A 72,089-nucleotide genomic window follows, 5' to 3' on the forward strand; every position below is an offset into this window, starting at 1 on the left:
CCCCATCTATTCTCTGCCTCCCGAGTCCCAGCTGATCGGGAGGAAATGAGGATTTTGCAGTAACTTTCCCCTGCCACACCCACCAAGCCACACCCACCAAGCATTGCCATGCCACACCCACCAAGTCTCGCCCACAGATCCGGTAGTAAATCCCTTTACTGAAGTGGACTGAGCTTAAGTTCTTCAACTAGTTTCTTCATATTACAAAACTTACCAGCACTATCAGATCAAAACAGCATAGCACAGAGTTCTTAAATTAGAAGTAGTTTGGGCATATCCTGGGAGTAATGGACTAGTTTGTAAATCAAGGATCTAGTTTGGGACTGCTACTGCTGAGATATTTGAGTTAAAACAACAGAATCTATATTTTTGTGGAGGTAATGACATTATTCAACTTCAGGAGTCATTGAATGAAATAGTTAAAAATCAGTTTAGCATGTCATATACTTGGTGTGTTCCCTGGGTTACAGTCTCATTTACCTGAGTTTTTCGACCATCTATCGTGTTTTCATCAAATTTTTCATCTAACTTGAAGCTGAATTCTGAGGTCTTGAAAGTGCTTTCAGTTTTGATTGTGAAAGTATCACCATTCCTGCTGATGATAACATCTGGCTTGGCCATATTTCCCATCTTTCTCATTGCCATACCTACCCCTGCCATAAGGAGAGAGAATTTATTTTTAAATAGGTTAACCAACCACAGTCATTATATAGACACTCTCACACAAGGTTATCTTTTTTAATTATCTAGCATGAGAGGGAGTTTCCCAGTCAATGAGCTTACTGCCCCTTCTCATTAATTTTAATTACACATCAAACTTGCAAAACTCTGTAAAACTCAACCTAACCTAAAATGACTTCTATTCAGAATTCAAACGCTTGTATGGAGAGAAAAGCATATTCACAAGTCTGCAGTAGGATTGGAACAAAATCATTCTACAGTGTGTCAGTATATTTCTTCTCACTGTAATCTATTACAGCAACTTCTGGTGAGGCAAAGAAAAAATCAATACAGAGTAATTACTTTGACTCCCATAAACATGAAGTTTGTGTCATTCCAGAGGTCTGGGTTCAACAGATTTGGAGACCACATAATTTCCACCTTTCAGATTGGCTTATATTACCTGAGTGAGTTCTGGATTTTCCTGTGTCTAGTCTTAAAGCAGGAATATTGGTTAGGAACAGACTTTTTGTAAAATGTAGTATATTTTAATTTAAATGGGCCCCAGAACTCAGCTCATTGTGCAATATTTTGGCTACAGGAACCAAATGTATTAAATAATCATCACTGAACTCTGTATTTCAGTGAAATTGTTCCAGAAGGAGGGGGGGGGGGAGAGAAAGAAATTCAAATAGAATAGTTGTAAGGATATTAATTCTGTTCTCTTTCTAGTTTCTATCTCAGCAGGAGTCACTGGAAATGATGACTAAACTCTGTCATTGCTAGACTCAGTTTTGTCTTCCTTGGCATGAAGTTACAAGAAATTTGCTCATCTTGCAACATTTCCAGTGCTGCATCAGACTATTTGAAACTCCTAAATATTAGAACCATACATTCTGTTAATATAGACCTGAGCAAAGTCAGGTAAAATACAAGAAACATAGCGTAGCATATATTACAGAAATCCATTTTTTTTAAAAAAAGAAGTACTCTTCTTCCCTGGGGGAAGTTCAAGAAAAGAGCAACTGTATTCATTTAAAGCCATCATCCCCACATGCACAACTCATTCAGTCCTGTTTTCCTTCTCTCTCTCTTACACACTTTTCATATGCAGCCCAGCTGCAATCTTAGTTTGCTTATCAGCTCCATTGAAACAATGTCTGTCTGTGTGCTTGTTATCAAAGCTGTCTGAGAATGTCTTTGCAGAGCTTGGAGAGAGCATTTTTAAGAGCTGAAAAAAGAGACACAAAGCTCATAATTCCATATTTCCAAATCTTTATAGGCTTCCAAAAGGAAAAAAAATTAAGCTTTTTCATTATCATCATCCATCACTGTAACCTAGATGACAAAACCATATGCACATTTTAGTGAAATAGGACTGCATGCTGAAAAGCACATTTTGCATAGCAACTGAACAGAATCCCAAGTATTGCATACATACAAAACAGACTACACATAGACACACACAGACACAGAGAAAAGAGATACAAGCATACTACACATACACCAGACACTTTGAGCTACAATCAATATTTCATTTTAATCCAAAGCAGCCATTTTAAACAGACAAAGCCACCCTTCTCCTAAAAAAGGGGGGGGGGGATGGGCACAGGGTAGGGTGAATTACATAGTTTTTAACAGCAATCCTACATTTTTTGGTCAATTGCACTTAGGAGATCCACATTCACCAGGAATTGCCATCTGCATCTTTGAATTTACACACACAAGTACAAGAATGGAACATATACATAAGAAAATGTGATGTTGCTTATATTATTATTATTATTAATAATAATAATAATAATAATAATAATAATAATAATAATAATAATAATCTTCGATTTGACTCACAGTCTGGGACTGATAAAAGCTTCACAGTTCAAGTCCTAACCAAGGACCTAAGAGCTATTAAGGTAGTGTCTGAGTATATAGGCAATTATTACTATCATCATCATCATCAGACTGGGCTTGGCATTTTTGTCTAGCTATCGAGTCTTTTACCAAGGACCTGGGATGATGATAATGATGGTGACTGATTGCCCTATTTTTCAGCCATACTACCCAAATCCTTCTTTTAATGTTTTGCTCAAGAGGAACCCGAGGTCTGTAATTCCCCTTTGTGAGAAGAAGGATTAATTTTTCTGTTCTTGTCATAATTCCCTTACATTCTTTTTTCTTTCCTTTTTTTTGGGGGGGACAGCATTCCCAATTCCCTTCCCTTCTTACCTAATTCTTTCATATAATCCTCAAAACCTTCACTGGAGACCAGGCTCCATTTGCCTAAGAAAGCTTCCACGTTAGCCATTGCGCCGAGCCGGAGATGCTAAGAGTCGAGCCGCCGGGGAAGAGAAGAGCCGAGCTAAGGAGGCTGACAGAAAAAAGCACCAAAGCAGAGACGGAGAAGCGGGGTGCGGGCCGAATGCCTTTATCTTAGCTGTCTTGGGCATGTGCTGCCGGCCAGGGCCAATGGAGAAGAGCGACGTCAGCGCGGTCGCCCTCGCCCTGCCCTTAGGCAGAGGGAAGCTGCGGTCGGCGATGGTGGGGAGCAGCAGGGCTCACCAAGTGGTTGGTTCGCTTGGGAAGGAAAGTGCGGAGGGCTCGCTGGAGGAGAGTCGCGCCGCCACTGCTGATGCTCGAAAGGCGCCGGTATCCCCACCGCAGCTCCGCCCCCTTCTCAGTGGCGAGGCCAGGCTGGGCTCCCTCAACTCTGGCGTGGTTGCGCAATTGCCTTACCTAAACTTCTGGGTTCCCGGGCGACGGAGGCAAAAGCGCTGCGTTTCTTCTAACGCAGACTTCGTCCGCTCCCGCCCCCCGCCCCCCTGTTGCTGTCTGCAGACCTTGGCTGATCTCGAAATGCTGTCCCGGCTCAGACCAGGGATTCCCCCAGGAAATCCACTGCCGGCAGTTAGTGAGGGAAGCTGAAAAATGATCCCCGCCGCGTGAGATGACAAACGACGATTGTAATCGTTGATCGGTTTCTGAGCGCTGCCAGAGGCGAACGCGATTGGAAGGAGGGGGCTTTATTACCCAACCTTCTACTTCAGCAAAAATTTGAGAATGGAGGAAGGACACTTATATTCATCCATTCTTTGTATCAGAATGGAGGAAGGAAGTTTCACACTGCTTTATATTGGATATTGGATGGATCTCAAGACCAGCTAGGAACGAATGAGCCATTTGTAACCGTAATCAGCCCTCTAGGTATGCCCAGCTTTTCCTATTACTTTTTTTTTACTAAAGATACAACCTGAAGTAGGGGCTGAGGAAATCAAAAGCTATATGAGGTAAAGCTGTAAAACCTGTTACCAGCAGGTGCAATAACCAGTTTAGATAATTATAGGATCCAAGTGACTCAGATATGACTGGCCGAAACTACGTTGATGGCTGATTCTGCCTGCTTGAATAGGGAAAAGGCAATTAGTGCCTTTTTTAGGGAAAGGGCAATTAGTAGTAAAAGAGAATTGTCACTTTTTTGACTAACCTCTGGATGCACCATGGTGGCCAAGGTTGACTTATTACAAAACACTGAATTTACACTGACTCTTATTCTATCCTTCTTGTGGAAGCTGTTTTTTGAACCCACATCTTGTGCTTTGAGAGAGCAGAGCTGGTATGACATCTATTATACTACAGCTCTTACTTAAATGCACACATATGTGAAGGTCATAAAGTTTGTGACATGATGTTGTTTTTATCACTCTGGCAAAAAGAGCCCGATCCTGTGGATGCCACAATTGTGTAAATGTAAGAGACTCTTGTGGGAAACAACACTCTTCATTTGCCTGACACCTCCTGCATTGGTACCTATAGGAGGGTATCAGTGTGAGTGGTGCTTTTTGAAAGACAGCAAATGCCTGCAGCTCAATAAAGCAGTAAATAAAGCGGTATGTAAAAGCTTATATACTGCTTCACAGTGCTTTACAGCCCTCTCTAAGCATTTTAGAGTCAGCATATTGCCTCCAACAATCTGGGTCTTCATTTTACCAACCTCAGAAAGATGGACAGCTGAGACAATCTTGAGCCTGGTGCAGTAGTGAGTTTCACTTACCTTCGCTACCGGTTGAAACCCATCATTAGCCTGGTGAGAATCAAAATGCCAAACTGCTGGCAGCAGGCAGTCAGCAGAAGTAGCCTGCAGTACTGCATTCTAACCACTGGGCCACCACGGTTCAATATATTTTAAAAATGAGGAATGTTGTTCAAATTTGTCGATTGCTTTCTTTAATGTATATATTATTCTTTGCTTATCAAGGGCCTGTTCTGTTTATGTTTAAATAATGTTACTTAACATTTATCATGGAAAAGTGTAGTATTAGAACTAAGGCAGACAGGGTCAATCACCACCCCATATACAGGCAAGCTTCGACTTATGGCCACAATTGAGCCCAAAATTCCTCTCCTAAGCAAGATAGTTGCTAAGTGAGTTGTGCCCCATTTTACTACCTTGTTAAGTAAATCACGAGGTTCTTAAGTGAATCCAGTTTCCCCCATTGACTTTTCTTGTCAGAAGTTAGCTGGGAAGGTTACAAGTGGTGATCACATGACCCTGAGACAATGAAATTGTTCATAAATGTATGCCAGTTGCCAAGCACCCAAAATTTGATCATGTGATCATGGGGGATATTGCAATGGTCATTGGCATGAAAATTGGTCATAAATCACTTTTTTTTAGTGCCATTGTAACTTTGAATTAACCACTAAACAATGGTTAAAAGTAGTAGTTCCTGTACCTGTACAGTACCTGTAGTTCAGGAGTCCTTCAGCATTGTTAAGGATGGGATGAGCTTCTGAAAGAGGCTTAGTTAATACAAGATGGAGATATCGAAAATACTGTCATCTTGTCCTGGAGACGGGGGTTGCTCTCCTGAGGAACCAGGTTACCCAGTTACCTTGGGAGTAACTCCTGGATCCATTATTGTTATGGCTTTGTGGGGCTTTTAGGCTGATAAAAGATTAATGAATGAAAATAGCTTTGCCTGACGCTAGGCAATATTGTATTTCATCTGTATTTGCCATCCCTCGTGTATAAGGCTGTGATCAAAATGGGTGAGGCTGACTGTTAATTAAGTTGGCTGACACAACCATCCATTAGTATACCTTTCTTCCTCACATGCTAATCAGAGGAACATGACCTGTGGGAGGTAGTTGTCCCTTCTGAATTGGTTCTTAGCAGCTGGATTTTAGGGCGTGCTGCCTTGGATTTTGTTTGCTTGAACAATTTAGTGGTCATCTAACTCCTAAAGACTCCTGGCAGTTTACAGTTTAAAAAACAAGAATACCACAAAAACATGAGGCGGGGAAAGTACCCTAAAAGGAGGGAGGGAGAGGGGGAGAATGAGAGAGAGAGGAAGCTGTCTATGGTTGATAGCACAGAGGAAGGTATTATCAATCTATTCCAAGCCTTTGGAGAGCAACCAGGTTTTAAATTTTTTCTTGAACACCATCACTTTTCAGTGCTACCAACCATAGAGACCTTCCTCATCCATAATTTTATCTAGTTTCCTTTTAAATTGTACACTGATGACCACTACCACATATTTATTTATTTTTTCATAAAATTTATATGGACAACTTTCACAAACTCTGGGTTACGCAGAACATGTAGTTCCATAGTTTATGTGTTGTGTTTAGAAAAACAAAAAAACAAGCACTTAGTTCACCTGATTCTTCCTATAATGAGCTTCAGTGGATCATCCTAGAAGTCTCTGCCATTTGTTGTCCTGTAATTTACTGCACTTCTACTAACTTTATTGCTGATTTTTATTTTGAGCTTATTCTGCTGCTTTTATTAGCCTTTAATTGTTTTTTTTTTTTAATTTTTTATTTATTTCTTTACAACAAAATATTTATTCACGGACAGATCGCGATGGGAGCTTTACACAGTATATTAACTTCAAATATACAAATAAAAAATAAAATATACACTAACCTTATCCTTTTTTTATTCTATTATTCAACCAGATATACCATTGGTCCCAACATTGAAAATATACGGAATCCTTTTGATCTCTCAGAATTTTTGTTAACCTGTCAGCTTCCGCATATTCGATAATTTTTCCCAAAATCAAATCTTCAGCCGGTAGGTCTTTCCCCTTCCAATGTTGAGCAAAACATATTCTTGCTACGGTTGTGATATATTAACCTTTAATTGTGTTTTGGTTTAATACACAAATAATTTTTATTATCAGATAAGGTCATATTGAAAGAAATAAAGAAGCCTGAGCGTATTAAAGGTTAGAGCATACAAGACAATTTTTATTGCCTATCAAAAACACAGTGATTTTTCCCAAAATGGAATCCTAAGTGCAAAGAACAGTTACAGGAATTGGGTATGTCTAGTCTAATGAAAAGAAGGACTGGGGAGGAGGACATGATTGCACTGCCCTAATATTTGAGGGGCTCCTACAAAGATGAGGGGGTGAAACTATTTTCCAAAGCACCAAAAGACAAGACAAGAAACAATGGTTGGAAACTAACCAAGGAGAGAAGCAACCTAGAACTAAGGAGAAACTTCCTAACAGTGAGAACAATTAACCAATGGAATAGCTTGCTTTCAGAAGTGCTCAATTACTGAAGGTTTTCAAAAACAGACTGGACAACCATTTACCTGAAATCATATAGGGTCTCCTGCTTGAGCAGGGGATTGGACTAGAAGTCCTCCAAGGTCCCTTCCAACTCTTATTATTCTATGTTCCATGTTCATACTACTGATAAGCCTTCTTGCCTAACATATTTACCAGTACACCAGATTAGCTCCTAGATAGGGTGGAACATATAATGGAGTCTGATAGTTATTTATAGAATTGTGAAATTTTGTAGCATCTAGTTGTTCCAGAAAATAATATTGCCATATTTCAGTGTTGTATAACAGTGGCCTATTTTTATAAATTTCTTATGCAGGTGACATATGAAGGACCATACTGGAGTCCCTAGAGTTCCAAAAGAAGGCTATTGGTTATGCTGGCTTTGAATTCTGGGTGTTTCAACACCCTGTAAGAACTTTGGGCTGGAAAAGACTACACAGCATTTCTTTCTATGCCCTCTTTATTCTTAAAATGAAATCTGGGACATATTCAGCATTTTTAAATAGCATCCGGTGGTTTTGAACATATAAAGGGAAGAAACTCAATCTGTGCTAGTGAAATTTAAACTCTCTGTTTTCAGAAAGTTCTATAAAGCTCCAGAAATTCAACTCGGGTCCTGTGCTCCTAACTTTTACGCCCTGCTTATGCCTATAATTTTGGAATCAATTTCATCAACCAGTAGACCATAAATTTTCCAATAATATACAATATGTCAGCATATAGAACAATGCAAAGCACAAAAAAGGAATGAGGGTGAGATGATTCATATGAGAGGAGTATATGAAAAGATTGAAGATCAGTAGATACGATTTTATTGAGACACTGTGAGAAAAAAAAAATAAACTCACAAGCAATTATATCTTCCCTGCCCTGCCCTAGTGACTCAATGATAAACATGTAATTAATAATGTGCAATAATCTGATGTCATTGGAAATTATGATACCTATAAATCAGTAATATTTGGCCTATGTTCACAAAAGAGGTAACTGTAGTGTCCTATTCGTCCTACTTTGGTAGGAGACAAAAATACTTTTTCTGTAAAGTTGCATTTGTGATGAACTAGTGAATTAAAGACATCATTTTTCAAAGCAACCCTAACAACAGCCAAGCCTCCTACAACTGACCCCATCCCATTAGGTTCACAATCTCTAGTGATCATAGAAAAGGAAGTGCAAGACCTATTTCACAAACAAAAGCCAGGAAAAGCTCCAGGCCCAGATAAGATAACTCCTTCTTGCTTAAAAGTCTGTGCTGACCAATTGGCCCCCATTTTCACCTGTATCTTCAATAAATCACTAGAGATGTGCTACGTTCCTTCTTACTTCAAATGCTCTACTATCATCCCAGTGCCAAAGAAGCCCACCATCAAGGAACTGAACAACTACAGACCAGTTGCTCTAACATCTGTAGTCATGAAAACCTACGGATCTGGATGGGGAGGAACAGGCTCAGGCTCAACCCATCCAAGACCGAATGGCTGTGGTTTCCGACGTCCCGATATAGTCAGTTGATGCCATCACTGACTGTTGGGGGCGAATCATTGGCCCCCACGGAGAGGGCTCGCAACTTGGGCGTCCTCCTGGATTCACGGCTGTCTTTAGAAGAGCACTTGACGGCCGTGACCGGGAGGATTTTTCATCAGGTTCGCCTGATTCGCCAGTTGCGTCCCTTTCTGGATCGGGACTCGTTACACACGGTCACTCATGCCCTCGTCACCTCCCGCCTGGACTATTGTAATGCTCTCTACATGGGGCTCCCCTTGAGGAGCACCCGGAGGCTCCAACTGGCGCAGAGTGCGGCCGCGCGGGTGGTAATGGGAGCGACATGGCGCTCCCATGTAACACCTCTCCTGCGCGAGCTGCACTGGCTCCCAGTGGTCTTCCGGGTGCGCTTCAAGGTTTTGGTTACCACCTTTAAAGTGCTCCATGGCTTAGGACCTGGTTATCTACGGGACCGCCTACTACCACCAATAGCCTCCCACCGGCCAGTACGCTCTCATAGAGAGGGACTCCTCTGGGTGCCGTCAGTCAAACAATGTCGGCTGGCGACCCCTAGGGGGAGAGCCTTCTCTGTGGGGGCACCTACCATCTGGAATGGGCTCCCCCCAGAGATACGGAGGATCCCAGATCTGCGCACCTTCCGCCACGCTGTGAAGACCTTTTTATTCCATCAGGCGGGCTTGGCCTAATCTCTTCCCTTTTTAAATATGTAAATTTTAAATCTGTTTTTAAATTATTGGGGTGTTTTAATTTGTCTGGGCCAAAATGATTTAATTTGATTTTATCTGGTTTTTAAATTTTTTGTATCTATGTTATTTTATTGTTTGGCTGTTCACCGCCCTGAGTCCTTCGGGAGTAGGGCGGTATACAAATCAAATAAAAATAATAATAATAATAAAAAAAAAACCTTTGAAAGGCTAGTGCTGTCCAACTTGAAAACCATTACGGATCCGCTGTTAAACCCCTTGCAATTTGCATATCAAGCAAATAGATCCACGGATGATGCTGTTAATATGACTCTGCACTACATCCTACAACATCTTGAATCTCCAAAGACCTAGTCAAGGGTCCTCTTTGTAGACTTTAGTTCAGCATTCAATACCATCATTCCAGGCACACTTCTAACTAAGCTAATCCAGTTAGAGGTACCTGAACACACTTGCAAGTGGATCATAAGCTTCCATAAGGAAGCAGCATGTGAAGCTAAGCAGAATCGCATCAGATACCTGTACAATTAGCACAGGGGCCCCCCAAGGCTTCTCTTCTCTCTGTGTACCAATGACTGCATCTCTAATGATCCATCTGTTAAAACTACTGAAGTTCGCAGATGACACAACAGTGATCGGTCTCATTCGAGACAATGATGAATCCGCATACAGACGGGAGGTTGAACAACTAGCCTCGTGGTGTGACCGGAACAATCTGGAACTGAACACAATCAAAACCGTAGAAATGGTGGTAGACTTTAGGAGAAAACATTCCATACTTCCATCTCTCACAATACTAGACAACACAGTATCAACAATAGAGACCTTCAAATTTCTAGGTTCTACCATATCGCAAGATCTAAAATGGACAGCTAACATCAAAAACATCATCAAAAAAGCACAACAAAGAATGTTCTTTATGCGCCAACTCAGAAAGCTCAAACTGCCCAAGGAGCTGCTGATACAGTTCTACAGAGGAATTATTGAGTCTGTCATCTGCACCTCTATAACTGTCTGGTTTCGCTCTGCAACCAAACAAGACAGACACAGACTTCAGAGGATAATTAGAACTGCAGAAAAAACAATTGCTACCAACCTGCCTTCCATTGAGGACCTGTATACTGCACGAGTCAAAAAGAGGGCTGTAAAAATATTTACAGACCCCTCACATCCTGGACATAAACTGTTTCAACTTCTGCCCTCAAAACGATGCTATAGAGCACTGCACACCAGAACAACTAGACACAAGAACAGTTTTTTCCCGAATGCCATCACTCTGCTAAACAAATAATTCCCTCAACACTGTCAAACTATTTACTAAGTCTGCACTACTATTAATCTTCTCATCGTTCCCACCACCCATCTCCTTCCACTTATGACTGTATGACTGTAATTTTGTTGCTTGTATCCTTAGGATTTATATTGATATTGTTTCCTGATTGCTTATTTGTACCCTATGACTATCATTAAGTGTTGTACCTTATGATTCTTGATGAACGTATCTTTTCTTTTATGTACACTGAGAAGGATATGCACCAAGACAAATTCCTTGTGTGTCCAGTCACACTTGGCCGATATAAAAATTCTATTCTATTCTATTCTATTCTATTCTATTCTATTCTATTCTATTCTATTCTATTCTATTCTATTCTATTCTATTCTATTCTATTCTATTCCTAAAACCATTGGGAAAAGAAACAAAAGAAGAGATTTGGGCAAATTATATGTAAGGGATGGGTACGCACATGTGCAAAGGGTATCCCTCTCTACACTATAATTCTGCACATATTTCTACAAAGCCCATAAACAAAAACACCATTTGTTCTTTGATACAAGCAACTGGACTGGAAGAATTCAATTATATTAAATTTCAGTATATAATTTTTTCTTTCCCTCTGCGTCTAAATAAGATTTGGTCTTCACATATTGTAGTATTCATTTACAACAGGATTGTCAAATTCAATTTCATTGAGGGCCGCATCAGGGTTGTGTTTGATCTCTGGGGGGAGGGGCATTGCCAGGGTAGGCGTGGCCATCTTAACATCATTAGTATTAATGCCTGTGGTGGCCCAAGTGCTCTGCCAGTGAAAATGGGCTCCCAGCTCCGTTTTCACTGGCAGAGGGTTGCAGGAGGCTGACACAGCCAAAAACGGAGCTCGGGAGCCCATTTTCGCTGACAGAGACACCGCAGGCCGGTCCTTTGCTGTTTCCAGGGTGGCCCTGTGGGCCAGATCTAAACACCCCATGGGCCAGATTTGGCCCGCAGGCCTTGAGTTTGACACCCCTGATCTACAATATTTAAAAAAGCTTAAACTGAAGAGCTAATAGCAAATGTTTTGACAGTGTAAACTCTAGTTACATTTTGGTTACAAAGTTGATGACACAGCTTTTTGGAAAGATTAGTAACATTTTACTCAGACACTCTTATTCCTCTTTCACTTGAAGAGTTGCATCATTTCAAACCAAACATGTAAACTACAGCTCATTGCCAACTTTCCATTTCTGTGTTTATGTTAATTTTGTTGGTGCTGTGATCACTGCAGGTTTCTGATCCTGCTCTTCACATTTCCCACAAGAACCTAGACACTGGCTAAAATTAATTGTCATTTTGTCAGTTTCATCTCTTAGCTTTCTAATATGTTTACTCTGAGTATCTAGAAATGTGACTCCTTTAATTGTCATTGAAATAAGAATTTATACTCTAATTTCTTTATCCTCTGAAGGGGAATTCCAGAAGTTGAGATTAGATCAGATATTCATTCATTCATTCATTCATTCATTCATTCATTCATTCATTCATTCATATTTTCCATAGAACCCTTATGATATTCTGAAGCAGATGAGGAAACATAATGGCATTTCAGAATAACTTTTCAAGTGCCTGGCACTCATCAGAAGTTTGTTTTATTGTTTTATTTGTTTTATTTGATTTGTATACCGCCCTACTCCCGAAGGACTCAGGGCGGTGAACAGCCAGACAATAAAATAACATAGATACAAAAAATTTAAAAACCAGATAAAATCAGATTAAATCATTTTGGCCCAGACAAATTAAAACACCCCAATAATTTAAAAACAAATTAAAATTTACATATTTAAAAAGGGAAGAGATTAGGCCAAGCCCGCCTGATGGAATAAAAAGGTCTTCACAGTGCGGCGGAAGGTGCGCAGATCCGGGATCCTCCGTATCTCTGGGGGGAGCCCATTCCAGATGGTAGGTGCCCCCACAGAGAAGGCTCTCCCCCTAGGGGTCGCCAGCCGACATTGTTTGGCTGACGGCACCCGGAGGAGTCCCTCTCTATGAGAGCGTACTGGTCGGTGGGAGGCTATTGGTGGTAGTAGGCGGTCCCGTAAATAACCAGGCCCTAAGCCATGGAGCGCTTTAAAGGTGGTAACCAAAACCTTGAAGCGCACCCGGAAGACCACCGGGAGCCAGTGCAGCTCGTGCAGGAGAGGTGTTACATGGGAGCGCCATGTCGCTCCCATTACCACCCGCGCGGCCGCACTCTGCGCCAGTTGGAGCCTCCGGGTGCTCCTCAAGGGGAGCCCCATGTAGAGAGCATTACAATAGTCCAGGCGGGAGGTGACGAGGGCATGAGTGACCGTGCGTAACGAGTCCCGATCCAGAAAGGGACGCAACTGGCGAATCAGGCGAACCTGATGAAAAATCCTCCCGGTCACGGCCGTCAAGTGCTCTACATTGTGTGTACTACATTGTACTACATTGCTGCCAACATCCTCACTTAGTAGATCTTCTACATTAATCCTTTGCAATAAATCAATATCAATATACACTGCTCAAAAAAATAAAGGGAACACAAGCAGAAGACATTCAAGATCTGAATGAATGAAATAGCCTCATTAAATACTTTGTTTGTTACATACAGTAGTTTTGTGTTCCCTTTAGTTGTTTGAGCAGTGTATCAATATTCTTTCCTCCTCCTATTTTCCTCACAACAACCAGTAGTGTGTTGCTCCCGGTTCTTTCTGATTCTATAGAACTGGTAGTAAAACTGGTGAGAGGCTCCGCCCTTCCAGCACGACGTCATCATTGGTGATCTGCGCATGTGCAGAAGAGTGAGCACATGAGCGCAATCCCGCTGCGAACTGGTAGTAAAGGTAAGTGGAACCCACCCCTGACAACAACCATCCTGTGAGGTGAGTTGTGTTGGGTTGAGAGAGAATGACAGACTGTGTTGGGTTGAGGCAGAATGACAGGCTAGTCAGCCAGTTTTTCATGAATGTGGGAGTAGAACTCACAGTATCCTGGTTTCTAGGCCAGCACCTTAACCATAACACTAAACTGGTTCTCATTATTGTCTGAATCAATCTTAAACAGTGCATCCCACAAGTATACAAATACCTGGAAGGTTAGTCTGAAAAAAACAGAATAAATTGATTTGGAAGTTACACTCAATGCAACTTAAAACTATATTTGCATTTGTAGTCATCAGATACTCAATTTCCATGGATTCTCTCTGGTCTACCTAATTGTAGTCTCTATAGATCTACTTGCTTTTTGCATCAAGTTCTACATTCCCTTATGCTGTAAAATAAAATAATAGTGACCTTTGCTTTCAGTAACATGAAGGTGAATCATAATAGTCTAAATGGTGTTTGCAATGTGTGACCAAGATTCCTTCCCTTTTTAGGTGTGCCAACATTGAGCTCCTATACAAAAGGAAGGAGATTGGGCCATGCTGTTGCAAAAGGTATAGAACACTGAACACAGTCATAATCATCACCTGGACTTTTGACTTCCTTCAAGGATGCACCTGCTTGCTTTTGAAACCTCTCTTCCAGTTGGGAAATTACTATCCCGTTCTGCAATAGTACAAATTTTCATACATTTATTAAAGGTATCTTAGTATCTCACAGCAGAGGAGCAGTAATATTGGGGATAAACAAATCCACTTGGTTTAAAACTGATATACATCATTAGCCTAAAGATGGCACATCAGGAAGCATTGACAAATCAGATGGGAAAACCCCATGGACATGTATTATAAAATTCTTTTCCATTTCACAAAATAGAATATTTTCTATGATTCTGAACACATAAGAATGTCTAGTGGAAGTGACACAAACAATAATTATTAATGAATGAAGACAAATATACATGTCCCAAGATAATGTTGCAGGATCCAATCTGGGCTCGGAAGACTAAACCTCTGGTCCCAGTGACTGACCCAGATTGATTCCTGAAATAGTTATTAATACTAATCACTCTTTAGATCCACAATTTCTCTGCACAGCAGATCAGTCCAACAAGGCTCCATGGCTTAGGGCCAGGGTACTTACGGGACCGCCTTCTGCCACCAATAGCCTCCCACCGGCCAGTTCGCTCCCACAGAGAGGGCCTCCTCAGGGTGCCGTCGGCTAGACAATGCCGGCTGGCGACCCCCAGGAGGAGAGCCTTCTCTGTGGTGGCACCTACCCTTTGGAACAATCTACCCCCAGAGATACGAGTGATCTCCGACCTCCGGACCTTTTGTCGGGCCCTAAAAACTCATCTCTTTCAGTAAGCCGGTCTCTCTTGATTTTATGATTTTATGGTTGGTTTTAAATTTTGATATGGATTTTAAATTGATAAATTTTAAACTATGGGCCAAATTTAATTATTTTAAATCTATTTTTTAATCGTACTTATGTATAAATGTTTTTTATTTTGGCTGTTCACCGCCCTGAGTCCGAAAGGAGAAGGGCGGTATAGAAATTCGAATAATAAATAAATAAATAAATAAATAAATAAATAAAGAATCAAAAGTAAGTTATCCACATTTGATTATCCATCTACATGACATGTATCTTCATCAGTGTTTAGGAATGTGGTTAGTTATACTCAATCAAATATATTTATCCCATTCCTAATATGAAACAACATCAGCCTATCCCTGGTCCTTGGGAAGGATTCAATAGGTGGGGGGGGGGGGGAAATGCCAAATCTTGTCTGAATATCTGGCTGATTGTGAGATAAACCGTAATAGTGGAAGTTATTTCACTATCAACTTTATACATTTATATCACATCTGAACTAAATAAATTGTAGGGATTTCCTTTAGTGCAGCCGAGAAACTTAAACCTGAAAACGTTTCATGAGTAGAGTAGACATATATATTTATTTGTTTATTCTTGGAAGCATTTTCATACTTTCAGGAAATCCCTTTCATGACATTAGTTATTTTGTAAGGCTTTTATCAATATTAGAATCTATGGATAAGAAGCAGGTGGTGATTTAACATTCTTGCATCAAAATCTATGGATAAATCTATTAAAATATTAACTTTGAATGTATTCACAAGTATGTAAAAAGCCAGTTATACATACATTTCCTATTGAATAGCACAGTTACTTCATGTTATGCAAAACTACAAGTTTTTTTTTTTCCCCTTCCTTCTTTGGGATGAGAGAAAAAAACACGTAAAAAGTTACCAGTTTGTATGAACCAGAAGAACCAGTACCAGGAATTGCATAAGGTTTTTTTTTAGCATAAATTAATATGGGCATAATGAATAATGCTTAGTAATTATTATTTAGGCAATATCTTAAAATAATATTGTGCCTTCCTTTCTATGATATTAATCCCAGAATTTATAATCACTATTGCATTCCAATGGCATGAATTTAGCGAGTTGAAGGCCTACTATTTTGGTAGTAAAATTGGACCACATAAATCTTGTGGTTTCCACAAATGCAGAAGAGAAGGATCTTCCATTGGTATATAATATTATAGAATATAATATATAATGAAATGTGTACCTTTGCGAATATACAGAAAAAATAGACTGAAGCTGTAAAGCACTACAAAATGTTTGTTCAGAAAGTCATTGGAACTTGTAGTGGTGTCCCAATTCCATTGTTTCTTTAGATTCTTTCCGATTATACATCAAGTCCAGCAGTAGGATGAAAATATTCTTAGTCAGTTTGAGGATGCCTTAGGAGGGGAGAATAAGCTAGTTTTTGATATTCTTAGCCATGATGTCCTTTGGACCATCTATCCAGGTTGAGCTTAGCAGATACTATGCAATGGTGGTTGTTACTGATCTTGGTGGATCAGAGAGAATGCAGTCTAATTCTACTTTTGGTTTCCATCATTTCATCATATGGAGATTATGGAATCTTTGATCTGATAAAACAAACAAGTTGAGACATAATTCAGATAAAACAGCTGCTATTGGAAAAACAACAACTCATAATTGATTCTAATTGAGGCTTACAATGGCTTGCAACTCTCTTTGGAGGACAGACTATACTTTGTACATTTGACTCAGGATTAATTAGAGAAACTAAGACAGTTTTCAATTTGCTGGTTAAGGATTTCATTTTTTGATGTCTCTGCATTTTTTAAATTACAGATTAAAGGTTCATGTCTGGTAGTGCAGATGACCAATATTTAGAAAGGAAACTTGATGATGCTAGTTGTGCACCTGTGTTATAACTGCCAGTACATTACAACACTCTTGCCACTTGACATTAGAACTACAGCAATAATTGCTCTTCAACCAGGGGTGGGATTCAGCCAGTTCGCACCACTTCGGGAGAACCGGTTGTTAACTTTCTGAACAGTTTGGTGAACTGGTTGTTGGAAGAAATCATTAGGGTAGAGAACCGGTTGTTAAATTATTTGAATCCCACCACTGTCTTCAACTAATATGAAAGAATAGTCAATAAGGCAGATGTGCAAATCCCCCCATTACATAAAGTACAAGAAATAATATTTTTACCTGAATAAGTCCACCACATCCTGTCCAATCCATCCATTTCTTTCTCAACTTCAGTGTTTGTGTGAACTTGTATCCCACGCCGTTGTTTCATTTTTTATGAACCCTAATGGAGAGACCACTATGGCTTATTTATGCATCCACATTATCAGGTTGCCCATAACTAGTTACAGGCCAATGGCCATTTTTGGTATTGCAGGAATGAACAGCATCGTTGGATCACAGTCACATCACTGTGGGGATGCTGGGACAGTTAGAACTTTTGGGACCAATTGGAACTTCATTGTTTTTTCTTTTAGAGCTGGCCAAACTTTGAACAATCTCTGAATGAATAGATGTAAACCGAGGGCTATCTGCAATGTGTTTTTTTAAAGCAACCTTGACCAGTAGCCCTGCAACAGGGCATTCATTATAATTATTGCTAATGCACTAGGGTTTCCAGGGTTTTTTTGTTTTTTTTTTTAGTAAACCCAATGATGCAATTTACTCAACAGACTGACTGAAAAAATGATGAAACCGTGCACCACTATGCTTATTCATTTGTTTTTTTTTAAATGAACTTTTTTAGTTTGGAAATATTTTTTGTTTTTGACCAATATAGGGTGCTTGTCTGTCTGTCTATATCTAAATAGGTAACATTTTATATTGTAAAACCAAATAATAATCTCCTATGTATCTTAAACTGTTAAACAAAGAAGACACTTTGCTTTTTGCTTATGTGAAATCATGTAAACTCTGCAAGGACATAGAAAGATCTATAAGCAATTCCATACCTCTTTATGTATAATAGTGGATAAAATCACTAATCTTTGCATTGGGAATTATGAAATATTGTTGTCCCTCATACTTCTGTACATATGTTCTGCATCTAAATTATTGCTATTATATTAACTTGGTGTGTTGGTATATTTTTATAGCTGATTGAAGTAATATATCGATAAGCCAGTTTTGGTGTAGTAATTAAGGCATCAAGCTTGAAACTGGGAGACAGTGAATTCTAGTCCTGGTTTAGGCACAAAGCCAATTGGATGACCTTGAGCCAGTCACACTCCCTCAGCCTTAGGAAGCAGGCAATGGCAAACCACTTCTGAAATCTCGCCAGGAAAACTGCAGAGGCTTGTTAAAGCAGCAAGCAAAGATTAGTAACTCTAACTTGAAGGTACCAAAACAAGCATTGGTAATTAGAACATTTGTTTCATTAACAGCTATGCTTAATTACATCAAGTATTAAATATATATTTTTGTTTGTAAATCCAAAACCACACTTACTGTGAAAAGGCATTTTATATTAACATGTATTTAAGAGACTTTCAAACTTAAAAGAGGAACAATGAGAATTTTCATAGTCACCCAGTTCACAGTTGGACTCAAGCAGGGCAAATAGGTGGCCAGAGATATGAAAAGTTCCTATTTCCCTTTTATCAAACATTCATTAATTGCCTATTCATTTGTGGACCTAACTTAAAAAGAATGCAAGGAAGAGGGACAAATCATACATTGTAGGTGGTCATCCTGAGTAAAGCAATAAAAACTTTGATGTTTCTTTTGATTAACCTCTATTATTTGGCTGATTTTTTACCAAGGCATCTTCAGAATATTAAACTTGGATGTCCTGAATTACACTTTGTTTTCCCGATCTAGAAAGAAGTTTACACAGCTGCATTCCAAAATATTAGACGTTACTGAGAAAATATGTGCTCAGTTTTCGATCCCATTAAATTGTATTTGTTGAATTTGGTTGCAGTTCTAAATACACAATTCTAAGGAGTTTCAGAGAACTCAGTAAGACTCCTTCTTGAATAAATATGCATGAAAGCTCAGTCCATCCAATAGATGTGCTTTAAAGAGACAATGCATTTAAAGCCACAGAAATAAAAAAAGTTATAAGGCAAAATAGATTTCAAAGCAGGTTTTGGATTGAAAAATCTGTGCACCCAGTCCTAGTTATGAAGTTTGCAAATATTTTTTGTCAGGTTATCCTGTTATTTTCTCCCAAATCTTTGATATCTGAAACTGATTCAAAGAAATAAAGAAATAAAATTGTACCCATAAAGCAAGTATAATATTAAAATAATATGGTTCTAATTTTATTCAATGGTCCAGAGATAACAATACAGTAGCTAAGATTAACTTCACTATAGTATCTTCTAGATTTTTTTTATTGTATATCATTTATTTGATATTGACTTGGAATTATCCCTGTACCAGTTTTTGCCTTACAGTATTTCCATTGCAGCAGCACTAAACTTAGCTACTGAGTCAGCGGTGGAAGGGTCAAAACTTCCCAGAGGAACTTCACAAGGATGTGTCCAATTTTCCAGCACATTGGCATAAGAGGGGTAAAATAAGATTGGTCTGAATAACCCTGTAACAATTACATAGTAGTAATTTATTAATTTATTAGTCTTACAAGAAGTTTAGTAATACAGGTAGGTTAACAAGCATTGGTTATTGAAAGTTACAACAGTACTGAAAAGTAAAAAAAAATACAGTTGGTCCTTGAAGTTCCAATTATTGGTCATATGGCCAGAATTTGGGCATATGGCAAATGGCTTGCAATTATGATGGTTGCAGCTTCCCACAATCACATGTTCACCATTTGTATCTTCAGTGCCGGCTTCCAACAAGCAAAGTCAATGGGGAAGTCAGCAGGAGGTTGCAAATGGCAATATGTGAAGTTGTGCTTAACCTCAAGGGATCCACTTAATAACCACAACTGGAACTAGAACCATTGTCATAATTTGGCACAGCCACATGATATCACAATTTATGACCATGTGACTTAGTGGCAGAGTTCCCAGCCCCAACTACTATTGTTAACCAAGGACTTCCTGTATAAGAATGATTGTTTCTGTCTTTTTTTTATTGGTTTTTTATTATGAAATATAATAATACAATTCAACGTTTTTCGGTTCCGTGGTGTTAAGATATAAATACATATTATTTACATATTATTTACATAATATTGCATCTTTGCTTAGATATGATTTGAAAAATATTACAAATAGTAATGCACAATTCTTTATGATCATATAAACATGTTATTTACTTGTTATTTACATAAATTGCATCCTTAATTCAATAATGCAAGTAACTATACTCAACTCTTTATGATCATTATTGATTATACTTTATACTTCTCAGACTTCACTTTTTGTTTCTTTTCTCTATCCATTCATACCACAACTCCCACACATTGTAATATTCCATGTTCTCTCTTTCGTTAAGTTCTAATGCTTGTTCATTTTGGCGCACTCTAAAATTTTCCTAATTACTTGTTCTTCGGGTGGTAATTTTTTCTCTTTCCAATACTGAGCGTACGTTATTCTTGCCGCTGTCGTTATATGTATAATTAGATGCTTCTTCTTTTTTTCATATTCTGTTTTCAGGATTCCCAGGAGAAAGATTTTTGGTTCAAAATCAATATTATCTTTTATTATTTCCATAATCCATTTCCAAATCATTTTCCAAAAATTTTTCGCTTGGGAGCAGGTCCATCAGCAGTGGTAGAAGGTGCCTTGGTGATGGCCACATTTCCAACAATTGGGACTCATGTTGGGGTAAATTTTGGCTATCCTAGCAGGATGGCCACATTTCCAACAATTGGGATTCATGTTGGGGTAAATTTTGGCTATCCTAGCAGGAGCTAAGTGCCACCTATACAACTTCTTATATTGATTTTCCTTATAAGCCACTGCCCTAATCATTTTAAGATTGCCATTCCAAATTGTGTCCCATTCGTTTAAATTTATGTTTTGTCCAATGTTTTTGGCCCGTGCTATCATCTGATCCTTAACCACCTCTTCTACCATGTCGTATTCCAGCAAATAATTGTATAATTTAGCTAATATTTTGTTGTCAGTTCCCATCCATACCTTATCAAATCCGTTGATGCCTATCTCAATGCCAAACTCCTCCTTGTCCTTTTTATAATGGGATTTTATTTGTGCATATGGCCACCAATCGATGTGGATGCCCTGTTCTTTCAAGATTGTTTCTATCTTATTAGCACACACCAACCCTTCAAGGTAAACCAGACCAGAAAACCAATGACATGTAAGTTAGTACAACTTTTATTGTAAAGTTTTAATAACAATATCTTGCAATGTGCTTCCTCCCCTTTCCCCTTTATTTTCATTTGAATTAGGAAGGGGTTTGTCTGAATCATTTACTCATGTTACATTCTTGCTCCAAACTCAACCCCCTTTTATCTGACTGTTGGTATTGGTTTTGCCTCCTGCCCTTCAAGGTAATTCTCTCTTCCCTCTATACATGGGCAGGTATGCTCAATTAATGGAATTTTAGCATACCTGTCTTGAAGCAAAGCAGAAGGAATGATGTTATATAAAAGCTTTTCTCAGCATGGGAAAAGAGACAGGATGTAAATAATTTGCTAGAACTCATATACTCTTAACAGCCCAAATTCTATTGTTCTGGGACAATCTATTTACCTCAGCCTGATGTTCCATATCATTCATTGTCTAAGTGTTTGCTTAGCCTGATTGTATCTTAATGTCAATAAAAATTGTGCCAAAAGCCCAAATGATGTCAGCTTCTGCTCTTCCACCAATTTCCAGTTTGAGGCAAAGTCATCAGCAAGAACTAAAGGCAGAAAACTGTTAGGAAGTATTGAATTTTCAGTCAATAATAAACCATCAGCTTTCTATTTAATTTTAGACATTTCTTTCTCCAGAACAGAAATCTATCTAAGCTGGATATTGGCTGTCCTGTTAGGATCAGCAAACTTGGCTCTCAATAATTTTGTTTTCACCTACTCCAGTTCATCCTTCTTGGCATAAATTCCCCCCTTTGTGCCACACCAGATTTAGGCCAAAAATGTGGCTTCAAAAAGCTGTAATACAGCTTTTAATGATCATATTAGTAAAGAAAATACAGTAAATAGTTGACTATCTTGAGGCTTCACATACTACTATATTTAGTCACAGTGTGTGCTCCAAGTCGCTTTGGAGTGGGAAAGCTTTCCAAAATATTTTAAAAATTTGACCAGGTTAATTCCCAGTCTTCTCTTTATTCAGCTTTTCTCCTGGCAAAAAAACAGCATTTTTTATTTTTTTATATTTATTCAAAAATTATTTACCAGATAGTTCTGCTTGCTATGTGAAATACAGCTTTTACTGCTCTTTTAAGCCCAATATGCATCTGTAATGTAACAGCAGCGTTGTCTGCATAAAGCATGGAGATCTTATGCCAGATACATCTGCAGTGTGAAAATTAAGATTATAGCAAATATTGATATAACAATAATATATATATTAAACAAAATTGGAGGTAAGATACATCCAGTGGTGAAATCCAAATTTTTTTACTACCGCTTCTCTGGGCGTGGCTTGGTGGGCATGGTATGGCTTGGTGGGCATGGCAGGGGAAGGATACTGCAAAATCTCCATTCCCACCCCACTCCAGGGGAAACATACTGCAAAATCCCCATTCCCTCCCCACTCTTGGGGGAAGGATATTGCAAAATCTCCATACCCACCCCACTCTGAGGCTAGCCAGAGGTGGTATTTGCCGGTTCTCCAAACTACTCAAAATTTCCACTACTGGTTCTCCAGAACCTGTCAGAACCTGCTGAATTTCACCTCTGGAAATATCTCTAATGCACACATGCCTGAGTGAGTTAACTTAAGTGAATTACATCTAACTTTTAGACATACATTTGAAAATAAATTCTGCAGCAAGGAAGATCAATACCATGAATGTGTTTTAAGCTTTTTCCAAGGACAATTCTAGGTATTGAATTAAAAATGGGATTAAAATCTAAAATGCCCACATTCAGGAAAGATTTCATTTTCTGAATATAGTTTTGCACAAGATGATGACGGATATTGCTTTGCTCATTTTGTACCCAAATCTGTATTTCTTTTCAATTAGCATGCATTCATGATCAAACCACTTTGTAGTGTACTTCAGTTCTTTCTAACTCATCCAGAAATAACATTCTTAGAATTAAGGAACAAATGTTATTCTAAGCATGAATCCATTGAAATGAATTTAGGTTTCATGAAACTATCCAATAACAAACAGGCATTTATAGATATAAATATCCCTAATAGGTACATTCCACTCTTCAATCTCCCTCTAAAGAACCATTAACTACTCAGTATGGTAATCCAAGCTTCTAGCCATCTGTTTTAACACAAAATCCTGCCAGGTGACTTCTTAAGTCCTTTACTTCCCTTACGCATAAGGGTACCTCTAACAATTCCTCCTCATAATAATTCTTAAATTGCAGAAATAAGGAGTAATCATTTGACCTAATTCTGGTATCTGTACTAGAGTTGTATTATTATCTGGACATGCAAACCAAGTGGAAACATGCATATACTAGACAATCTGTGACCTGTTGGGTCATTCTTCTTTCCACATATAATATAGGCTTGAGCATCTCATCTCCCTCAGGAGAACCAAAGTGAAGCAAACTCCTCTCTTCCTTTGCTGATCCTCAGAACAACATGCTACTTTGCTGGAGGAGGGGCAACCAAGGAAGCTGTGGACTGCAAGAAAAACTGCCCCTATTCCCTATATTGGTGTGTCACCAAAGGCCCCCGCCATCTATTGACTGCTGGTGCCCTCCAACCAGCATCCAAGTTACTCCCTCATCCTTCCTCCACCAGCCACACCATTAAGATATTACAAATTTTGATCTTGATTCCAAAGCAGCCAATGGCTACTTGCCGTTTGGACCTTTCTGCCAGCTGAATGGGCACAGGGGCACAAGGAAGATGGGAAAGAGAGGAGGGATACACCCCTCCCATCTTCCCTCACATAAGGCAACCTATGCATTTCTGGGAAGTGTAGTCAGAAGGCATGGTAGTGCCAAAGTGGTCACAATTTTGCCAAATTTCAATTCCATGGAAGTCATGGAGCCTAGATGTTGGACACATTCTGTAAGTTATCCTGTTGGAGGTATTTTGATTCAAAAATTGTTGCTCTGTGATGCACCAGTTTGCCCAATTGAAGGTTTCAAAGTATCAGATGTGAGAGTTTTAATAGTACATATAGATATATTAAAAGTGTCATATTGAGACTCAACTTAGAGACTAATACCAATGACTCTAAAGATGACAATAGATGGTCTTGATTGATACTGATTTGCCTTTTTTTCTTATTAAATGGGGCCATCTCACATATTGCAGGTGTGCATAATATTGATCCAAATGCAGAAGATGAAGTAGTTCTCAAGTATAAATCATTCTGCAATTAATTGGTAAGTGAGAACACAGTAAGGCTTTGTTGTGTTTGAAGGCCTTATGGTTTATTTAGTGTTTTATCATATGAAGCAGAGTTAACAGGTGTGGGCATTATTTTGCACTCCCACACCATGTTGACATTTTACCCAAAGCATGGAAGGCTGTTGGGCAAGATGCCAAAGTTCTGTAGAAACAATCAGAGTCTTAAGAGCATTTGGGGTGTGACCTAGGTTGAAAGCAGAACAGTAATCCCTTAAAACCATGAAGACTGAGGAGCTGTATTATCTCTGTCGTTACACTAAGGTTAACACAAGAGACATTTATAATGATTCATTTGGTATTGTCCTGAAGATGGTTTGATTCTTTTCTATTGACAGCATAATTTGAATTGCAAGTCATATACTTGGTCTTGGCCTTTGTTGCCAAGATGTGAAATTAGCTTACTATCTTAATGTTTTATGATGAAGAAATGTAATAACCTTGTCAATGTTGGAGTTTCTTTTTGTTTTATAATCCATATTAGAATACCATATTTTTTCAGACCAAGAAATCCTTTTTTTCTATTACAGCTTTTAATTCCTCTGGCTTATTAGCTTCTTGCAGCTGTTCAAAAACAGATACTGTTTTGTGTAGAAAAGTTTTACAACCAAGGACAAATCTGTACAGTCTTCTAATCAGTTACTGTTTCATCTTTTTCATTCTTCAGTTCTGTACCAACTTCCATATACCACTATCTCTTTGGCTGATAAACATTGTCAACATCTCGGTCTAGTAAAGAATAATATTTAATAACTGATATGATGAGAAGAATCTGTGTGCTTTCTTTTTTTGTATTTAAACAGTTTTATATTTTCAGTTGCTTATCCCATTTTTTTTGTGGTTTGAATTTCCTTCTGCAGCAGTTCCAGATGTGATCTTTATCATGGTGCAATCATGCTCGCCAGTCTTTGTAATGCTCAAGTTTGCTTCCCATTCAATTTTTCATTTGCAAAGCAACCCAATAAACAAGGTAGGAATAAGGATTGAAAAATTACTTGTCCACCCCAGGTTGTTGCATACTAAAGAAACTTGTCTTCATTCCCATTCCATATCCAAGGGAAAGGATACTGCTTGCATACAGGAATTTTTAAAAAAATTCACTACTCATTTAATAACCATTCGGAGTTAAGATGACCTCAAAAAGGATGTTTTGTGATCAATAAAGCACTTCTGGCCAAAATGTTATGCTACGCACAATCCACACATCCCTTCATTTTGGGTGCTTGGCAATCACATCCATAACTAGTTCCAGTGTCCTGCAGTCATATGATATTTGATTTTTTTTTAATTCCTTTTTTGCTGGTTCCCAGGAAAATATACCCATTCAGAAAATGGATTTGGATTTAGGATCACACAATTTTCTTAACCGCTGCCAAATGAGTCATAAAATTGGGTCCAGTCATGTGGGTGCCTTTACTTATGACCATCAAGATTTAAGACTAAAATTCCAGTCCCAATTGCAGTCACAAGTCGAGGACTATTTGTATTCCATTTATCCTCTTTTTCATAAAGTCTGCTTTTATTGGGTCGTATGGGGGGAAAAAAGCCTTGGAGGATGCTGCAAAATTGGCAAGTCACCCTTCTCTTTAAATATTTGTTAGTATATTTAAATTTCAGGTTTGGGGAATGAGGAAATAAAATTTTCACATTGCTCATAACTTCTAGGAACACAGTATTTCAAAGCTAAATATGAGTGCTATATTCTGTATTCTGTAGAAATACATTGGCTTTAATCTCAACTAATGAAACTGCGGAGGTCTGAAGCTGGTTTTGAACTAACAAGAGTCCTGGTGCAGAAAGGCCTTGAGGAAAGAGTGCCAAGGCAGACAGGAAGAGAACAGGAGAACAGGAGGTTAACTTAGCCACATTCACTTTGTTTTGTTTTATGGGATCAGTCCCATGAATGTAACCTTGTACTATAAGATGTTCCTCCTGTTCCTGATTACAAGAAAACAGAAGATGTTTTATATTTATTAAAGGTTCCACATAGAGTGTTTCAATTTTGTTCATCCACATGAATCCACATTCATCTACATCCGCAAGACAGACACAGACTTCAGAGAATAATTAGAACTGCAGAAAAAACAATTGCTACCAACCTGCCTTCCATTGAGGACCTGTATACTGCACGAGTCAAAAAGAGGGCTGTGAAAATATCTAGAGACCCCTCACATCCTGGACATAAAGTGTTTCAACTTCTGCCCTCAAAACGATGCTATAGAGCACTGCACACCAGAACAACTAGACACAAGAACAGTTTTTTTCCCGAATGCCATCACTCTGCTAAACAAATAATTCCCTCAACACTGTCAAACTATTTACTAAGTCTGCACTACTATTAATCTTCTCATCGTTCCCACCACCCATCTCCTTCCACTTATGACTGTATGTCTGTAATTTTGTTGCTTGTATCCTTAGGATTTATATTGATATTGTTTCCTAATTGCTTATTTATATCCTATGACTATCATTAATTTTTGTACCCTATGATTCTTAATGAACGTATGTTATCTTTTATGTACACTGAGAGCATATGCACCAAGACAAATTCCTTGTGCGTCCAATCACACTTGGCCAATAAAAAAATTCTATTCTATTCCGTTCCGTTCCACTCCACTCCACTCCACTCCACTCCACTCCACTCCACTCCACTCCACTCCACTCTACTCTATTTGAATACAGTTCTGACTCCAATGGACAGAAATATCCACATGGAATCAATTACAAATCTTGGGGAGAAGGGTCTCATCTTCAAAATAGAAAAATCGTGTAATTATCTCCCAGTTATGGATAACATATAAATTATACAAAGAATCATAAAATATAAGGGTTGGAAGAGACGTTGAGGTTCATCTAGTTCAATCCCCGCCCAAAGCAAATCCACAACAACCTTGACAGATGGCCACCTAGACACTGTTTAAGTATAGAAAAGTGGAGACCTCCCTATGTGAATTATTCCATTGTTTTAACCGCTCTTACCTGTTAGGAATTTTTGTTTCAGGTCCAATTTAAGTCTGTTTCCTTTTAAGTTAAACTCAGGTTCTTGTCTTCTAGAACTGAATGATTTTGCCTATTTACATGACAACCTTTAGATACTTGAAAACATCAAGTGCACTGTAGCTTTCTTTTCTCCAGACTAAATTTATTATTCCAACCATTCCTAAGTTTATTCTTCTAGACCCCTTTTGTTCTCTTCTGGAGGTGCTTCAGTTTGTTTAATTTATTCTTCAAATATAATGTTCTACCATTCAAACCATTTTGCTTTGGCTATTCAGGGCATAAAGTTATTAACTTCTACAATAATTTAAATTTGCTTCCTATCACTATGCGTAATATTACAACATTCTAGTATTCTAGTATACAGCTTCATGGTGGGGGGGGGGGGGAATCTATGTGGTCATTGACAATTACTTGAATCCACATAATCACCATAATTAATATGCAGTTATTTTGTGTACACCATTGAGATATCAGTGATAAAATAAAATTTGAATCACATTAACAGGATTCCCGTACAAAGTTTCATATTTTATGAAAACAACTCACCTACAATGTATTTATATTATGGAAATGAGAAATATACATCCTGGGTTTTCTAAATTCATTTGTCAATTTCCCCCAAAATGTTGCCTAATTTAGCATATGTTGCACGATGAACTTGTTGCCCTTCTTTGCTGATTGTCATTTTACATAAAATGAGTTGGAATTAGTTCACAAAATTCTGAGAAACACTGAAGTAAATCAGTTTCATCACTTGGAAAGATAATTTTGCTTTTTTCTTGTGAATAAATTTGCCACGTTTCAAAAATGGAATCTGTAGCATTGTAAGAGTCATGAAAAGGGAGGGGGACATACATGTTATAGACTCACCATCTGAATTAAACCTTAGGAGAGCAGAAATGAATCAGCTTTACAATTTCACAAATGTTTTGTTCAGGCAGTATTTTTGTACATAATGGGAACATGTAAACATCAGTGAACGTTTCTTTGCTTCTGGAGGTTAAAATGGAGAGATTACTTAAAAGCTAGTCCTACATGCTGAAGTAAACAGTTTCTACTGCATTCAAGAAAACTAGTTCATCACTCAAATACCAGCACAACTTGTAAAGGGAAGTCACTACTCCCTCATGCGTCTATCTTCAATTCTACATGCAAAAAGATCTTTAGCCTGAATAGGATTAAAGTGTCCAACAGAAGCCTTCAAAGCTTAATTAAAAGCTTAATTGGATTCTGTATTTTTATTCCTGCAAACACACAGATAGAATAACATGGGGAAAATGGACTAGTCAAATGGGAAGAGTTTCTATACAACAATTCGCATAACTCTACCTTTATACTTACTTTTGGCTTTTTTTCTCACCTGCTTCAAGAAGGTTATGCAGGTTATAAAAAGGTGAGTTTGTCTAATGTATTCTGGTGTAGCTTCATGTATAAGCAAATCATAAGATTTATAAAATGTATGCAATTCTGTACCATAGAAAAACTTTCATAGTCCATGTCAGGGCATCTATTAATCCCATGTTTGGCTCTGGGACTAATTACCCTGGTTTAATTAGAGTAGATGAATCGAGGCTTATTCCTTGTTGCAATATTCCGAAAAAGAAACGCGAAGGAAGGTTTCTAATAAAACTCATTTATTTGTTATAAAGAAAATAAAACACCTCACTAACTAAGAAAAGTAACTGCTACATTTTTGAAAGTAATTCGGGCCGGCTATCTCTCAGCCGGACCTTTCTGGAAAGAGATCAAAGGAAAGAGTGAAGGAATGTGGGTGGATGGACATGCGTAGTAGCTTTTGATAACAATTCTTGGCAAGGTACGGAAAGTCAGATAGTCCAGAAATAATGAGCTCAGCTGGTAAATAAAATAACGCAGTGACAGTCCAGATTAATAAAACCTTAATAATTTATATTTGTGGATATAAATATAATTTTTATCAAGTGATTGAAAAGGATCAGGATTTTATGGACTACTAACTTACTTGATGATTTGACATAGCAATAGCACTTAGACTTATATACCGCTTCACAGTGCTTTACAGCCCTCTCTAAGCAGTTTACAGAGGCAGCATATTGGCCCCAACAATCTGGGTCCTCATTTTACCCACCTCAGAAGGATGAAAGGCTGAGTCAACCTTGAACCAGTGAGAATCGATCTGCCAAACTGCTGCCAGCCGGTTATCAGCAGAAGTAGCTTGCAGCACTGACTCTAACCAGTGTGCCACAGCAGCTCTTATACCTTATACATCTTATACATACTAACAAAAATGATGTTAATCCAACACCGATTAGGTGCTAAGAGTTTAATTTTTAATCAAAAGTCCAAAAAGCATTTTTTAAAACCAGAATCAGCTTGCCGCCTCTATATATCCATTTTAGATTCTTTCGGTTATTAGGAAAGTCCTTGCCATTTTTCTGAGCGTAGTTTCATGTAGATTTGTATGCATTTATAATATTGATGCAAACTCTTCTATCGTCAGTTTCAAGTAGTCTATGGTGGTGGCTATTCTGCCAGCGCAAATTCTTTCTTTTGACATCTAGAGTTGAATGCATTTAACATCTCTTGAGTTGTTAAATTGGCTCCTTTCATAACCAATCTCTCACCATCAGCTAGAAAAGAAATATAATAATTTAATTATAGGAGGAAAATAAAAAGCAATCAGTGAGTGTTGACAGTTCTATGTTACAAAATCAGATAGATATTTAGGAATGTTATTTTCAGTAAGAATAACAATAATGCTAGGACAATTCCTTTCATTTGAACATTAAATGATAAATTATGCACACAGATATATGAGATTCAATTTGAAATAATCAGCTTTCTAAAGAAGGGGTGGCAATACAAACCTAAAGAGAGGATATGAGATGCCTTTCACTGAAAAAATTCTTCCACAATGTAGCCCAGTATTTCTCAACTCCCAAATTCAGAATTCTTATACTAAGTTGGAGAATGTTGGAAGTTGAAGTCAACACATCTTAAATATGCCAAGATTGAGAAATACAGATGTAGCCAAATACTATAAAAACTAAATGACATCAGATTCCAGGATTTCAAGTAATGAATTTTAATATTAACTGGAAATGTCAAGGACAAAATCTGTAATCTACACACTCGGGGTCACCACTGAACTACAAGTTCTTGCCCACTTCCATTTCCAAAAACAATTGGCACCAATTGGCTTGATATACAACATTTCGTACTAAGTGTCCAAACCAAGTTCAAACACCTAATGGAAAAAGAATCCTCCAAAAAGTCTTTTAACTCCAGGAGACAAAAATCCTAATCACCATGGTCTCAATCCACATACCAGGTTCCAGGTAATAAGCCCTACTGATTTAAAGAGGACTTGAATAAACATGATCAGACATGTTTCAAAGCATGGTTTTCAATTGTACTTGTACTTTCTCATCTGTTTCTGGTAAAATTCTACATTACTTTTTAAATAGTGACATCCTATTGTTTTTGTTAAAATAATCTCATTGGTAATCTACAGTGGCTACTAGAAGTTACAATAAGCCATCTAGTGGTAAAAAAAGACAACCACATGGGAAATAAGTACTACAATTGTAGTACTACCTTAGTTGTATGTGAAATTAGCATGAATTTAACATGTATTAGCATATGTATGTGTATCTATGTAAGAAAAACTGGAAGAGCTTTCAAACTATCTAACAAGCCTTACAAATATGAGGAGGTCACATTAAAGATTCAAAGAGGAATCTTTAATTCTGCTTATATCTAGAAAGCCACTTTGGTCTAGTGGTTATAAGGTACCAGGCTAGAAACCAGGAGGCTGTGAGTTAAAGTCCCACATTAGCCATTAAAGCCAACTGAGCGACCTTGGGCCAGTGACTCTTTCTTAGCCCAACCCACCTTACAGGATTGTTGTTATGGGGAAATTAGGGAGAGGAAAATGTGTTGGATATGTTTACTCGCCACTTTGAGTTATTTGTAAAAAGAATAAAGGTGAGATACACAGAAATAAATAAAAATATATGTTGCAAAGTACCGTAATTCTTTAGAAAACACCACACACATCTATTCTATATGCTTTCATTTCTCTCATATTTCCTATCATGTGGCATGAAAAAGGACATTTCTCTTCACAGACTGTACATTTTATCTTTCCATTCATTTCTTTGAAGTTGGCAAGTAATTGGGCATTTTCACCTGCTGTTACTTAAGGAGTGCAGGAAGTCTTCGACTTATAACAATTCCTTTATGACTGTTCGAAATTACAACCGCACTGAAAAAAAGTGATTTATGACCATTTTTCACATTTACAACCATTGCAGCATCCCGATGGTCATGTGAACAAAATGTGGATGCTTGGCAACTGGTTCATATTTATGACAGTTTCAGTTGTCCTGCAGTCTTGTGAATAGTTTTTGCCACCTTCTGACAAGCAAAGTCAATGGGGAAACCAGATTCAAAACTATGCCACTAACTTAACAACTTCAATGATTCCCTTAACAATTGTCACTAGAGAGGTCGTAAAATGGGGCAAAACTCACTTAAATGTCTCACTTAACAACATAAATTCTGGGCTCAATTGTAGTCGTAAGTCAAGGACCTCCTGTATGCATCTGCTGTTTTCAGGGACCGACTCATAATTCAATAAAGACAAGTATGAAGAAAATAGTATGAAACACACATTATCCTAATGTGGTTTGGTTTTTGCAATAGTGTGGTTTGGTTGGGGTTAGTTCGTTGTATGAACACAAAACATTTGGCACATTTTCAATCATCCAGGTCACGGTTGTCTCAAAGGTGCTTTTTCAAGAGGCATCTGGACTTTCTGGTTTTTCTTTGAAGATGTTTCCTTTCTCATCCAAGAGGCTTCCTCAGCTCACCATTCAGTCAGAGCTGAAGAAGCTTTTTGGATGAGAAGCAAAACGTCTTCAAAGAAAACTCAGAAAGTCCAGTTGCCTCTTGAAATGGAACATTTGCAGAACAAAATAAGCCTAATTTCCTGTAGAAGTTGCAGCAAGATGGCAAAAGTCGTCAGCTTTGCTGCTATTTCTGTAACAGGTGCCCCAACCACAAGTGAAACTTTTCGTTTTGATTGATATGTTTATATTTTTGGTGTGAAAACAGCTAGTAAAGGAATGATAGCATTTCTCTTGTGAGATAAGACTGAATTTTTCTCTTCTGCTTTGTTGTTCCTCTCTCACATGCACATACCTCAAGGCCTATGGTAGGATAAAGGAAAAAGAAAAGGGAGCACCAGAGGGACACTGCCCTACTTGGCAGCTATTTCTGCCTTTCCCTTTTAAGAATGCCATATAGTGAGTTGTGTGAACCAGTCCATTCTAGTTTGAAAATGGTAAATGGATCAATGCAATGCAATGCAATGCAATGCAATGCAATGCAATGCAATGCAATGCAAATCAAGCCAACTGTGACTAATTTAATAAACCATGGTTGGTTTAATAAGATAAAACAAATAATTACTTAGCACTTTTAACCCAATTATCTTTGTTTACAAGGTGAAATAGGATTTAAATTTGCTGCAGAATTTGTATTATTGCATATAATCACGTATTGTAATACATCTAAAGAAGTGTTGCAATTTACTTAATATATTATTTTAAAGACAACAATATTGATGGAAGTTTTGAATTCAGATTGGAGCTGTGGGATGAGACTTTCATGGGATGTGTAAGCTAAAATATTTGTCCTTTCTGAAGATCCTAGAAAAAACCACCAGCTTTCTCTAATTCACAATTTTTAAAAGGATAGGGAGACCTTTTTTATCTTTCTCCAGAAGTGAAGATGCTTCTTGAATGAGAAGTGCAACTTTTTCAAAGGAAAAAATCAAGAAAATCCAGTTACCTTTTGGAAAAAGCATCTTTGGGATAATCACGCTGTGGATGATTGAGAATCTTCATTGAAATCTGTCTCCAGAATTTAGTTAACAATTTAAAAAAGACATTACTGTTAATGATAATAATGAAAAAAAAGGTTGCTTATTTTTAACTATTTTGATACCTATAGAACAGAATATTTATATTTTAGGATTGAACTGGGGGGTCTTTGGTGCTCTCTGAACTTGGTTGTTTTCTTGCAGACATATCATTACAAATTAGGTAACGTCTTCAGTTCTAGTAGGGAGTGGGGTTTGCCCTCGTTTTATACACTAGTGGCTTGGTCAGTCAGAGTTGGTGGGAATGGTTTTGGTGGCTGAGACCAAATCCGTTGTTTATTAGCACTGATGATGTTAACTAGTTTGGTAATGAAACTTTTGCAAGAATATAACTATTCTGAACTCATGAGAAGCTAGGAAGCAAAGGCAGAACATTAAATCACCAGGACATGTACATGTTTAACTCTGCTTTGTTGATCTTACATTTCACAAAATCTCAATTTTTTTTCTTCCTCCAATTGAGACTTCAGTTTCATTGTTATGCCATTATTTATTATTTTGTCTGTTGATTACAAAGCTATTTCCCCTCATCCTCTCTGTCAGTCTCTATTCTTCAAAAGATCTCCTAGAGTGAAGCAGAAGGAACAGACTATAATTGTCTATAGGCTACAGAACTGCTTGGAATAAAGATATTTGAGGTTTTTTAAAAAAGTACCACGGTGGGTATTGATAGGCATTGTAGTCCAATCTACCTAGAATGTGATAGAGAGAGGGCTACCCTAAAGTAACTTTAAGAAGTGCAAGAGTTGCAATTCTTGTCAGTATAAATAAATCTTACAGGAAGTACTGTGGTTAACTACAATTTAAGTTTTTGGCACTTTAACTATATTATATTCTAACATAAGTCCTGTGTATAAAATTAGCAGATCAATCCATTAGCTGAGAATAAACATTTACTCTGCCGCATTAGTCTACTATCATACCAGAAAGTTTAGCTTTTATATGAGGAATCTGCTAGAGCCTTGATAGTACAGGGGTTTAGTGCACCCTGTTATTAACACAGCTGCCTGCAATTTCTGTTGGTTCGAATCTCTCCAAGGCTCAAGGTTGACTCAGCCTTCCATCCTTTCTAAGGTAGGTGAAATGAGGACCCAGTTTATGGGGGCAATAAGCTGACTTTGTATAAAATATACAAAAGAATGAAGGCTATTGCTTAATGCATTGTAAGCCGCCCTGAGTCTCCGGAGAAGGGCGGCATATAAATCAAATTAAATATATATATATATATTGAGTCTCTGTGTAAATATGAACTGGAAGAGAGAAAATCTTCCCATTCCTTCTTTCTATGCATCTGAATATATTGTTTAAGAGGATTTAACAATGTATAAAGATTGTTTAGACTCTGGCACCATATTTTTCTAAAAAAAAACATCCTAGGCTCTTTTTTCAGGTTTTCTAGCCATGAAAGATTATTCTCACAATTTTGGAGTTCTGGAAGAAATGGTATTTCATTTATAGAAGCAGGTGATAGACAGACAGATATTGATCAATGTGCTGAAACAAGATTGAGGGTTCAGATAAACAGCTATCAGTTAAAATACTCTATGAGCCAAGAAAAAAATTAAACACATACGAATTTTTTCTAATTCTGTTGCTTTTCCGATTCTCATCTTTTAGCTACAGAAAGTGTCAAGTTCTGTGACCATGATACTTGGAATACCACATCCATTTCTGGTCCCCACAATAAAAAAAAAAATACTAAGATTCTAGAAAGAATACAGAGAAGAGCAACGATAAGGGATCTGGAGGCAAAATCATATGATGAATGATTAAGGAATCTGGATATGTCTAGTCTAATGAAGAGAAGGACTAGGGGTCATATGATAGCAGTTTTCCAGTATTTGAGAGGCTGTCACAGCAAAGAAGAAATTGTCTTATTCTCCAAAGTACCTGTGGGCAGGACTAGAAGTAATACAAGGAAGATCATTAAAGAGAGATCCAACCTAAAACTAAGGGGAAATGTCCTGACAGTGGGCACAATTAATCAGTGGAATCCCTTCCCTCCAGAAGTTGTAACTGCTCCATCACTAGAGGTTTTCAAGAAGAAACTGGACAGCCATTTGTCCAGAATGTTATACTGCCTTCTGCTTGAGCAGGGGGTTGGACTAGAAGACCACCAAGGTCCCTTCCATCTCTATTATTCTATGTTGTCATGTCCAGATTGCCCCTTCCCTTTTATAAATGTCTCCAGTAACATCTCTACTGTGTTTTGTGATGGTTTGAAAGACGGCTAGACATCAATCAGGATTCCCCTACCCCATCTGCTATCTTTCCAGCCTGGGTCTCAACAGGGGCAGAGAAGCCTATCAGATACTGGGTCACCTTGAATAGCTGGTAGCACAAACAACATCTCAAAAGTTCATGGTATGGAACTGCACCACTTGTCAGTCCTTCTTTGAGTTACTTTTGAAAAATGGTTTACTGCTCTTGCAAGAGAGTTGTGGTCTTTTTGTTGTCTTCTAAAAGAGAAGCAAAGCCATCTTCAAAAGCAGCCCAGACAACAGCTGGCATGTGCAGTAATGGGCAGATACTTGCACTATGAATCATTCAAGAGGGAGGGAGGGAGGGAAATAGGGGGTAGGTGGGAAGAGTTTCATGTTTCCCCGCGAAGCTCTTTGTCAAATACTTCTGATCATCTGCTATTCTAATTGATCCAGATCTCAAGATGAGATTTGTTTGAAGAACTGGACTCTCACACTCACCAAAGCAGGATGTGTGCAATGTATGTAATGTGATGTAAGAGACAACACATTAATTGGTAATTGTTAATTCTTCTAAAGAGGAATAAAAAATACTTCATGGATTACTTCAAGGATTACTTAAGAAGAAGGGGACTGGTGCCAAATAGCCAATATCTTCAATTCAAAGTCATTGCTTGGTGAAAAATAATGCCAACCTTCTACCTGTAATGAACACAGCTTGCTTTGACCTATTTTAACTATAGTTGTTTGAATTACTATTTATGTTGATTCAATATGCAATACTCAGAACTGTCTAAAATGAAAATTAATTTGTTTCTTTGTCAAATGAAAAATAGAACTGACATTTCGGGGGGGGGGAGGATAATTCTGATTTCTGAGTATCACAGAAAATATTAATCCCAGTTCACTTTAAATTGAAATAAAGAATTTTAAGAAATAAAAGAGAATTTCTTCTATATGCTAATTGCCACCTAAAACAGTTCTTAATTGTTTTTACATTAGCTAAGAGATGGCAATTCAATCTGAATGATCTAATGGCCTTTTGTTCAAAATGAATAATATGCAATACTTTGGATTCACTTCCCAAAAGGTTGTTTGCCATATGCATAAACATCTATGTGATTTTGGGAAAAGATGCAGCTATTTTAAAGAGTTGCAGATAAATGCTATGTTCAGGATTACATGTTCCTAAGCATCACTTGGGAGTAAAATCTGAAGATCTGGATATCTTTACTAAATATGATCTAGCAAATGTTTTTTTTTTTTTAATTTGATTTATATGCCGCCCTTCTCCGGAGACTCAGGGCGGCTTACAATGTGCTCAGCAATAGCCTTCATACTTTTTGTATATTTTATACAAAGTCAGCTTATTGCCCCCACAAACTGGGTCCTCATTTAACCTACCTTAGAAAGGATGGAAGGCTGAGTCAACCTTGAGCCTTGGAGAGATTCGAACCAGCAGTAAATTGCAGGCAGCTGTGTTAATAACAGGGTGCTTTAAACCACTGTAGTACCAAGGCTCTTGGTACTACAGTGTGCTGCATGAACTTTGGATTGGATGGAGGTATAATTATTTACAAGTAAGCCCTGTTGACTTCAGGTGAATTTACTTTACTGAAGATGGATAGAATAAGATTCAGGTTAATCCTTTCTCATGTAAAGCCATTATAAACCATATCAGTAGATGAAGTGTTGTAAATTGCTCTGAGTAAAGAAAATGTGGCATTGAAATGTACAAATGATCCATTTCAAAACAGGGGTAGATAACATGATCACTGGTTCTTAGTTCTAAAACAATGGTTAAAAATGTTTATTGCACTGGAAAAATTTAAATAAACACAAAGAAAACATCTGGGGAGAGTACTTAAATCCCTCCAGGTTTCAAGAATATTTTTTTTTATTCCAAAGATAGGACTTTAATAAATAAATCAAAACAGTTGGAATCCACTGGTGTATGTTTAACCTAAGCAATCTGCTTCAGCCATCTGTTCTGAGCAGCTTTAGAAATGATAAAATTCCAGGAGCATGGTTAAACTATCAAAGAAAGATTTGTGGCTTTCCTGGAGTCACTTCTTCATGGCAACTGCCTGAGGTTCTAGCACTTAAAGCTGTAGCACGTTGGAAAACAAGAAAACATCCTACAAGTTTTTGCATCAAAATCAAGAACAAAGCTGGATAACAAAAAAATGCTTTCTTCCCACAGCTACTTGGAACAGTTCAGTGGTGGGATTCAGCCGGTTCTATCCAGTTCAGGCAAATCAGTAATGGCTGCTGCGGGAGGCTCCACCCACCCACCCGGACATTATCAAGTCCTAATTTGACGCTCTGCGCATGCATGGAAGACTCTGCGCATGCGCAGAGGTGGCGCGCGCACTCACATTTGCAAACCAGTAGCGAAAGTAAGTGAATATCACCCCTGGAACCATTGTGTGAAAAAGAACTGAATGAAAGCCTAAAATTACTGACTTTCACTCAGCAGACTTTCAGCTATTTGATCCAGAGATTTCAGTGGCCTTGTGTAGTTGGGTAAGGCAAGAATTGCCCTCATTGGAAATTGATTACCTTCCCCAAGCTCTGCAAACCTTGGTGTGTTTCCCCTTGAAATGCAGCATTATTTATAAATAAATTGGCTCTGTGTTCAAAGAAAGACAGCACTGAGCATCACACAAAAGTTTAGTAAAGCTGGCAGCAAGGCAAATGTTGGAGGCACAGTGTTTGCTGTGTTGGAGTGGTCCTCTGATCTGGTGCAATTCCAATATGGTAGATCTGTAACTCTGCAACTGGTTCTAGGTTGGAGAAAAACTACCCTACACTATGCCAGTCATAACTACTTGTCCATTTTTTCTGACTATTTGTGTGTGTTTAACTGCTGTTCCAGTGATGGCTGATTGTATTTCCAGAGTCCAGCAGTTCAAACTGTTTTTCAGCTCAATTGCATACAGGGAAGGGATTTTGGTGTTGTATTTTTAAACAGAATAAGTAGATGAACACATTATTCTAAATCAGGGGTGTCAAACTGACGGCATCACATCATCACGTGACGTATCATGGCTTTTATCCCCTTCTATAAACTGGGAGTGGGCATGGCAGCACATGTCGCAGATGGCCTGTGGACCATGAGTTTGACACCCCTGTTCTAAATCACAGCCTCATTTAATCATGATTTATTGAATAACTCACAATGGCAAGTTTCAGCATCATATTACAAATAGAAACAAGCTATGTAATTACTTAGTGCAGTGTATTAATATTACTAATGAGGTCTGCTTTCAGGGAATAATGCATAAATTCACATTATATCTGTGCCCAGCATTCATTTTTGAATATATTTTAACACTTTTCCTACTATTTTGTTTATCTAATTTCAATTTCCTAAACTTTCTTAAAAGGGCGAGGGGAATATTTCACAAAGAATAACACAGTTACAATCTCTTAGAATTTTTAAAATTTAATCATTTCTTGCACATGATAGTTTTTTTTTTTAATCTAGTTTAGTAAGAAGAAGAAAAAAGAAAAAAATATGGACTAGTCCTCTTTCGAGAATGATCTGCCACTCTCTAACATAGACATCAAGCTCTTCATACTTTTTTATAAACACGAGTACATTTGACACCATTGAAGGCATATTCCTGGAAAATAAAAAGTTAATGTCAGCCACAGCTTTGCCTGCTTCAGCTGCCATAAGAAACGGGGGAGGGATTAGTTAAGGGGGGCGAAAGGGGGGGGAAGGTGCAGGAGGTGTTTTATCCATTGTAGGACGTGTCTTCCCAAGAAACGAAAGTGAATCTTCAAAAGGGGCTGGCTGACCAACTGCCCTACATTCCTGATGAATGACGTTGCCAGACGTGATGCCACCTGACCTTTGGGAGACCTTTGGATTGGCTGATGGTCAATGGACACGGGGGGGGGGGAAGCTTAGTAGATGCTATTTCGCGCGTTTTGCTCACTTCCAGCTTTACCTGGGTTGCGATCGTTTCATATTCAGTAAAAGTACTAATCTCTTCAAAATGATTGAGTTTGGGTTTTCCTTTCCTGGATATTGAAGGAAGCATACCTGACAAGCTTCCTAACAAACAGGAAGCAGCAAGTGAAGCTAAGCAGAATTACCGACTACATGGATCTCCGAAAAGAATAATTTCTGACAGGGGTGTGCAATTTACTTCCAGTTTCTGGAAAGAGTTTTTGAAGTTGATAGGCTCCGCCCAGGGGCTAAGTTCCAGTCACCACTCTCAGACAAATGGGGCCTGTGAAAGAACCAATGGGGTGCTAGAACAATACCTGAGGTGTTACGTTAATTACCAGCAAGACAATTGGGTAGACTTGTTGCCATTTGCAGAAGTGGCATATAATAATTCCGTACACAGTAGCACCGGATTCACTCCTTTTAAGGTCGCGTCGGGCCAGGATTTTGTACCCATTCCCGAGCTACCACAAGATGATCCCCAGAATCCCTCCTTGATGGATTGGATTGAACAATTAAAGAGTACATGGGCAGTGACTCGGAAGGCATTGGATGAGGCACACCGGGCTCATAAGGCGCAAGCCGATAAGAAAAGGTCCCCAGCTCACATTTATAAGGTGGGTGATAAAGTCTATTTATCTACTAAATACTTACAGACTACCCAGAAGTCCAAAAAGCTAGGCCCTAAGTATGTGGGACCATTTCGTGTGATTAGACTGATTAATCCAGTAACAGTTGAATTGGAATTGCCAAAAACGTTGAGACGTATACATCCTGTATTTCATGTTAGTTTATTAAAACCTGAACACTCGTCTCCCCTAAGGGCTGACCAAAGCACCCCTCCAATTCCCATTCTCATAGAGGGGGAGCAACATTTTGAAGTTAAGGAAATTTTGGACTCTAGGAAACACCATGGTAAAGTCCAATATCTGATAGCCTGGAAACATTTCCCTTTGTCTCAGGCTGAATGGGTGAATAAATGGGATGTCCGAGCTCCCAAGAAAATACAGCAATTCTATTCCAAATACCCTGATAAACCATAATTATTGTATATATTCTATTTCTCTCTCTTTTCCTTCCTCTTATTTAGGACTAACGTCTCTTCTGCAAGAGGGGCCGAATGTCAGCCTCAGCTTTGCCTGCTTCAGCTGCCATAAGAAACGGGGGAGGGATTAGTTAAGGGGGGCGAAAGGGAGGGGAAGGTGCAGGAGGTGTTTTATCCATTGTAGGATGTGTCTTCCCAAGAAACGAAAGTGAATCTTCAAAAGGGGCTGGCTGACCAACTGCCCTACATTCCTGATGAATGACGTTGCCAGACGTGATGCCACCTGACCTTTGGGAGACCTTTGGATTGGCTGATGGTCAATGGACACGGTGGGGGGGGGAGAAGCTTAGTAGATGCTATTTCGTGCGTTTTGCTCACTTCCAGCTTTACCTGGGTTGCGATCATTTCATATTCAGTAAAAGTACTAATCTCTTCAAAATGATTGACTTTGGGTTTTCCTTTCCTGGATATTGCAGGAAGCATACCTGACAGTTATATTCATTCTCTTTTTACAAACCAATTGTTGGGAAGCAGGATAAGGTAGGTGGATATTTATGGTATTTGAGGTAAGTTACATTTCATTTATAGTGTACAAATTTAGCATAAGAGACAGAAAAAATTCTACTTACAACTATCAGTTTCCCATCGTCCACCTTCCTTGTTATTGTGCATTCTTTGCCATCCCACTGCTGGACCTGGGTCAATACATTGTTATCATCTAAAGTGATGAGGGTCTGTAAAGGAAGACAGAATTTTAGTAGTGTGCTCCTTCCTTCATGTGTTGATTTTCAATTTGTCTTGAGCGTGGTACACAATCAAAAACAGAAGCAAACTTCCGGTTGGTAATTCGCAGCGTGGAGGAGGAAGGAGAATAGTCTCTATTCTTCAACCCTGGATTTTTTGTGTTTTGGGGACTCTTTGGGATGCAAAAAGCCTGGAGGGCATTGCGGACTAGAGGGGGAGTCCAGAGTGTGGTGAAGTGAAGGGCGATCACTCGCTGCATGAATGGACACCCTTGTCGATACAACGCGAATGTGTCTGACAGCTGAGGCTGCAATGAGCCAGTGAGTACAGGGAAGAGAATATTTTCGAAGCAGATGGTGTCATTTTAAGTGATTATTTGGAACATCGCAAGATTAAAGATTGTTTTGAAAAACTGGGTCCGGTCTTTTCTGGTTAGAAGATTTCCAGCGAGAGAGTGAGCGGCGACTTGGCGGATGGAGAATGACTCAGCATAATATACTCAACTGTTAAGACGGCAACAAGGAGAAAGAGTGGAATTCATGAAGTGAAGGCACGATTATTAAAAGTTGGTGAGAACTGAGAATTAAAAGAAAATTGAAGGCAAAGAAGGTGAGAGAGCCGATAGCGTAAAGTGACAGAAGGTGATAGGAACAGGACTGAAAGGCGGAGAAGAAGTGAGGACTGACATTGCCGTGACTCAACAGCGAGAGAAGTGGTTCGGAAGACTGTTTAAATTGTAGAGGAAAGGCTGGCTGAAAGTGTTTAGTTTGGCAACCTTAAATTGCAGAGGAAAGGAAAAGACTTCTTCTTTGATTTAACTGAATGGACTTTGGAACAGAGGATTTAAAGAACATTGAGGCCAAATTAAAGTGTACAGAAGGAAAGTACCGAACTAAGGAACTATATATTCTTACAACCGCTAAACACTATCCATATTGATAGGACATAAGAGACTTGGGAGGAGCTAAGAGCTGTACTTGAAAGAAGACACTGGAAAAGATATAAGATTTATACCTCTAAGAAAAGGGATATTTGAATTTGATATATTGATATTTGATATTTGAAGTAAGATATTTGATATTTGAATCTTAATCTTAATGTATAGTTAATGTATATTTATCATATTTTATAATGTCTGAGTGGTTAAGTAATTAACTGTGAAGTAATTAATAAGTAAATTAAAAGGATTTAATTAAACATTTTTATATTAGGCAGTAACAACCAGGTATAAAAATTTAGACAATAGAGATTGTTAATTATTGTTAATTATTTGGTTTATTATAGTATTAATTAAGATTTATACTATTTATACTATTGATTTAATTTGAAGGATAGATTTACATGATTGATAGGTATTTCAATCTTAATTGTCAGTTTTGATTTTGATACACATACAGAGCTGTTTAGCAATTTAAGATATTTTGATTAATTTGATTAATTAGTATAGAATATATTAATATAGACTATGTAGTCGATTGATATTTGCTATTTGCTATTTACTATATTTGCACTTCCTCATAGTGATACTAAAAACAACTGCGGGAAATAAGAAGAAGAAAAAAGGCAAGTTAATTTAATTTAATTTAATTAATTTAATTTAATTAATTCAATTTATATGCCGTCCCTCTCCGAAGACTCAGGGCGGCTCACAATACATTTTTAAAAATCATTATAAAAAAAATTTAAAAATTAAAAACATTAAAAACTCATTCACGCCATTCATGGCCGGATCTCGTCAGATCACAAGAGCAAGATCAATGGCCCCAGGCCTGCTGGAAAAGCCAGGTCTTCACCACTTTTCTGAAGGCCAATAGGGTGGGGATGGTCTGGACCTCAGGAGGTAACTGGTTCCAGAGAGCTGGGGCAGCCACAGAGAAGGCCCTCCCCCGCAGGCCCGCCAGCCGGCATTGTTTAGCTGACGGGACCCGGAGGAGACGAACTCTGTGGGATCTTACCAGTCACTGGGAGCTATGCGGCAGAAGGCGGTCTCGAAGATGGTTGATGATAGTGTGGAAAAATATTTTTTCCATATTATAGTGGAATATTTATAAGATTTTGGGAGCGCAAAGTAGAATATTGAAAGAAATGACTAGTGTCACTACTACAACCTTAAAGGCAGGGAAGAAAACAGCATTGAATCCAATGACAACAATGGTGTCTCCTTCAAATCAACGATCGACTGAGGGGCCTTCAAAAATGGAAAAATCTCCTACAGCTCCAACCATGCAAACAATGCAAGCTGCCTTAATGCTAATACAAGAGGCAATGGTTAAAATGCAGGAAACGATGTTTAGTAATCACAGTGAAATGAAAGTTGATATCCAGAATTTAGACAGTAAAATGAATGCAATCCAAGAAGCAATCCAGCAGAATGAACAAAAAATAAAAATTGTAGAGGCCAAGGCGGAGCAAACTGAAAGAAAATTAGATCAGGTAGATCAAAAGATGATGGCCCTAAACAAAGACCTTGAAGATTCAATGATCCAGCTGGAAATGGACAGGGAATCATTTTACCTGAGATTCCAAAATGTGATTGAGGCAAAAAATCTTGAACAAATAATGGTGGAGATTATTGCAGAATCCTTACAGAGAGATAAACAAAAATTGTTACAGAAATAGATGAGGTATACCAAATTCAGACAAACTATGCCAGACGCCATAAATTGCCCAGAGAGGTCCATATCAGATTTGTTAGAAAAAGGATCTATGATATAGTATACAATATAACCAGAGAAGAATCTATGATATATAAGGGTAAAGAAATCATTACTTTGAAGCAAGTTCCCAGTAGAGTAAGAGAGCAGCGTAAAGATTATCGTTTTCTGGCAATACAGCTGAACAAACGAAATATCATGTTTAGATGGATACTTCCAGAAGGGATACCTGTCACATGGCAAGGCAAGAAATTGAAAATAGATAGTTTAGTGACGGCACAAAATTTTTTGGATCAACTGACAGGAAACAAAGAGGAGCAGCGCAGCAAGGAGGAAGTGGAGACCATAAACCAGGAAGAAGAATTGCCACACCAACGAGATGCCAAAGAGGGAGCCCTAGAAAAGAAGAACAAGGAAGAAAAAGAGAATTAAGATATAAAAGGTAGTAAAACAAGAACCCAAAGGATTACAAGGGCATATTACTACCAGACAGAAAGACTAAAGAATGGAAGACTGGAAGCTTATATCGATAAACATAAATGGATTAAATGCAACAACAAAAAGAAGACAGATATTTACAAAGTTAGCTAAGCAAAAAGTAGATATAATATGCCTCCAAGAGGCATATTCGGAAACAAGATGAAAGGTATTTGGAATATAGCAAGTTGGGGAAGCTATATACAGCTTTATCTGAAAAGAAAAAGAAAGGGGTGGCGATATATGTTAAGGGACGGATAATAACTAAACAAATCTATGTGGATTCTAAAGGAAGAACGTTAATGTTGGAAATAATGAGAGGATTTTTATCATTTTTGTTAGTAGTTATTATGCGCCTAATAAAAACCAGGGGGATTATTATAAAAAAATACAAGAAAAAATAATTATGATAGGCCACAGAAATATTTGTATCGTGGGAGATTATAATGGGATAATAGATACTAAAAAAGATTACGCCAGCAGTAAAGATAATAAGAAGAAAAGGAATATATTACCCAAAACGTTTTTTAATATGGCAGAGGAACTAAATTTAATAGATATATGGAGAGCCTTTCATCCTAAAGAAAATGTCTCAGTTCATTGCCCCATGATGGACCTGACTATGTTGTCCCCATTCCTAATCTTAACAGCACCCCAAAATGTGTTCCTTTGACTCATAGTATAGTTGTCTTTCATCATTATCATATATCTACTCTCAGTGTTCTACAGTTCCCACTGCCGAACTTTTATTTCCATTTTTTCAACAGAAAAACATTTGGCTCTTTGTTGTTGTGTTGTTGTTTAAAACAATGAGTAAATCTGTGCTTTTTGTGGCTAATCTGAAACTCTCACATAATACTCCTCTATTTTATCCTGCTGGGATTGCTGCTTCTGAAGTTCCATGATGGTTGGCAGGCTCTAGTGATACTGTGGTTCCTACTCCAATAATTATTTTTTTAAAAAAATAGTAATTATAAACCAATGGAAAATTGCTTTAAATTATGTGAAATTGTTTCCTCTGATCTTAATATAAGGTATTGCTTATTTAATATATAATAGAGCTGCAAATCTGTAGATGAGATATTTTGCTCATATGTTTTCAACTTGTCCTATATGACCTGCTCATATTAGATTAGATGATTGATTTCACTCTGAATTAAAAATTCTTATATTATTCTTGATTATGCAGGTAGTCTTTGGCTAACAATAGCAACTGAAATACAAAACTGTGTCACTAAGCAATGTAGCTGTAAAGCATGATATCACATGTGTGGGGCAGTTCTGGCACTTTCAGTTGCTGTTGTTAAACAACCAATGCTTAACATGTGGATATTAAGTATGAAGTTATCATGGTGCTGAATAAGGAAACTTATGATAGATCCTTGTGACTGCAGCCATCACAGAGTCCCTGCAGTCATATGATTGTGGTTTGGGCACTTGGCAACCAGCTTCCAATTATGACAATTGCAGCACCCCATTAGCCCATGATAATCATTTGGACCTCCTGCTAGCTTCCCCATTGACTTTGCTTGTTGGGGGCTTCTGGTGAAGTACACAGCATGCAGCTAGGGTTTTTCTGTGGGGGGGGGGGTTTACTGGATATATGATATTTTGCCTTGCTGTGTCTTTTTTCTATTCTTCATTTGGTGTTTTTTGTAGGCTGCTTTGCTATCTGAGGTATTCAGTAAGCCTTCATGATACACAAGTTTCAGTGCATCTTCTTTACCATCCTTCAAATATTCTTTCAATGCCCTTTTCTCTTCTTCTTCAGCTGTCTGAAGTACTTGCAACATTCCATGCCCAGCATGTTCACTGTGTGGGTGATGAGCATGATTCATTGTCATGATTTTTCTGGTCTTCCTATCTAGGGCTTTCAGTTCTGCTTGAGTCCAGTCTACTATTCCAGCTGTGTTCATTTCCTTGATGGCATTTCCTCCACTAAGCTTGGATTTTAAGACCTTCTTATTCCCTTCTAACCTCTGTTTTTACTTTAGTGTGCTTAATGTTGCCAGCTGTTATTATTATAGTTGATGTTACACTGGATTTGACACTATCAAGTCCTTCCCAAGAACCTGGGATAACAGAAATTATTTGGTTGTGGTGATGGTTTCCTGCTCATTCATGATTTTTCCTCTGTGTGTATAAAAAAATGACAGAAAAATATATATCAGAGCAGACATCCCCAACTTTGTGGCTATCTACATGCCTGACACTATAATAAATGTACCACTTGGCAAGGCTTACTTAGAGACAATTACACAGAAACATAAACACCACAAATTACCCTCAAGCTGATCAGCTCTCCTGGTTTATACAGTGGATCCAGGTAAAGATAATATTTGTAAAATTCAGTCTACAAAACTGTTCTCTATTACACATTCTTGAGTTTGAGCTTTATTTCTAAGATTTTTGTTTATTTATTTGTGGTAATTGCCTTTGCAGACATATGTAAATTGAGGATAATGTTATGAGTTTTATCCCCTATTTTGCAAATGCACCAGCTCTTGCATCCGGCTTAGATTCAGCTCAAAGAGTTAGTTCAGCACAGCCACCAGAAGTTGGCTGTAACAATTAAAATGAGCACAAAATGACAGGGAAGGGATACACATATCTGTGTGGTTGTATACACAAGAACAGTGGCAAAACTCCTCTAGGTGTGATCACTGATGAATAGAAAAATGCATTTTACAATGTGGGGGTGCCTGACAACTGAATACACTGTCCAGAGAAGCTCTTTATTCCAGTGTTTTCCCATATAGCAGTGACGGCTAACCTTTTTGCAGTTGCATGCCAAAAGCAAGGGAAGCGTGGGAGGTCGCATGCACGTGCCCACACCCATAATTCAATGTGCCCCGTCCCCTGCACATGCATGCATGACCACCCTGCGCTTCCTCCACTTTTGGTACATGATGGCACAGTGAGCCCTGTAGGCCCATTTTTCGCCCTCCCCAGGCTCCAGAGGCTTTCTTGAAGCTTGGGGAGGGCAAAAACATTGTTCGCATTATTTTTGCTGTAAGCCGCCCAGAGTCCCTTGGGAGATGGGCGGCATAGAAATGCGATAAATTAAATTAAATTAAACAGCCTCCCCCCCCTCCCCGGAGACCCTCCGGAGGCCAGAAACAGCCCTTTTTCCGACTTATGGGCCCGGAAGGCCCAGAAATCAGCTGGCCGGCACGCACATACGGACAGAAGCTGAGCTAGGGCAACGCTTGCGTGCCCACAGATATGGCTCTGCGTGCCACAGGTGGAAGGTGTGCCATAGGTTCGCCATCACGGCCATATAGATTTAACTGTTCATGGCAATTGTGGCATTGTTTTATAGGCCAGAGCCACACTTACCATTTTTCAGGAGCAAAAGACTAAAAAACTGGATTTTGGAAGAAGGTAGATTTGTTAAAACAACTGGGACAAATGAGTTTTAATCTAAGAACTGAAACTAAACAACATCATACTGATCCATAAAAAAATATACTTGAGCATAAATGCACTTTTCTGGCACCTGGAGAACTGGTAATCAATGCTGTTTGCAGTGCAAATGATTCTGCTGGTATTCAGTGGGCATTCTTAAGCATGTGGACCAGAGGTGGTATTCAGCAGGTTCTGATCAGTTCTGGAGAACCAGTAACGAAAGTTTTGAGTAGTTCGGAGAACCGGTAAATACCACCTCTGACTGGCCCTGCCCCCATCTATTCTCTGCCTCCCGAGTACCAGCTGATCAGGAAGAAATGGGGATTTTGCAGTAACCTTCCCCTGGAGTGGGGTGGGAATGGAGATTTTACAGTATCCTTCCCCTGCCACACCCACCAAGCCACGTCCACCAAGCCACGCCCACAGAACCGGTAGTAAAAAAATTTGAATCCCACTACTGATGCGGACTGAGCTTAAGTTCTTAAATTAGTTTCTTCATATTACAAAACTCACCAGCACTATCAGATCAAAACAGCATAGCACAGAGTTCTTAAATTAGGAGTAGTTTGGGCATATTCTGGGAATAATGGACTAGTTTGTAAGTCAAGAATCTAGTTTGGGACTGCTACTGCTGAGATATTTGAGTTAAAACAGCAGAATCTGTATTTTTGTGGAGGTAATGACATTATTCGACTTCAGGAGTCATTGAACGCAATAGTTAAAAATCAGTTTAACATGTCATATACTTGGTGTGTTCCCTGGGTTACAGTCTCATTTACCTGAGTTTTTCGACCATCTATCGTGTTTTCATCAAACTTTTCACCTAACTTGAAGCTGAATTCTGAGTTCTTGAAAGTGCTTTTAGTTTTGATTGTGAAAGTATTGTCATTCCTGCTGATGATAGTATCTTCCCTGGCCATATTTGCCAACCTTCTATTTATTGCACCTATCCCTGCCAAAAGAAGAGAGAATTTACTTTTAAATAGGTTCAGCAAAGCACAGTCATTATATAGACACTTTCACACAAGATTAATGATCTTTTTAAATTATCTAGCATGAGAGGTAATTTCCCAGTCAATGATTTTACCGGCCCTTCTCATTAAATTTTAATTACACATCACTCTTGCAAAACTTTGTAAAACTCAACCTAACCTAAAATGAGTTCTATTCAGAATTCAAATCCTTGTAGGAGACAAGCATATTCACAAGTCTTCAGTAGGATTGGAACAAAATCATTCTACAGTGTGTCAGTATATTTCTTCTCACTGTTCCTCTCACTATTACAGCAACTTCTGGTAAGGCATAGAAAAAATCAATACAGAGTAATTACTTTGAATTGACTCCCATAAACATGAATTTGGTGTCATTCCAGGAGTTTGGGTTCAACAGATTTGGAGACCACAAAATTGCCACCTTTCAGATTGGCTTATATTTCCTGAGTGAGTTCTGGATTTTCCTATGTCTAGTCTTAAGGCAGGAATATTGGTTAGGAACAGACTTTTTGTATTGCATGTAGTGTGGTGTTCCTAGTTAAGGAACTACATTTATATATGGTGTACAGACCAATGAAAATGTAGTATATTTTAATTTAAATGGGCCCCAGAACTCAGCTCGCTATGCAATATTTTGGCTACAGGAACCAAATGTATTAAATAATCATCACTGAACTCTATATTTCAGTGGAATTGATCCAGAAGGACGAGAGAGGGAGGGAAGAAAAATTCAAATAAAATAGTTCATTCATAAGATGTTCATTCTGTACTTTCCTAGCTTCTATTTCAGCAGGAGTCACTGCAAATGATGACTAAACTCTGTCATTGCTAGATTCGGTTTTGTGTTCCTCGGCATGAAGGTACAGAAAATTTGCTCACCTTGCAACATTTCTAATGCTGTATCAAACTATTTGAAACTCCTAAATATTAGAACCATACATTCTGTTAATATAGACCTGAGCAAAGTCAGGTAAAATACAAGAAACATAGTGAAGCATATATCACAGAAATCCATTTCTTTAAAAAAAAGAAGTACTCTTCTTCCCTGGGGGAAGTTCAAGAAAAGAGCAACTGTATTCATTTAAAGCCATCATCCCCACATGCACAACTCATTCAGTCCTGCTTTCCTTCTCTCTCTCTTACACACTTTTCATATGCAGCCCAGCTGCAATCTTAGTTTGCTCATCGGCTCCATTGAAACAATGTCTGTTTATATGCTTGTTATAAAAGCTATTCGAGAATGCCTTTGCAGAGCTTGGAGAGAGCATTTTTAAGAGCTGAAAAAAGAGACACAAAGCTCATAATTCCATATTTCCAAATCTTTATAGACTACCAAAAGGAAAAAAAATAAAGCTTTTTCATCATCATCATCATCCATCACTGCAACCTAGATGACAAAGCCATATGCACGTTTTGGTGAAATAGGGCTGCATGCTGAAAAGCACATTTTGCATAGCAACTGAACAGAATGCAAGTATTGCATGCATACAAAACAGACTACACATAGACACACACAGAGAGACACAGAGAAAGAGATACAAGCATACTACACATACACCAGACACTTTGAGCTACAATCAATATTTCATTTTAATACAAAGCAGCCATTTTAAACAGACAAAGCCACCCTTCTCCTAAAAAAAGGTGGGGGATGGGCACAGGGTAGGATGAATTACATAGTTTTTAACAGCAATCCTACATTTTTTGGTCAATTGCACTTAGGAGATCCACATTCACTGGGAATTACCATCTGCATCTTTGAATTTACACACAGACACACACACACACACACACACACACACACGAGTACAAGAATGGAACATATACATAAGAAAATGTGATGATGATGATGATGATGATGATTAGTTAATCTTTAGTGAGATTCACAGCCTTTGAGGCTGGTTAATAGCTCAGCAGCTCGAGTCCTAACCAAGGACCTAGGAACTGTTAAGGTATTGTTGGAGGATGTAAGCTGTTCCGAGTAAAGTGGTTTTTTGTAGAGTCAAAATGTTCAAGTGCGGTAAATTTAGAATTTCTAAATAGCGGGGTAGCCCTTTGGGTATTGCTCCAAGGGCTCCAATTACAATCGGGACAACACACGATTTATTTTTCCACAGTCGCTCAACTTCAATTTGCAAGTCCTGGTACTTTGTGATTTTTTCTTGCTGCTTATTTTCAATCCGTACATCACCAGCTATTGCAATGTCAATGAACCATACTTTTTTCTTTTCAACTATTGTTATGTCAGGCGTGCTGTGGACCAAGCGCTTGTCAGTCTGAATCCTGAAGTTGTTGTTGTTGTTGTTGTTGTTGTTGTTATTATTATTATTATTATTATTGATTGCCCTATTTTTCAGCCATACTATCCACATCCTTCTTTTAATGTTTTGCCCAAGAGGAATCCGAGGTCTGTAATTCCCCTTTGTGAGAAAAAGGATTAATTTTTCTGTTTTTATCATAATTCCCTTACATTCTTTTTTTTTTTTTTGACAGCACTCCCAATTCCCTTCCTTTCTTACCTAATTCCGCCAAAAACATGTCAAAATTTTCATTGGATTCCAGCCTCCATGTGCCTAAGAAAGCTTCCACGTTAGCCATTGCGCCGAGCCGGAGATGCTAAGAGTCGAGCCGCCGGGGAAGAGAAGAGCCGACCTAAGGAGGCTGACAGAAAAAAGCTCCAAAGCAGAGACGGAGAAGCGGGGTGCGGGCCGAATGCCTTTATCTTAGCTGTCAGGGGCATGTGCTGCCGGCCAGGGCCAATGGAGAAGAGCGACGTCAGCGCGGTCGCCCTCGCCCTGCCCTTAGGCAGAGGGAAGCTGCGGTCGGCGATGGTGGTGAGCAGCGGGACTCGCCAAGTGGTTGGTTCGCTTGGGAAGGAAAGTGCGGAGGGCTCGCTGGAGGAGAGTCGCGCCGCCACTGCTGATGCTCGAAAGGCGCCGGTATCCCCACCGCAGCTCCGCCCCCTTCTCAGTGGCGAGGCCAGGCTGGGCTCCCTCAACTCTGGCGTGGTTGCGCAATTGCCTTACCTAAACTTCTGGGTTCCCGGGCGACGGAGGCAAAAGCGCTGCGTTTCTACTAACGCAGACTTCGTCCGCTCCCGCCCCCCGCCCCCCTGTTGCTGTCTGCAGACCTTGGCTGATCTCGAAATGCTGTCCCGGCTCAGACCAGGGATTCCCCCAGGAAATCCACTGCCGGCAGTTAGTGAGGGAAGCTGAAAAATGATCCCCGCCGCGTGAGATGACAAACGACGATTGTAATCGTTGATCGGTTTCTGAGCGCTGCCGGAGGCGAACGCGATTGGAAGGAGGGGGCTTTATTACCCAACCTTCTGCTTCAGCAAAAATTTGAGAATGGAGGAAGGACACTTACAGGTGAAACTCGAAAAATTAGAATATTGTGCAAAAGTTCATTTATTTCAGTAATGCATCTTAAAAGGTGAAACTAATATATAAGATAGACTCATTACACGCAAAGCGAGATAGTTCAAGCCTTGATTTGTCATACTTTTGATGATTATGGCTTACAGCTCATGAAAACCCAAATTCACAATCTCAGAAAATTAGATTACATAAAATCAATACAACAAAGATTGTACATAGAACAATATCAGACCTCTGAAAAGTATAAGTATGCATATGTACTCAGTACTTGGTTTGGGCCCCTTTTGCATCAATTACTGCCTCAATGCAGCATGGCATGGATGCTATCAGCCTGTGGCACTGCTTAGGTGTTATGGAAGACCAGGATGCTTCAATAGCTGCCTTCAGCTCTTCTGTATTGTTCGGTCTCATGTCTCTCATCTTTCTCTTGGCAATGCCAGGTCAGGCGAGTTTGCTGGCCAATCAAGCACAGTAATCCCATGATCATTGAACCAGGTTTTTGGTACTTTTGGCAGTGTAGGCAGGTGCCAAATCCTGCTGGAAAATGAAGTCAGCATCCCCATAAAGCTCGTCTGTGGAAGGAAGCATGAAGTGCTCCAAAATCTCCTGGTAGATGGCTGTGTTGACCCTGGACTTAATGAAGCACAGTGGACCAACACCAGCAGATGACATAGCTCCCCAAATGAACATAGACTGTGGAAATTTCACACTGGACTTCAAGTATCTTGCAGCGTGTGCCTCTTCATTCTTCCTCCAGACTCTGGATCCTTGGTTTCCAAATGAGATGCAAAAGTTGCTCTCATCAGAAAAGAGGACTTTGGACCACTGAGCAACAGACTGGTTCTTTTTTTCTTTAGCCCAGGTAAGACGCTTCTGACATTGTTTGTTGTTTAGGAGCAGCTTGACAAGAGGAATACGACATTTGAAGCCCATGTCCAGGATCCGTCTGTGTGTGGTGGCTCTTGATGCACTGACTCCAGCCTCAATCCACTCATTGTGAAAGTCCCCAACACTTTTTAATGGCCTTCTCCAGGCTGCGGTCATCCCTGCTGCTTGTGCACCTTTTTCTTCCACACTTTTCCCTTCCACATAACTTTCTATTAATGTGCTTTGATACAGCACTTTGGGAAAATCCAACTTCTTTTGCAATTACCTTTTGAGGTTTTCCCTCCTTATGGAGGGTGTCAATGATGGTTTTCTGCACAACTGTCAGGTCAGCAGTCTTTCCCATGATTGTGATTCCTACTGAACCAGACTGAGAGACCATTTAAAGGCTCAGGAACCCTTTGCAGGTGTTATGGCTTAATTAGCTGATTAGAGTGGGACACTTTGAGCCTAGACTTTTTCACAATATTCTAATTTTCTGAGATTTTCATGAGCTGTAAGCCATAATCATCAAAAGTATGACAAATCAAGGCCTGAACTATCTCACTTTGCATGTAATGAGTCTATCTCATATAGTCATCCATTCTTTGTTTCAGAATGGAGGAAGGAAGTTTCGCACTGCTTTATATTGGATATTGGATGGATCTCAAGGCCAGCTAGGAACGAATGAGCCATTTGTAACCGTAATCAGCCCTCTAGGTATGCCCAGCTTTTCCTATTCCTCTTTTACTAAAGATCCAACCTGAAGTAGGGGCTGAGGAAGTCAAAACCTATATGAGATAAAGCTGTAAAACCTGTTGCCAGCAGCTGCAATCACCAGTTTACTACAACTCTTACTTAAATGCACACATATGTGAAGGTCATAAAGTTTGTAACATGTGCTGTTTTTATCACTGTGGCAAAAGAAGCCCGATCCTGTGGATGCCAGAGTTGTGCAAGTGTAAGAGACTCTTTTGTGGGAAACAACATTCTTCATTTGCCTGAGACCTCCTGCATTGGTATATATAGGAGGGTGTCGGTGTAGGTGCTGCTTTCTGAAAGACAGCAAATGTCTGCAGCTCTATAAAGCACTTAGACTTATATACCGCTTCACAGTGCTTTATAGTCCTCTCTAAGCATTTTGTCAGCATATTGCCCCTGACAATCTGGGTCCTCATTTTACTGACCTTGGAAGAATGGAAGGCTGAATCAACCTTGAGCCTGTTGAGAATCGAACTGCCAAAGTGCTGGCAGCAGGCAGTCAGCGGAAGTAGCCTGCAGTACTGCACTCTAACCACTGGGCCACCACAGCTCCATATATTTTAAAAATGTGAGGAATATTGTTCAAATTTGTCGATTGCTTTCTTTAATGTATATATTATTCTTTGTTTATCAAGGGCCTGTCCTGTTTATGTTTAAATAATGTTACTTAACATTTATCATGGAAAAGTGTAGTATTAGATCTAAGGCAGACAGGATCAATCACCACCCCATATACAGGCAAGCTTTGACTTACGGCCACAATTGAGCCCAAAATTCCTGCTTCTAAGCAAGATAGTTGCTAAGTGAGTTGTGCCCCATTTTACTACCTTGTGAATCACGGGGTTCTTAAGTGAATCCAGTTTCCCCCATTGACTTTTCTTGTCAGAAGTTAGCTGGGAAGGTTACAAGTAGTGATCACATGACCCTGAGACAATGAAATCGTTCATAAATGTATGCCAGTTGCCAAGCACCCAAAATTTGATCATGTGATCATGGGGGATATTGCAATGGTCTTTGGCATGAAAACTGGTCATAAATCACTTTTTTTAGTGCCATAGTAACTTGGAATTAACCACTAAACAATGGTTAAAAGTAGTAGTTCCTGTACCTGTACAGGAGTACCTGTACAGTACCTGTAGTTCAGGAATCCTTCAGCAGTGTTAAGGATGGGACGTGAGCTTCTGAAAGAGGCTTAGTTAATACAAGACGGAGATATCGAAAATACTGTCATCTTGTCCTGGAGACGGGGGTTGCTCTCCTGAGGAACCAGATTACCCAGTTACCTTGGGAGTAACTCCTAGATCCATTATTGTTATGGTTTGGTGGGGCTTTTATCATCTTAGGCTAATAAAAGATTAATGAATGAAAATAGCTTTGCCTGATGCAGGGCAATATTGTATTTCATTTGTATTTGCCATCCCTCATGTGGGGTTGACTGTTAATTAAGTTGGCTGACACAACCATCCATTAGGATACCTTTCTTCATCACATGCTAACCAGGGCAACATGACCTGTGGAAGTTAGTTGTCCCTTCTGAATTGGTTCTTAGCAGCTGGATTTTAGGGCGTGCTGCCTTGGATTTTGCTTGAACAATTTAGTGGTCATCTAACTCCTAAAGACTCCTGGGAGTTTACAGTTTAAAAAACAAGAATACCACAAAAACATGGGGGGAGTACCCTAAAAGGAGGGAGGGAGAAGAGGGAGAGGAACCTGTCTAAGGTTGGTAGCACAGAGGCAGGTATTATCAATCTATTGAGCAACCAGGTTTTAAAATTTTTCTTGAACACCATCACTTTTCAGTGCTACCAACCATAGAGAGCTTCCATAGCATTTCTTTGTGTGTCCTCTTTATTCTTAAAATGAAATCTGGGACATATTCAGCATCTTTGAATAGCATCGGGTGGTTTTGAACATATAAAGGGAAGAAACACAATCAGTGCTAGTGAAATTTAACTCTCTGTTTTCAGGAAGCTCTATAAAGCTCCAGAAATTCAAGTCAGGTCCTGTGCTCCTAACTTTTATGCTCTGCTTATTCCTATAATTTGGGGATCAATTTCATCAACCAGTAGAGCATAAATTTTCCAATAATATACAATATGTCAGCATACAAAACAATGCAAAGTACAAAAAAGGAATTACTGCAGTGGATTCCCCCCCCCCCCGAGTTTTTACAATGATTACCTATATAGTTGAGTATGGGTGTGAGATGATTCATATCAGAGGAGTATATGAAAAGATTGAAGATCAGTAGATACGTTTTTTATCGAGACACTGTGAGAAAAAGATTAAACTCACAAGAAATTATATCTGCCCTGCCCTTCCCTAAATTATGATATGTATAAATCAGTAATATTTGGCCTATGCTCCCAAAACAAGTAACTGTGGTGGATCTCCATAATGTCCTATTGGTCCTACTTTTTTAGGAGACAAAAATACTTTTTCTGTAAGATTGCATTTGTGATGAACTAGTGAATTAAAGACATATTTTTTCAAAGCAACCCTAACAACAGCCAAGCCTCCTACAACTGACTCCATCCCATTGGGTTCACAACCCCAGTGATCACAGAAAAGAAAATGCAAGACCTATTTCACAGACAAAAGCCAGGAAAAGCTCCAAGCCCAGACAAGATAACTCCTTCTTGCTTAAAAGTCTGTGCTGACCTTGGCTCTCATCTTCACCCGTATTTTCAATAAATCACTAGAGATGTGCTATGTTCCTTCTTGCTTCAAATGCTCTACTATCATCCCTGTGCCAAAGAAGCCCACCATCAAGGAACTGAAAACTACAGACCAGTTGCTCTAACATCTGTAGTCATGAAAACCTTTAAAAGGCTAGTGCTGTCCCACTTGAAAACCATCACGGATCCGCTGTTAGACCCCTTGCAATTTGCATATCGAGCAAATAGATCCACAGATGATGCTGTTAATATGACTGCACTACATCCTACAACATCTTGAGTCTCCAAAGACCTATGCAAGGGTCCTCTTTGTAGACTTTAGTTCAGCATTCAATACCATCATCCCAGACACACTTCTAACTAAGCTAAACCAGCTACAGGTAGTTGAACACACTTGCAAGTGGATCATAAGCTTCCTAACAAACAGGAAGCAGCAAGTGAAGCTAAGCAGAATTGCATCAGATACCTGTACAATTAGCTTTGAATGTATTCATAAGTATGTAAAAAGCCAGGTATACACTCATTTCCTATTAAATAAAAGAGTTACTTCATGTTATTCAAAACTACAAGTTCTTTTTTTTTTTTTTTGCTTCTTCCTTCCTTCTTTGGGATAAGAGAAATAAACACGCAAAAAGTTTGTATGAACCAGTCCCAGGAATTGCATAAGTTTTTTTAAGCATAAATTAATATGGGCATAATGAATAATGGCTTAATAATTATTATTTAGGCAATATCATAAAATAATATTGTGCCTTCCTTTGTATAATATTAATCCCAGAATTTATAATCACTATTGCATTTCAATGGCATGAATTTAGCAAGTTGAAGGCCTACTATTTTGGTAGTAAAATTGGACCACATAAATCTTGTGGTTTCCATAAATGCAGAAGAGAAGGATCTTCCATTGGTATATAATATTATAGAATATAATATATAATGAAATGTGTACCTTTGCGAATATATAAAAAAAATAGACTGAAGCTGTAAAGCACTACAAAATGTTTGTTCAGAAAGTCATTGGAACTTGTAGTGGTGTCCCAATTCCATTGTTTCTGTAGATTCTTTCCGACTATACATCAAGTCCAGCAGTAGGATGAAAACATTCATAGTCAGTTTGAGGATGCCTTAGGACGGGAGAATAAGCTAGTTTTTGATATTCTTAGCCATCATGTCCTTTGGACCATCTATCCAGGTTGAATTTAGCAGATACTATGCAATGGTGGTTGTTACTGATCTTGGTGGATCAGAGAGAATACAGTCTAATTCTACTTTCGGTTTCCATCATTTCATCATATGGAGATTATGGAATCTTTGTTCTGATATCTGAAAACAAACAAGTTGAGACATAATTCAGATATTGGATATTGCTATTGGAAAAATAACTCATAATAAATTCTAATTACAATGGCTTACTGTCTTTGGAGAATAGACTACTTTGTGCATTTGACTCAGGATTAATTAGAGAAACTAAGACACTGGCCAGCAGTGGGTTGTTTTTTGTTGTTGTTGTTTTGTTTTCACCATCCTAGGCTAATGTGTCAAACAGTGGTGACATTGGAAAACTATGCTTTAGATTCACAAATGTATGCTAAACATAATAGCTTAAGATCACGTTTGACTGGTGAATCAAGTTTTTAATTTGCTGATTAAGGATTTCATTTTTTGATGTCTGTGTTTTTTAAATTACAGATTAAAGGTTCATGTCCGGTGGTGCAGATGACCAATATTTAGAAAGGAAACTTGATGATGCTAGTTGTGCACCTGTGTTATAGCTGCCAGTACATTACAACACTTTTGCCACTTGTCATTAGAACTACAGCAATAATTGCTCTTCAACTAATATGAAAGAATAGTCAATAAGGTAGATGTGAAATCACCCCATTACATAAAGTGCAAGAAATAATATTTTTACCTGAATAGTCCACCAGATCCTGTCCAACCCATCCATTTCTTTCTCAACTTCAGTGTTTGTATGAACTTGTATCACATGCCACTGTTTCATTTTTTAATGAACCCTAATGAAGAGACCACTATGGCTTATTTACGCATCCACGTTATCAGGTTGCCCCATAACTAGTTACAGGCCAATGGCCATTTTTGGTATTGCAGGAATGAACAGCATCGCCTCTAAATTCCCTTCAACCAGTGAGAGCAGCATTTTCCCACTCCTGAAGTGCTATTCAAAGTGTTATTTTCCTGCTTCTGTTACCTAAAGTGAGGTTCATTTTGCCTGCAGTACATTTCTTTCTTCTAAGGTACCTTGACTGGCTACTTTGCAGGGGCAGGAATCTCATCAATTGAGTCTATGGGTAACGTGGTGTCTATAGGTAGTCCACAAGTTATGACGACAGCAATAAGGACCGAGATTGCTATCGCTAAGTGATGCAGTTGTAAAGCATGATATCAGATGACCGCATCACTTAGCAATGGCAATCCCAGCTGTAACTCCACAGCACATGGGTTGGGAAGAGGCAGAAATCCCAGGTAAGGGAACCAGGTGGGTTTTGCATGGGTGCTGTAGAAGAAGGGTGTGCCACAGACAAGTACTAGGAAGGGCAAGAGGGCTGATGGAGGCTGAAGAAACTCTGAGAGAGGCGGTAGAGCCCCTTGGAGGGGCAGCAGAGGAGACGGGTGACCTGTGGATGGGGACACACCATGGTGTGCAGCTAGAAGGGGCTGCTAGATACTTTGCAGCAGACTCCTTGGGAGAAAAAGTGATGGAAGTGATTTACAAGGGCAACATACAACCTTCCCTATCAGCTTCCCATTGACTTCATTTGTAGGAAGTTGTCTAGAAAGGTTGCCAATGGCAATCATGTGACATGGCTTGCTGTGATGTCATAATCACCTGCCAGGAATCCAAATGATTGGATCACAGTCACATGACTGTGGGGATGCTGGGACAGTTAGAACTTTGGGGACCAGTCAGAACTTCATTGTTTTTTTTTTTATAGCTGGCAAAACTTTGAACAATCTCTGAATGAATAGATGTAAACCGAGGACTATCTCTAATGTTTTTTTTTAAAGCAACCTTGACCAGTAGCCCTGCAACAGGGCATTCATTATAATTATTGCTTAGCATATAGAGTATTAATGGTTTAAAACCTACCAGATTTTTTTTAAAATTACTATTTCTCTTTTCCTAAAATACTTACTAATACACTGGGGTTACCGTTTTTTTTTTTTTTTTTTTTTTTTTTTTTAGTAATCCCAATGATGCAATTTACTCAACAAACTGACTGATGAAAAAATGATGAAACAGAGCACAACTAAACTTATTCATTTTTTATTTTTTTTTAAATGAGCTTTTTTAGTTTGGAAGTATTTTTTTGTTTTTGACCAATTTAGGATGTTTGTTTTGTCTGCCTGTCTATATCTGTCTATAAGTAGGTAACATTTTATATTGTAAAACCAAATAATAATCTCCTATGTATCTTAAACTATTAAAAAAAGAAGACACTTTACTTTTTGCTTATGTGAAATCATGTAAACTCTGCAAGGACATAGAAAGATCTATAAGCAATTCCATAGCTCTTTATGTGTAATAGTGGATAAAATCACTAATCTTTGCATTGGGAATTATGAAATATTGTTGTCCCTCATAGTTCTGTACATATGTCCTGCATCTAAATTATTGCTATTATATTAACTTGGTGTGTTGGTATATTTTTATGTCTGATTGAAATAATATATCAATAAGCCAGTTTTGGTGTAGTAGTTAAGGCATCAAGCTTGAAACTGGGAGACTGTGAATTCTAGTCCTGCCAGGCACAAAGCCAACTGGATGGCCTTGAGCCAGGCACTCTCCCTCAGCCTTAGGAAGCAGGCAATGCCAAACCACTTCTGAAATCTCGCCAGGAAAACTGTAGAGGCTTGTTAAAGCAGCAAGCAAAGGTCAGTAACTCTAATTTGAAGGTACGAATAAGGATTGAAAAATTACTTGTCCACCCAGGTTTGTTTTTGTTTTGTTTTTATTGGATTTAGGTTGTTGCATACTAAAGAAACTTGTCTTCATTCCCATTCCATATCCAAGGGAAAGGATACTGCTTGCATACAGGGTTTTTTTTAAAAAAAATTACTAGTCATTTAATAACCATTCGGAGTTAAGATGATCTCAGAAAGGATGTTTTGTGATCAATAAAGCACTTCTGGCCAAAATGTTGTGCTACGCACACTCCCCACATCCCTGCATTTTGGGTGCTTGGCAATCACATCCATGACCGGTTCCAGTGTCCTGCAGTCATATGATATTTGATTATTATTTTTTTTAATTCCTTTTTTGCTGGTTCCCAGGAAAATATACCCATTCAGAAAATGGATTTGGACTTAGGATCACACAATTTTCTTAACCGCTGCCAAATGAGTCATAAAATTGAGTCCAGTCATGTGGATGCCTTCACTTATGACTGTCAAGATTTAAGACCAAAATTCCAGTCCCAATTGCAGTCACAAGTCGAGGACTATCTGTATTCCATTTATCCTTTTTCATAAAGTCTGCTTTTATTGGGTCATATGGGTGAAAAAAAAGCCTTGGAGGAAACTGAAAAACTGGCAAGTCACCCTTCTCTTTAGCATGTTTAATTTCAGGTTTGGCGAGTGAGGAAATAAAATTTTCACATTGCTCATAACTTCTAGGAACACAGTATTTCAAAGCTAAATATGAGTGCTATTATTCTGTAGTTTCAAATATGCTTCAACTGAAGTAGAAATACATTGGCTTTAATCTCAACTAATGAAACTGTGGAGGTCTGAAGCTGGTTTTGAACTAACAAGAGTCCTGGTGCAGAAAGGCCTTGGAAAGAGTGCCAAGGCAGACAGGGAGAGAACAGGAGAACAGGAGGTTAACTTAGCCACACTCACTTTGTTTTGTTTTATGGGATCAGTCCCATGAATGTAACCTTGGACTATAAGATGTTCCTCCTGTTCCTGATTACAAGAAAACAGAAGATGTTTTATATTTATTGAAGGTTCCACATAGAGTGTTTCAATTTTGTTCATCCACATGAATCCACATCCACAAGACAGACACAGACTTCAGAGGATAATTAGAACTGCAGAAAAAAACAATTGCTACCAACCTCCCTTCCATTGAGGACCTGTATACTGCACGAGTCAAAAAGAGGGCTGTGAAAATATCTAGAGACCCCTCACATCCTGGACATAAACTGTTTCAACTCCTACCCTCAAAATGACGCTATAGAGTACTGCACACCAGAACAACTAGACACAAGGACAGTTTTTTCCCAAATGCCATCACTCTGCTAAACAAATAATTCCCTCAACACTGTCAAACTATTTACTAAGTCTGCACTACTACTAATCTTCTCATCGTTCCCACCACCCATCTCCTTCCACTTATGACTGTAACTTTGTTGCTTGAATCCTTAGGATTTATATTGATATTGTTTCCTGATTGCTTATTTATACCTTATGACTATCATTAAGTGTTGTACCTTATGATTCTTGATGAACGTATGTTTTATGTATACTGAGAGCATATGCACCAAGACAGATTCCTTGTGTGTCCAATCACACTTGGCCAATAAAAATATTCTATTCTATTCTATTCTATTCTATTCTATTCTATTCTATTCTATTCTATCCTATTTTTCTATTCTATTCTATTCTATTCTATTCTATTCTATTCTATTTTTCTATTCTATTCTATTTACTCTACTCCACTCCACTCCACTCCACTCCACTCCACTCCACTCCACTCTATTCGAATACAGTTCTGACTCCAATGGACAGAAATGTCCATATGAAATCAATTACAAATCTTGGGGAGAAGGGTCTCATCTTCAAAATAGAAAAATCGTGTAATTATCTCCCAGTTATGGATAGCATATAGATTATACAAAGAATCATAAAATATAAGGGTTGGAAGAGACATTGAAGTTCACCTAGTTCAATCCCTGCCCAAAGCAAATCCACAACAACCTTGACAGATGGCCACCTAGACACTGTTTAAGTATAGAAAAGTGGAGACCTCCCTATGTGAATTATTCCATTGTTTTAACTGCTCTTACCTGTTAGGAATTTTTGTTTCAGGTCCAATTTAAGTCTGTTTCCTTTTAAGTTAAACTCAGGTTCTTGTCTTCTAGAACTGAATGATTTTGCCTATTTACACGACAACCTTCAGATACCTGAAGACAGCAAGTCCACTGTAGCTTTCCTTTCTCCAGACTAAATTTCTGATTCCAACCATTCCCAAGTTTATTCTTCTAAACCCTTGTAGAATCTTCCCTTGTAAAGGGAAGTCACTACTCCCTCTATACTAATAAAAATGATGTTAATCTAACACTGATAAGGTGTTAAGAGTTTAATCTTTAATCAAAAGTCCAAAAAGCATTTTTTAAAACCAGAATCAGCTTGCCTCCTCTATATATCCACTTTAGATTCTTTCAGTTATTAGGAAAGTCCTTGCCATTTTTCTGAGTGTAGTTTCATGTAGATTTGTATGCATTTATAATATTGATGCAAACTCTTCTATCGTCAGTTTCAAGTAGTCTATGGTGGTGGCTATTCTGCTACCGCAAGTTCTTTCTTTTGACATCTAGAGTTGAATGCATTTAACATCTCTTGAGTTGTTAAATTGGCTCCTTTCATAACCAATCTCTCACCATCAGCTAGAAAAGAAATATAATAATTTAATTATAGGAGGAAAATAAAAAGCAATCAGTGAATGTTGACAGTTCTATGTTACAAAATCAGATAGATATTTAGGAATGTTATTCTCACTATGAAAAACAATAATGCTAGGACAATTCCTTTCATTTGAACATTAAATGATAAATTATGCACACAGATATATGAGATTCAATTTGAAATAATCAGCTTTCTAAAGAAGGGGTGGCAATACAAACCTAAAGCTAGGATATGAGATGCCTTTCACTGAAAAAATTCTTCCACAATCTAGCCCAGTATTTCTCAACTCCCAAATTCAGAATTCTTATACTAAGCTGGAGAATGTTGGAAGTTGAAGTCAACACATCTTAAATATGCCAAGACTGAGAAATACAGATGTAGCCAAATACTATAAAAATTAAATGACATCAGATTCCAGGATTTCAAGTAATGAATTTTAATCTTAACTGGAAATGTCAAGGATAAAATCTGTAATCTACACACTCAGGGTCACCACTTCTTGCCCACTTCTTCTTGCCCACTTCCATTTCCAAAAACAATTGGCACCAATTGGCTTGATATACAACATTTTGTACTAAGTGTCCAAACCAAGTTCAAACACCTAATGGAAAAAGAATCCTCCAAAAAGTCTTTTAACTCCAGGAGACAAAAATCCTAATCACCATGGTCTCAATCCACATACCAGGTTCCAGGTAATAAGCCCTACTGATTTAAAGAGGACTTGAATAAACATGATCAGACATGTTTCAAAGCATGGTTTTCAATTGTACTTGTACTCTCTCATCTGTTTCTAGTAAAATTCTACATTATTTTTTAAATAGTGACATCCTATTGTTTTTGTTAAAATAATTTCATTGGTAACCTACAGTGGCTACTAGAAGTTACAATAAGCCATCCAGTGGTAAAAAAACACAGGCTAGAAACCAGGAGGCTGTGAGTTAAAGTCCCACATTAGCCATTAAAGCCAACTGAGTGACCTTGGGCCAGTGACTCTTTCTCAGCCCAACCCACCTTACAGGATTGTTGTTATGGGGAAATTAGGGAGAGGAAAATGTGTTGGATATGTTTACTCGCCACCTTGAATTATTTGTAAAAAGAATAAAGGTGAGATACATAGAAATAAATAAAAATATATGTTGCAAAGTTCTGTAACTCTTTAGAAAACACCACACACATCTATTCTATATGCTTTTATTTCTCTCATATTTCCTATCATGTTTCCTATCATGTGGCATGAAAACAAAATAGAAATGTCAAGTGTCTTAGTCTTAGCAGAGACAATCTGCAAAAGCTAATAGAGCAATAATAAAGTAATATTACAACCAAGGAAATAAAAGTTAAGTTTACATTAAAAGGTATTTTGAGCAATGTTTGATTTTCAAACTCAAGTATTTATTCATAAATATTTCCTGAAACAGGTCATTATAAAAGATTTATTGAAGTAAAAGTATTTGAAACAGAACAAAAATACTTCAAAAACTTTGAAACCTTTTTTTAAAATAACCACTAATACTTCTAATTTAATTAATTTAATTTAAATAATTAAATTTATATGCTGCCCCCTCCGAAGACTCAGGCTAATTGAGGACCCAGATTGTTGGGGGCAATATGCTATTTATTATACTGTCTTTGGTGTAAGCCGTCCAGAGTCCTCGGAGAGTGGGCGGTATAGAAATATGACTAATTAAATAAATAAATAAATAAATAAATAATTGTTTTAGAACTCATGATATTTTGAGCTACTAGATAATATTTCCTGCTATTGTTCCAAGGTGCTTTTTCAAGAGGCAAATGGACTTTCTGGTTGTTCTTTGAAGACGTTTTTAACTTTTGCTTCTCATCCAAGAATGAGAAGTGAAAAACAAGAAAGTCTAGTTGTCTCTGGAAAAAGCACCTTGGGTCAACCATGACCTGGATGACTGAGAATCTCCACAGACCAGTGTTTCTCAACCTTGGCCGCTGGACGATGTGTGGACTTCAACTCCCAGAATTCCCCAGCCAGCAGAGCTGAAGTCCACACATCGTCCGGCGGCCAAGGATGAGAAACACCGACATAGACATTTCCTATTATTGGTTGCATGAAATTATTTCTTACCAAATGTGATGTCTATAACTGGTTCAGATCCATCATGTTTTATCTCTGCTTTCACATCACAGTTCAAGTTTGATTTGTATGCCTTCTTTTCAAATAGACACTGAAGAAAATTTCTGAAAAGTTAGAGAAAGATTAAGAAAGGCTGTAAAAACGTATTTGTATATCTTGTCAACAATTTGTTATATAAAGATTACATACAAAGCAGCAATAGTTTTCATGTAAAGGGTAAAAGGGTAAAAAAAAATCTGGGATATATATAAACACAAGATTGTCTTAATTGCTGAGTTACTTTGAGTTACTCAATACCCACCTGCTATATATTAACATTGTGGCTGAGCCATAATGATACTAAAATGCTATTCTACAGCCATTGTTCAACATGTCATATACACACTGTATATCGGACATTAACATAATTGAGCGGGTTCAGAGGTATTTCTAGAGAAGAGTACTCCACTCCTCTACTCACAATAGAATTCCCTATGCCTCCAGGCTTGAAATTTTGGGCTTGAACAATCTGGAACTACGCCACCTGCAGTCTGATCTAAGCATAGTACACAAAATTGTCTGCTACAACATGTTGCCTGTCAACGACTTCTTCCGCTTCAACCACAGTAATACACGAGCAAACAATACAAACTCAAGGTAAACTGCTTCAAACTCGATTGCAGGAAATACGATTTTAGCAACAGAGTGGTCAAGGTCTGGAATGCTCTACCTGACTCCGTTGTTACAGCCTCAAACCCACTGTTGTGACTCCGACCCCCGAGCCCGTATTATCAGAGGGAGAAGACTTTGAAAGTGAAGGAGAGGAGTTGGCAAGGCCTCCCTCTCCAGGACCCTCCTCTCTGGCAATGCCTCAGGTGTCCTCCGAAGGCCAAGAGATAGGCCAGGAGCCAGGCACTTCCGAGCAGCCGCAGTTAGATAGTGACGGAGATGAGTCTTGGCTGGATCCCCGACAGCGTCGGAAAGATAAGTGCGCACAGCAGAGAAAGGCGTGCCAGAGATTAAGCTGAATCACTGGACCACACCCCACAGGGGATAAAAGGGGGTGTGGTGGCCATTCAGGCCTTGTGATGGACAAAACTGAAAAGCTAGCAAGTCATACTGCGTTTCTGGAACTTCGTTATATGCCCTCCTTGGATTTATTATGGACTGAACTTGACAATTCTTTGGCTTTGTGGACTTATTTTGGTGTATCAGACGGAGGAGAAAAACCTCCCTTTGTGAGTAAAGTCTTTGGCAGGCAGCTACTGGGTTGCTGCCAATTCTGTTATCTCAAAGGAATTTCTGACTGCTGGTTTTATTAACTCCTGGCTGACTGACTGTGTGCGTGTATGAGACAGGGACAGAACACCCACACAGCTTCAGCCTCAAACATCTACTGTGGACCTCACCCCATTCCTAAGAGGTCCGTAAAGGGGGCGTGCATTAGTGCACCAGCGTGCCTACCGTCTCTGCCTTACTGTCCCCATTTATCTGTATTTACTTCCTTTGTTCATGTACTTGTTATCTTGTACATGTTTGACAATTAAAATTAATTAATTAAAAATAAATAAATAAAATAAATTCAGGCAAGAGTCTAATTGTAGTTAAAGAGAATATGAACTACAATGTGATCATGGTTATTGTAGCCATGATCTAGACTGACATCCGACCTGATTTAATCATAAGGAGGCATGATAGCAAACTTACAATTAAATTGCTGTTAGCACTCCCAGAAACTTGTTTTAATATGTAGGAATAGCTATACACATTCTTCTGCAGCAGAATCACCATACTACTTATTTATTTTTCACCACCTGCTCAAGGGGATCACAGCAGATCAATATCCAGACACTATCAAGATGAAACAAATTCCAGGTCTATTTTAATCAGGATTTACTCCTAAGTCCTGTTCAGTACTGAAGAGATAGTAATTACAACACTTTTGTATTTTCTGGACATCTCAGATTTTCAGTATCACTAACCATGTTTTTTTTTTCTTTTTTCAGGGTGCTCATGGAAACTAAAGTCTAATACAAGATGCTGGCTCGTGAATTAAAACAGAATTTAAATGCAACAGTTACAATCCAGCAACCCTTTCTTTCCCACAAAGTTTTTTTTTTTTTTTAATAAAAGAACCAACAAGGCTCAGCATCCTTGCACTCGACCATTTTGCATCCAGATAATTTCTTCTTCGATCCCACTCTGTTGTACGGGATTTAGCCCGAAACGAGCATGTAGCGCATCCCAAGGATGGGCAGCTCATTCCTTGCAAACGGCGTTGTTTTCTAAGCCTGCAATCCCTATTACACACAACAGTCTCCCATGTTAAAAAAAAAAAAGCCTTCGCCTTTATATTCCGATCAGGAAACTCCGGGCTGGCTCTGCAAGCGTCCGGAAAGCTTCACTCGCGATCTTTCTCACCTGGTGCTTTGCACATTGAACTCGAAAGGACAAAAAGTGACCAGGACAGTCTTCACCTGCTTGAGCGACACACCAGCCCTTTTCGGGAACACGTACGACATTTTGTCCCATGGGCGACTCCTTAGTAACCGGAAAACTGCAATTCCCAGAATCCCATTCAGGGCGCTTGTGCAGGGCAGTTGTCTGTGCACTTAGCTTTCTGGGAAATGTAGTTTAAAAACTACTGTGGAGAGGTAATAAGGTATCTTACTACCTCTGCGCAGATTGGTTTGGAGACCTTGGCTGGGACCGCGCGCGCGTTCCCCAAGTTTTACTTCTAGGAGCTATTTACACGTTGTTAACTGATGTGACTTGTTGGCTTCGCATAGCAGAATCATAAGCAAACAACCGGAGTTGGATTTCAACATGAGTTGGCTATTTTGTAGTTTAGTATTTTGTAGTTTAGAAAAAAAGGCATCTTTTAGTTGTTTGAGAACGCTGTCCCATTTAAAGACAAATGATCTTTTGGCAAAAAAAAATGTGCACACAAATGCATCATAGATCAGAAATCCCAAAACAAAATTAAGCAACATCCCTTATGTTTACTGAGCATTCAGTTTGTTTGGCTTTTGAGAGATTTACTTCTGAGTAAACATACTCATCTTAAAGCTATAATAAAGTATATCCTCCCGTGCCCCAATTTTTCTTCTGCTGGGTTGATTTCTGTTTGCTCTGTGTATGGTATGTGGTGCTGCTCTTCATAAGTGATTTGAAAAGTTCAGAGAATGCATTATGAGATTATTATTACACTGGTTCTAAAGCTAAGCACACAAATTACTTTAATCATTGGGGATTTGTTTCATTTTGACCATAATGTCTTGTGAACTCAACCACTATGGTGTATTCAATAAACCATGGTAAAGCCAAATATGGCTTAATAATATGCCAGAAGCAGTCTTGATTCACTCATTATGCTAAGTCTCAGTGTGTTTATTTCTTACACAAACCCACATAAATCATGGCTTAAACTTGTATAAACTCTCTCCTTAAGTTGTTATGCCTACCAAGTTGCTGCTATGCTTAATTCAAGACATGGCTTCTTACACTTAGATCAGGGGTCTGCAACCTTAAACACTCAAAGAGCCATTTGGACCCATTTCCCACAGAAAAAAAAACACCGGGAGCCACAAAACCTGGGTGGGCATGGCCAACTCAATGTCACTCACTTCTACCAGTCACATGACACCGCCCCAGCCGGTCATTAGAACAGAAAATCGGTTATAAAAAAAACACCAGGAACCACAAAACCCTTTTGACATTTCTCTCTCCCTCCCTCCCTCCCTCCCACTCCCTCCCTCCGTCTCCCCCTCCCTCTTTGTATCTCTCTATGTCTCTGTCTTTCTCCCTCTCTCTCTGTATCTCTCTTCTCTGCCCTGGCCACTTCTCCATCCCCTGCCGTCACTCTTACCTTCTCAGGCCAGGCCAGGAGTGACTGGGAGGGGAGGGCAAGGTGAGGAGCCAGCCAGTGGTGGGATCACCTGACAGGGACCCACAGCAGAGGGCCCAAAGAGCCGCATGCGGCTCTGGAGCCGCAGGTTGCTGACACCCGACTTAAATCCTTAAATATCTTGTGAGCTGCCCAGAGTCACTGAGAAGCGGGGAGAAAGAGGAAGATCCTTTTGCTACATCAGTTTGCTGATTCTTTAAAACTATCAGCAGAAGTATTACTGGAAAAAAATTCATATAAATTATAATTGCCTCCCATACTGATTTAGGAGACCAGAGTCTTCTGTGATCTGTCATTTGATTGTTACTGAGGCTTGAGGGTACATAGGGACTGTTTTGTCTCCAAATCAAAAGCTATTTCTTTCTATGGATTTCAGTTTGATTAACAACAGCAATCCTTGGAAGAGAAGGCCAGAAAAGTAGCAGCTTCCTTGCCAAAATCTCCGTATGATGTATTTTAATCAATAAGATGAACGATATGCAGTCCATATGTAAGCACAGGGGTGCAGAAATGCAACAGTATCCTGAGTAGACTAAAAATGCCAAGGACTGGGAGAAAGCAAACAATGACTGATGGGTAAAATCGCCAAAAGAACTTCCGTGATCAAGAACTGCCCAAGAACAACTAGATTCCCCTCCAAGTCATCTTTAAATTGTAATAATGTTCCATGACAAGATCAATAAAAATTAGCTGCCCAGAAACCAAATACGTTCAGGTTATAAAACAGACAATAAAAGAGAGCTCTGTGAGAAATGTGCAATGAATATAATGGTGTTCCTCGCGAACATATTCTCTGTGTTATTTTATTTTACTATTTTATTTGCTGCTTTGATTTGTATATTTTAAAATCTTAAGTGGTAAGATATGCATCGTTTATCCTTGGAACAAGAATAAGTGATGTATATTTAGAATATTTCACTGAGTTTTGGTCCCGGCTGAAATGTAATATATTTGGCCATCCCACAGTATATTATTTTTCTGGCAAAAACAATATGCTAAGCCAGGGGTCAGCAACCTGCGGCTCTGGAGCCACATGCGACTCTTTGGGCCCTCTGCTGTGGCTCTCTGTCAGGTGATCTCACCACTGGCTGGCCCCGCCCCTTGCCCTCCCCTCCCAGTCACTCCTCGCCTGGCCTGAGATGGTAAGGGCAATGGCAGGGGATAGAGAAGCGACCAGGGCAGAGACAGAGAGATACAGAGAGAGTGAGGGAGAGAGCCACACAGAGAGAGAGGGAGAGAGAGGAGGGAGGGAAGGAGGGAGGGAGTGGGGAGAGAGATATGTGAAATGGGTTTTGTGGTTCCTGGTGTTTTTTAACAAATGGTTCTCTGCCCTAATGACTGGCTGGGTAGGTGTGGCTAGGGAGTCATGTGACTGGTAGAAGTGAGTGACATCGAGCTGGCCATGCCCACCCAGGTTTTGTGGCTCCCGGTGTTTTCTTTTCTGTGGGAAATGTGTCCAAATGGCTCTTTGAGTGTTTAAGGTTGCAGACCCCTGTGCTAAGCAAACAATACCATTGAGAAAGTCTCAATGAATATTAAATTCTGCACCTGGTGGACTGAATGTAACAATTAATAATGGAAGAATTATTTTCTATTTTCCTCAATTATATTGTAACTGATGTTATATAACATAGCTTCTTATGGAAAATCCTGAAATCTATTGATGCTAATTTTCCCTGGATAGATGCAAATCTACTTTCATTGAATGTATATTAAATCTTCATCCACAGGATGGCAGTCTTTTCCCACAGCACTTCATAAAACACTTTTTTAAAAACCAGAATCTGTACTTTCTAAGCTTTAACTTTTTCCCAGTTGGGTATTCTCCATGTGTGTTGACTTACACCTTGCCCAGTTTCTTTCAGCTAGATAAAAGTAATGGATATTCAGTATATCCGGAGGATGTCAAATTAGGAAAAATTGCTTTGAAAATTTATGGAACATATTAAAGTTATTTATTATGGCATATTCTTACTTAGATGTGTAAAATGGGATCTAATTCATAGCACTCAGTCTTTGCCATAGTAAACGTTTTGACCCATGATGTCAACAGACTTGTTTGCTTGATGTAACAGACTAACACTCCTCTCCTTCTTGAAGTTAATCCAGTAATAGAACAATGTAACATCTATTGTCCAGAGAACTTTGGTGGATGTTGAAGATTTTAGGTTTCTCCTACTACTACATTAAATTTTTAAAAAATGTGATCCACTGCTATTACTATTTGTACAGTGATGATTTTCAAGGCTTCTACTAATACAGAAGGTGATGCAGAATAGAAAAAAATAATAAGACTTTGTCTATGGTATAATTATTACAACTCTGTATAGGAGGAAAAATTACAATAGTTAAACAGTTCATTACAACTTTGAAAGAAAGGAAAAGCTCATTCTTCCTCTGCACTTTAAATGCATAAAGTGGAACATGGATTCAAAAGCGGAGCGTGCATCTATGGTGGGGTATCTGTGGTGGGGTCAAAGGGTCAAGATGATGGCTGCCATCCTGTGATTGAAACCCCAAGCACATTCCATATATATGTGAGTCAGGGGTGAAATCTAAAATTTGTTGCTACCGGTTCTGTGGGCGTGGCTTGGGGGGGTAATGTAACTGGGTGGGTGTGGCCAACATTTTTTTTTTTAACTTTTAAAAGCATTTTTTCTACAACGTCTTCGGCCGAAGAGGTTACAGAAAAAAATGCTTTTAAAAGCCTCTGACGATCCCAGATGAGCCGCACGATCATCAGAGGCGCTTTTTTTTACTTTTAAAAGCATTTTTTCGGCCAAAGAGGTTGTAGAAAAAATGGTTTTAAAAGTAAAAAAACCAGCCTCTGATGATCTCGCGGCTCAGCTGGGCATGGGGGGAAGTGGCACAGGGATTTTTGCTACCAGTTCTCCGAACCACCCGCCGCCATCGCTACCGGATCAGGTGATCCGGTCC

General features: G+C 38.7%; 3 protein-coding genes across 4 annotated transcripts in view; all 3 read right to left on the reverse strand.

Moving 5' to 3' along the window:
• LOC139315737 (fatty acid-binding protein 5-like) overlaps window positions 1–3,063 on the reverse strand; it is a 10,247-nt gene extending 7,184 nt beyond the window's left edge. The window contains exons 1-2 of the mRNA XM_070942171.1: window positions 2,887–3,063; window positions 481–653 (exon numbers count right to left, since the gene is read on the reverse strand). Coding sequence (XP_070798272.1) covers window positions 481–653; window positions 2,887–2,965 — 252 coding nt within the window. The 5' untranslated portion in view covers window positions 2,966–3,063. The remainder of the gene's footprint in view (window positions 1–480; window positions 654–2,886) is intronic.
• Window positions 3,064–29,782: 26,719 nt separating this feature from the next.
• LOC139315738 (fatty acid-binding protein 5-like) lies at window positions 29,783–51,508 on the reverse strand. 2 transcript variants are annotated; one of them, XM_070942174.1, is made up of 4 exons: window positions 51,350–51,508; window positions 48,618–48,790; window positions 41,185–41,289; window positions 29,783–30,031 (listed from the first exon to the last, which is right to left on the reverse strand). In XM_070942174.1, the coding sequence occupies exons 1-4, from the start codon at window positions 51,426–51,428 to the stop codon at window positions 30,008–30,010; spliced, it is 381 nt and encodes a 126-aa protein (XP_070798275.1). In that variant the 5' UTR covers window positions 51,429–51,508; the 3' UTR covers window positions 29,783–30,007. The 2 variants fall into 2 exon arrangements, with proteins under 2 accessions (XP_070798275.1, XP_070798273.1); XM_070942172.1 differs by lacking the exon at window positions 29,783–30,031 and adding an exon at window positions 39,014–39,178.
• Window positions 51,509–62,821: 11,313 nt separating this feature from the next.
• On the reverse strand, window positions 62,822–67,791 carry MRPL53 (mitochondrial ribosomal protein L53). The gene is made up of 3 exons (XM_070942175.1): window positions 67,667–67,791; window positions 65,258–65,370; window positions 62,822–63,143 (listed from the first exon to the last, which is right to left on the reverse strand). Exons 1-3 carry the CDS (start codon window positions 67,765–67,767, stop codon window positions 63,037–63,039), a joined length of 321 nt encoding a protein of 106 aa, XP_070798276.1. The 5' UTR covers window positions 67,768–67,791; the 3' UTR covers window positions 62,822–63,036.
• Window positions 67,792–72,089: the final 4,298 nt, after the last annotated feature.

Source organism: Pituophis catenifer, unplaced genomic scaffold (genome assembly GCF_029215685.1).
Source record: "Pituophis catenifer annectens isolate HBS135680 unplaced genomic scaffold, rPitCat1.0.hap2 SCAF_3, whole genome shotgun sequence".
Classification (NCBI taxonomy): domain Eukaryota; kingdom Metazoa; phylum Chordata; class Lepidosauria; order Squamata; family Colubridae; genus Pituophis; species Pituophis catenifer.

Coding starts and splice junctions, on each gene's coding strand:
- LOC139315738 (XM_070942172.1), bottom strand. CDS start 51,428: ATGGCTAACGTGGAAGCTTTCTTAGGCACATGGAGGCTGGAATCCAAT. Junction 48,791..51,349: donor CATGTTTTTGGCGGAATTAG/GTAAGAAAGGAA, acceptor TTCTTTTGGCAG/GGATAGGTGCAATAAATAGA. Junction 39,179..41,184: donor ACGATGGGAAACTGATAGTT/GTAAGTAGAATT, acceptor TTTATTTTCCAG/GAATATGCCTTCAATGGTGT.
- MRPL53 (XM_070942175.1), bottom strand. CDS start 67,767: ATGTCGTACGTGTTCCCGAAAAGGGCTGGTGTGTCGCTCAAGCAGGTG. Junction 65,371..67,666: donor TTCAATGTGCAAAGCACCAG/GTGAGAAAGATC, acceptor CTAACTTTTCAG/AAATTTTCTTCAGTGTCTAT. Junction 63,144..65,257: donor AGTTATAGACATCACATTTG/GTAAGAAATAAT, acceptor TTTCTTTTCTAG/CTGATGGTGAGAGATTGGTT.